We start from the raw sequence: 72089 nt of genomic DNA on the forward strand, positions 1-72089 counted from the left end.
TCCATGCAGTCTGACGATCTCCTTGAGATATAACTGAGCTAGCTGTTCCATGGAGTAGGATATCCTGATAGCTAAGAAGTGGGCTGATTTAGTTAACCTATCAACTATTACCCAGATGATATCAAAACCATTCGTGGTTCTGGGTAGTCCCACTATGAAATCCATAGAAATGTCTTCCCACTTCCATTCTGGGATCTGGATAGGCTGCAGAACTCCTCCTGGTCTCTGGTGTTCTGCCTTGACTCTCTGACAAGTCAGACAGGTGCTAACGTATCTAGCGATGTCTCTTTTCATCCCAGGCCACCAAAAACGTTTCTTTAGGTCCTGATACATCTTGGTGGAGCCTGGATGCATTGCATAAGGAGTCCTGTGAGCCTCATCTAAAATCTTCCTCTTTAGTTCCTCCTGATCTGGAACACAAAGTTTGTCGCCAAAATACAACACACCGCTAGTGGACACTCTAAATTCTCTACTTTCTGTTTCTGCTAATCCTTGCTTGATTTTCTGAATTTCAGGATCCTGTTCCTGAGCTGTCTGGACGTCACCAAGCAAGGTAGACTCTAATGTCATAGTAGAGAGCTGTCCAACTATGAGTTCGATACCGAAATCTGTGATCTCCTTCTGTAGGGGCGGTGACATGGCTGCTAGGGATAGTAAGGTAGCATCGGACTTTCTGCTAAGTGCGTCTGCTACCTTATTAGCTTTTCCTAGGTGGTAGAGGATGTCTATGTCGTAGTCTTTGACCATCTCTAGCCATCTGCGCTGTCGCATATTTAGATCCTTCTGAGTGAAGAAGTACTTCAGACTCTGATGATCTGTATATACTCTACACTGAGCTCCATACAAGTAATGTCTCCAAATTTTGACAGCGAACACGACTGCTGCAAGCTCGAGGTCATGAGTAGGGTAATTCTTCTCATATTCCTTGAGTTGTCTGGAGGCGTAGGCGATTACCTTGCCATCTTGCATCAACACTGCTCCTAGTCCCAACTTAGAGGCATCACTATATATATCAAAGCTATCTGTGTTCTCGGGTAGAGTCAGAATAGGTGCACTGGTCAATCTCCTCTTTAGCTCGCTAAAGCTGTTCTCGCAGTCCTCTGTCCACTGAAATTTTCTGTTCTTTCTGGTAAGAGCTGTCAGTGGGGAGGCTATCCTGGAGAAGTCCTCTACGAATTTTCTGTAATAACCTGCTAATCCCAGAAAGCTTCTGATCTCATTGGCGTTCCTGGGTCTTTTCCAGTTACTCACGGCTTCTATCTTACTGGGGTCTACCATGATACCATCCTTTGAGATGATGTGACCTAGGAAGGCTACCTGATCTAACCAAAATTCACATTTTGTGAACTTGACGTACAACTGGTTCTGCTGAAGGGTCTGTAGTACTATTTTCAGGTGTTCTGCGTGTTCTTCCTAAGTTCCTGAATAGATAAGGATGTCATCGATGAACACGATAACGAACTTATCTAAGTATTCCATGAATACTCTGTTCATGAGATCCATGAATGTAGCTGAAGCATTTGTCACGCCAAAGGACATGACTACGAACTCGTAGTGTCCGTATCTAGTCCTGAACGCTGTCTTGGGTATATCCCCTTCTTTAACTTTCACCTGATGATAACCTGACCTGAGGTCTATCTTAGAGAACACTGCTACTCCCTTTAGCTGATCGAACATGTCATCTATTCTGGGAAGAGGATACCTGTTCTTGATGGTGACTTGGTTCAGTGCTCTATAATCTATGCACAGGCGCATGCTCCCGTCCTTCTTCTTCACGAACAATACAGGCGCTCCCCATGATGAGTGACTAGGACGTATGAAACCCTTATCAAGCAGCTCCTATAGTTGCTCATGAAGTTCCTTCAGTTCTGCTGGAGCCATGCGGTAGGGTGCTTTGGAGATAGGATTTGTACCGGGAATGAGTTCTATCTCAAATTCGATCTCCCTGTCTGGTGCTAGGCTTGGTAACTCTTCAGAGAAGACTGCTGGGTAGTCACATATGACTCGGACCTCTGCTAGCTGTCGGTCCTTGTCCTGACTGGTACTGACTACGTGTGCTAAAAATCCCGTACATCCTGAATCCATTAATCTCTGTGCTTTCATAGCTGAGAGAAACTTTTTGGCCTTCCTCTTGGGTTCTCCGATGAACTCGAACTGTGCTTTTGCTTCAGGTTGGAATATGACTTTCTGTTTACGGCACTCGATGGAGGCACCGTATCTGCTCAAGAAGTCCATTCCAAAGATGACATCGTAGTCAGTTATATTTAGCACTATCAGATCACAAAAGAGTTCTCTATCTGCTATAATGACTGACACTGCTCTGAGCCAGTGCGTGGATGCCATAATTTCTCCTGAAGGTAACGTCGTCAAGAACTGGCTACTAAGGGTATCGCTAACTTCTCAACAAATGCCCTGGATACATAAGAATGGGTTGCCCCAGTATCGAATAAGACAGTTGTACTTGTTGGAACCCCAAGGTTGTTTTGGTGTGATCAACAAGTTAAGTTAGGTCATGCGTTGTTTCTAACCTTGTGTCTAAGTGTCCAGGAGCTTAGGAGCACAAGTACTCGAGCGGAAGACGCAGCTAGCGAGAAGGACGGCACGCTGTGCGTCCGAGGGACGAGGTGCTGCGGAAGAGTACACCGGCGGACGAGAAGGAAGTGCGCGTGGTGGTTCCGAGGTATGAAAGCCGGAGCGGAAGATTGCTCAGGGAGCAAGAGACGCAGCTAGCGCGAAGGTCGGAACGGGGTGCGACCGAGGGACGAAGTCTGCGGATGAGTACGCTGGTGGACGAGAAGGGACACGCGGTAATTCCGAGGGACGAGACGCTCGAGAAGACCGGAAGATGGGTTCGGGTGAACCCTATTCCGGATGTCAGAGATCACCCAAGCAAGTGGAGCCGGAGCAGAAAGACCCGGACCAGAGGCGAGCTGAACCGGAGAAGAGAGCACGGACCAAAAGTCAACTGGGTTGACTTTTGGCTCCGGGGCGCCCGGAAGTGACTTTTTCACAGGATCGAGCTTTGACTCGATCCAACCGTTGGGGGATAAATTTTATCCCCCCCAGGGCGCCCGGAACCCTTCCAGGCGCCCCGACCAAGGCTATAAATATAGCCTTGGTCCAGAAGCTTTTCAACTATCACGATCATTCTATTTCCAAACACTTGTATGCTTTAGTTGTAGTTAAGCTTCTGTTTTCTGTGCCTAAACGCTGTAAGAGGCTTCTCCGCCTGAAGGAGTTTTTGAGCTTAATCTTCCTTGGTTTAACAACCACATCGGTTGTAACCAAGTAAACATCTGGTGCCTCGTCTTTTCTTTTATGCTTTTATTTATCTGCTTAATTCATTTTACAAGTGTTAGCTTAATCGTTCGAGGAAGGGTTGTTTGTTTTTAATTGACAGGTTATTTACCAACCCTTCTAGTCGGCCCAACGGTCCTACAGTACTTTGCTGTAAAATACTAATCTGACCTGAAACAACTGTCAAGGCATTCGCTACATCTTCTCTGGTGAGTGAGTAGATCCTCGCATTTGTCATAGCTGGAGGGGCTTCTAGTCTACCCTGGCTGATGTGTGGACCATCTAGAGCGGCCTGCATCTGATGTAACTGAGCTGGCTGGCCTCCATACTGAATCGGCTGTGGTAGAGGAAGACTAGTCTTGTTCAGACATTGCTTAGCCATATGCCCTTCCTGTCCACATTCAAAGCATTCTTGTGTGCCCTTGCGACAAACTCCTGGGTGAAATTTCCCACAAGTAGCACATTTGGGGTAACTAGGCTGTTTGCTTGCTGGTCCTTCCTTTGGGTAACTCCCTGGTTTGCGCTTGTTGCTGGAGTTCCCTTTCCAGTTAGAGCTGTGGCCCTGTTGTTTCTGAGTACTGGAGCCTCCTTCCCCTTTGGATTCTGAGAGAACTTGCTTCTGCTGCTTAATATTATTCTGGTAGTGCTCGGTGGTCAGAGCACTGCTGACTAGTTCTTTGGTGGTTTGCGGCCTATGAATGCCGCCAGCCACGTTCATCGCTATTTCCGGCCTCAGCATCTTGAGCATCAACCGAACTCGTTCTTTCTCTGTGCCGACTAGTTCAGGGTATAGACGAGCCAATCTGTTGAATTTCTTCACGGCTTCCTCAACTGATAGGTTGCCCTGACGAAACTCACTGAACTCGTCATAGTGACGGTTCGTGACCCACATGTGAAAGAACTCCTCAAAGAATTCTTTCTCGAAGTCTGCCCATGTCATCTGGTTTACTAGGCGCTTCGCTCTAATTCTCTCCCACCACATACGTGCATCCCCTGTCAAGCAGAAGGAGGCGCACTTCACATTTTTATGTTCTGGCCAGTCCAGAAGCTCCATCGTACTCTCCAGTGTTTTGAACCAGGCTTGAGTATCCCATGGTTCACTGGTGCTTGAGAAGTTCTCTGGCTTAACTCTCTGCCACTGGATCAGATAGGCTTCTCTCTTTGCCTCTGCTGCTGCTGGGGCTACTGGTGCTGTAGGCTGGACTGGTGGAACCTCTATAACTACTGGGGTTGCTATGTTTGGTTCCGGGGTGACAGTGGGAGTATTCTGTTGATTAGCCTTTAAGGTGGCTATCTCCTGTTGCTGTTCTGCTAGCTGCTGCTGTAACTGAGCCACTAATGCTGTAAGGTCTGGGGGAGGCACTGAACTGCCTGCCTCGTGCTGGGGCTCAGTAGCTAGTGCCCTTCTAGCTGGGCGTCCTCGTGCCATTTCTAAAGGAACAAAGGACATACATGACCAATACAATCATAATGGAGTAACTATTGTTATCATGTTAACTACTATCATAAACAAGCATGTTTTAGTTATCTACAAACACAAAAGCAATAACATACAAAGTGAGAGGTATTCTTACTTGGAGGTTGCAGGTTCAATGCTGATGTGTGTGTAGGAAGTATGGAAACTGCTCTGATACCACTCTGTAACGACCCGCCTTTTACTGGCTAGGCTGTGAGGCCGATCGTTACATTATGCTGTGCTAAGCTATATCCATGACCATCACTAAGTCTAGATGCGGAAGCTGTACTAATTAAAACTTTGCTAACTATTATCACTTCTTGATTCTATATGGGCTAAGGGGTGTAATCTAAACTATTCATGTCATATATTACATTCCCCGTGGTCAAGGAACTGAACTAAGGGGTTTACAGCTATTATCAAACCTCCCAATCGATCGGTGGATCGATTGGAATGGTCTGATCGATCCAGTGATCGACTCAGCATGCTACTGTATGCGGAACTTAGGTTGGATCGATCCAGTGATCGATTCAGCACGCTACTGTGCTCGGGGCAATATTCTGGATCGATCGGCTGATCGATCCAGACTGGCCAATCGATCCAGTGATCGATCCCAGGGCTTTCTGTTCGCGACAGAAGGCATCCGGATCGATCGGCTGATCGATCCAGGAGCTTACTGTTCGCGGTACGAACTTCTCAATCGATCGGCTGATCGATTGAGAAGCCTCCAATCGATCGACCGATCGATTGGGGTTTCTGATTTCGTACAGAAGTCTGATTTCAGCACTGCTTCGTGCCTCAATCACACATACAAGTTCTAAAATGACTAGGACACAATCTAGCATCACATAACTAATGTTCTAAGCATGGTAGAGTGCATAATTTACTAGTTCATGGCATTTAACATACTAAGGTGCGGAATAATAAAATGTTAAAAAGTTCTAATGTTCAAAACAAAACTCGCTGAAATTCCCTAAGATCTTTGTTCCAAGTTCCATCCACACACATCCTCATCGTTGCATTGACCCCCAGCCTCCGCTAGTCCATCTTTCCTTTACCTTTATCTGCAGTATAAGGAAAAAGTATCTGTAAGCTTTCGCTTAGTAAGAAACCATCTACCTCACAAAAACATGCATACGATGCGAATTATGTTTTTGAAACATGTTATTTGAAATACATTCTGAATATGCTAAGCATGACATGACATACAACACATAGAAGCAAAACTGATCATGGCAATAAAGCTAATTATAAACTATCATGTTGTATCAACAGAAAGCTAAACTGATACCATGGCAATCTCTTTGTCGATAAGTAGATTTTGATGAAAATCCACTAATGGACCAAGACAAGTCCAATTGGACTATTTTCAGGTCCTGTGGATTTTTGAGGCTACAAGGAGTCTAAAGGTATCATCTATTGCATATTTCGGCTTTCCGGAGGTGTTAAAATGTTATCAAAAAAATTAGCTAAACTTTAACCCCTATGAGCTTGATATGAATTATATCAAGCTCACGTTGGGCTGATATTTATATCAGGCCCAACGTGGGCTTAAGGTGGGTTTGATATAAATGAGTTTTACTTTAGCTGATTTTTTTCGATAAAAATTTAATACTTTAGAGAAATCGAAATATGCAATGGATAACACTATTGGACTCCTTACACCTTAAAAATCCACAGAACCTAAAATGGTTAAAATCTGAGATCTATAGGTTGATTAATAGGTTTTGACAAAAATCCATTGATGGACCTTGACATGTCCGATTTGACTCATTTCAAGTTTTGTATATTTTTAAGGTCGCAAGTAATCCAACGGGACCATCTATTATATATTTCAACTTCTTTGAAGATGTTAAAATTTATCAGAAAAATCAGTTAAATCCTAACCCCCATGGGGTCAACTTCTCCGAAGGTATTTTCTTTCTTTTCTCCAAAAGGGTTACATTTTTCGACCATAATTGGTTGTGATCTTTCTTTGGGTTCATCGTCCCCTCCGGATTATAGTTTGGGTCAGGGTGAGTGACCGGATGCCACTCGGAGGCCACCCTTAGCTCGGCACTAGATTGCCTGACTACTTGCCCATTATCGACAGCCATCAACACTCGTCACGATCTAAACTATAACCTGAAGAGGACAATAAACTCATAAAAAAATAACAATTAATTATAACTGGATCGTGACTATCATCGGATTGTACTTATAAGTAATCCATTTTTTTTCTTGTGGAGAGGATTTATCCTCCTGATATTGAATTATATGTATATATGCATTAAAAAAAAAATGGAAAGAGATGAGAAATTGGGAAAAACAAATAACAGAGAGAAATGATGGAGAGGTATAATACTAAGAGTCGTTTGATAAATAGATATACTTTTTGATCCCTTCACAAATCTCAGTGCGCCATTGATAAATTGTAATTTTTACTGAGAGAAGGATAGAGTTTTAATTTAGTTCTCTTGTTTGCAATATTACCTTCGCTAATTTCTTAATTAATGTATTATAAGTACTGTTTGAAGACATTAAGAAAAAGATTTGGATATTTTCTGAAATTACAAATAGGTCCTTAAATGTACTTTTGTAAAAACATCTAGATATTTAATGCAATAGTAAATAGATACTTTAATGATTTTGCAAACAACGTCCAGATATTATTTGAAATTGTAAATACACCGTTCTAAAGTACTTTTATAAAAGGTCCGGACGTTTTTTGCGCAAAACATCTGAATAGTTTCACAAAAACATCTGGATATTTTTTGAAATCACAAATAGACACTTAAATGCATTGTAGCAAAAAGTTTTGGATATTTTCTTAAATTGCAAATAGACCATTTATTGTGCTTTTGCAAAAAGGACTAAAATTTTCTAGAATCACATGTAGGCACTCTAATATAATTTTATAAAAAACTTAAATACAAATGTAGAGATATTTTGATAAATATGGTAGAAAGCACGTGAAATTAGACATGATCACGGCAATGGGAGCTCTGGGAGCCCAAGGACTTTATTTTTAACTCCTTCCAATCTAGTCAACTTAGTAGTTGACTTTAAATTAATTTCATAATTTATTTCTTTTTATATAATTTGAAAATAGAGTGTGGAAGATTTGAGTGAGTATAGTCATCTTAATATTTAAAAATATCTTTATTTTTTTTTAATTTTTTTTTATAGTTTTTGTTAAAAAAATAGAATGTAAAAATATAATTTAGTCTTTAATGTTATTCCATGTTATAGGTTTAATTTTTTTTAAAATTTAATTATATATAATGTAAAATATAAAAGAGATGAAAAATATATATAATAAAAATATGAACTCATAGAATAGTTGTTGAAAGATTTTTTTAATAGGAGAGAGATATATGAGATTTTTTATTTTTGGCATTATGCTAATATTGAGAAGTGATATTGAGAAAGCTAAGAACTCTTGGATGCTCTTAGGGCATCTCCCAGGATTAAATCTCCGAATTAGGTTTTTTTAACCCTCAATGTACCATATCAATATCACATCAAAAATATAAAAATATATTATTTTCTCTACAATAAAAAAATCTCCCTATAATTTTTTTTTAGTCCCATATAACAAATCATATACTTCCCTATATTACAAATCCAATTCAGATCTCCTGATCTATAATTTCTGATCCCCTCTTGGTTTCTATACACATCAGATGCTATTTTTTTTATTGAATTTATTAAAAAAAAGAATATTTAAAATGCCTCAATTTCATATCTAAATTATGAATTTTTAAGTATTTTTTTACATTATAAATATATTTAATAAGTTTTTTTTTCTTTTTCAGAAAAACCTTCATTAAATACATTTATGAGATAAAAAAATACTAAAAAATTATAATTTACTTACGGAATTGATGTATTTTAGATTTTTAAACGGACCAGGAATTATAGAAAAAAAATCTAAACTAAATAAATCACAATACAATATTACTGTATCATTAATTATGAATTCCATTTCAAGAGATAAACAGATTTAAATTTTTATTACTATTCTTAAACTAAACTTCAAACCTCACCTTTACCGTCATTCAAACTTTTTTACTAAACTTTTTTAATTTTATAAACTGACGACCTTCCATCGGAGATGCCCATAATTTTATTGATAGGTTTGCCGATACACCTGCCAGCGTCAACGATCTCTGAATGGAATTGCACGCATTACTTTGTATGATGTAGATGATTGAATCCGCACATCGAAACCGAATTTCAATTTTCATCTCTTTTCTGATGCAGCAAACAGGATTTTCAATGACATTATTGCGAAAAATGTGGACCCCTTCTGCTGCTGCTATTCTTCAAGCAGTTATAGGATAGCTCCGCGTTTGGTGTCTAGGCTAATTTTCGAGAACAGCAGTTAATGGGAGATTCACGGGCCCGCTCTTTCGTTATAATTAAACGAGGTCTGCTTCAGTTAAAGGAATCGTCCGCCACGCGCTAGGGTTTCCGCAGTGCCCAAGGATTTCCTCAGAGCCAAGCAAGATCTTGGGGTACGGATCCGCTCTCTCTCTCTCAAATTTCCTCCCTAATTTTATAAGATGCTTTCATGCTTTGATATCCTCGTGATCTCTTTTTTGTCATTCTTTCGCACAAATTCGAATCACTTCGGTGTTGGATCTAGGTATTTTTATGTTGGTGACAAAGGTGATTATTGAGGCTTTTTGCATGCGCCGTTAGTATTGATTGATTGGCTAATTGATCTCAGTTGGTCTGCCAGGAAAGATGAATATTTCTTCTGTGATAGTTCTGTTCGTCAAGACATTGGGTTAATTTAGTAACTTATTTGCAGCAATTAAATTGATCCCCTCGCCGCTGCTATTTTCGTAGCTTGTTGTCTATATGAGATTGGATTAAATTTTACTATCTATCCGCACCTTCTCCAGCTTTCTGACATTTTGTATGCCAAAAATTTCCATTACCCATTTTTTCCATTAGATTCGCGGCACTTTCATGTTATTTGATATGAGGTTATTTTACAGCGACACTTTTCCTAGAAGATAAAAACTCAATTTAAACCCCGCTAGGTTGGCTTCTTCAATGCCTGCCCAACCTCTTGAGCTTCCTGCTGGGGCATATCCTGGGATATCCATCTCCTCATCTTGAGGTGGTCTGTAATGACTTATTGCTGATTCCCCAGTGGAGAGAATTCTTTCAATATTTTGGAGCTCAGGATAATCATCAAGAGTAGTATTGATGTTGTATCGGCTTCTTGGTGATGAGATTGTTGTTTCCTCAAGGATTTTTGAGATTGCTTCTTCTTCACTTTCTTCACTTTCTTCTTCTCCCACCATGCTTTGGAGGAGAGAATCTTCGAAGGCTGCGAGCGCTGGGTAATCTTGAAGCAAATCATTAGTGGCTATAAGAACTGGGTAGTCATCCAGCGAATCATCAATAATAGTAATAACACCGACTATATGTTCTTCATCAGTCTCATCGTCTTCCTTATTGTACAGAGGTGCTTTAGATGAAGCAGCTGGTTGATAGCCTCCAAATTGTATTGAAGTACTGCCATCATAGTTAGTTGAAGATAATAAAGATGATGGTTGCATAGGGAGAATTACCCTTGAAGGTCGTAAGTTCCACTGACTGCCTTGGAACTTAATGGCTGAATGTTTGGTTGCATCAATTGCTTTGACCCCCTTCGACCGGAGGTATTCCGCAACCTTTTCAACTCGGAATGCAAATCCTATATTTGGAGTATTTGATAGTCTTGCGGTGATACTTCTTGTCACAAGCAGATTAGCTTCTGCTCCTTCCCATGACTCATATCCATGGGTTTGAATGGAGATCTGAATATGCCTAAAGAAATCTTTAATTGTTAACATAATATCAGGCATAACATATATTAGCTGGTGTCCCTCAGCGAGATCAATCTCCATTGCAGCAATAATGCTTCTATCATCAGTATTCCATCGAGTGTCCCTGAATACTATGAGAGCCATAGTCCCCGCATAGCGTCTATGGAGGATTTGGAAGCGTACCTGCAATATCCCAAGATGGATATATTCTAACTCCGCTTGAGCTAGGCGTTCATAAGAATCTTCCATTATAAAAGTCCTGTCTTGCTGGTCTGAGCCAGTAATCAGCATCCTTTCTTCAGATCTATAATGATACACCCTATGATGTATATTATCTCTTCGGGTCATGTAGAGAACCTCCGCAGGTACCGTTCTTGCGCGTTCGTGCATAGATCGCCTAAGTTCAGTTTCAGGGTTCATTAGTAGGGCTAGGGTGTGTTCCCTAGGTTGCCTTCCTACTATAGATCTTCCAAGGTTGGCGATACTTCGACCCATTCTCTCAGCTTCATATCTGGCACGGGTAGTACGTCTATAGTCTCGAATTTGTTCCTCCACAAGGGGAACACCGGGTCTTTGTGAGGTAGTTGCCACTTCAGTTCCGGTGATAGGAGGAAGATGTGCTTGCCTGGTATTCATTTTATATTTTTCAAAAGATCAAATGGATTTTTGAATACCTTGATTTTTCCTTTTTCCTTGATAAAGGCTGCACCTTGAGAACTAAGATGTGTTCTTCTAAGTTGTTCTGTAAGCTCTGCTACGCCGGTTGTATCAGAGACTTTGTCAAGCTTGATTTTCAGTTGACGTACTTCTCTTCTTAGCTGGATAACAGAACCTGCCAGATCTGGAAATTCCCCCGCCAAATGCAATTATCCTCCTTGAAACTGATGGATGCATGGAGGGATGGGGCGGTATATGTAAATGGAAGACTTCTAAAGGAGAACCAAGGACTTCTGAGAAAATTTGTGCATATGCTTCAGGGCGATTCTTGCCGGTGAAAAGCACTATTGATGCAGAAGTTCAGGCCGTGATCAACAGCTTGGAAAAATTTAAAATTTATTATCTTGATAAATCTGAGTTGATTATCAGAACGGATAGCCATGCTATAGTCAAATTCTATGAAAAGGCTTCTGATCACAAACCATCCCGGGTACGTTGGCTTACCCTTTCAGATTATATTTCAGGGATTGGTATAAAAGTCTCCTTTGAACATATAAGTGGGAAGGACAATGTCTTAGCTGATGAACTCTCTCGGCTGATAACTACAATTCTGGTGGACAAATGGGAGCACACCTTACTGCGTCCACTAACAAAGGCTATTAGTGAGGTTTTACAAAAACCTAATCCTGTTGCAGAAGCAAGAATGGCATCCCATATCTCGAACGCATTGAGGACCAGCAAAAAGGGTAATGAGCTTGTTAATGTAATTATAAATAACCAACTCTCTTTGCAGTGTGCATGCGGAAGAGATGCAGCCTTGCTAGTTTCTCACACTAGCAGGAATCCTGGACGACATTTCTATAAGTGCAGCACCGATACATGCCATTCCTGGTATTGGGCTGACTTGATAGAAAATTATGTGCAACAAAGGCTCAATATGGAGGCACCTTTGGCCCAAGAACCAATTAATTGGGTCAACATAGAACAGCACGGCTACTGGGACAACGATCCAGTATGGGAAGAACCAGGGTTAGGAGAACCCGAAGTTATCAATAATGATGATGAAGCCAACTCAGAGGTTGATGATCCTACGGAAGATTCTTCACTCTTCCACCAGCACATGGACTGAAGCGGACGTGGTGGACCCCCCCCCCACAAACAAATGTCGGAACAATAATTCAGGAATCTTATCCTGACTTTTTCTTTTATAAAGGACTTACGTGTCCTCTTTACTTTTAGAACGTGCACCGAAAGTAGATTGTCGTGCACTAAGTGTGACAAAGCTGAGTCATGAGGCATTTGCTAGTTGAGGTTCTTTACTTACTAGCTAAGCAAAGCCTCCACTCCTTGATGTATATAAGGAGTAGCTCTCTAAGTGTAACAGGCATCGAAGAAGATCTCTATCTGCCTATTCACTCCTAAGTTTCAGAAAGCAACTGAATCATTTTCAGCCTTGCGAGTAAGAAACAAGATCCTGTAAGATTTCCGCTAGCAGCTTGTAAGTTTGTGTGTTTGAAATAAATTCTCTTTCTTTATCTCTCTCTCTGGTATCAGAGCAAGGTTATGGAATACATGGGGTAAAACCTTAAGATAGGGGCCTAATTAGGCTCTGCTTACAAAAACCGATGTTTAACCTTGATTGTTTTATAAGTCGAACAGGTATTAGTTCTTTGAAGGTTGCCTTACGCCTGAATCATGCTTCTACCTTATGAAGTAAAGAAAAATGATTCTTCACCAAAACCCTAAAGTGGAGCTGGGAAGGTTAGGGGAGTCGTTGCTAAAGGTCGCTTGAAGCCTAGGTGGCGTGAAGACCGTGTCAGACTCAAAAACCTTCTAATATCCTCCTGAGGTGATGAAGCTGCGTGAAGTATTTACAAAGTAAGAAGAAGCATGAGGCAGAGTAAGGTTAATTCTTGAGAGACCACGTACCTGGTAAGACGTACAAACTTAAAAGGATAAACTAGGTGAAAAGTAAGTATCCTAGGAAGGCATAAACCCTATCTTGTTTAATCATCATCGTTTCAATTAGCTCTGATTAGTATATGAACACTGATCTGAAAGAATTTGAAAATCAATTTCTTTTGTGGAAAAACTCTTGGCAAAATAGAAAAAATCTAGACTACTTAAATCTAGATTCTTCTTTGCAAACAGATTTAGCCCATAATCTGAAAATTACTGCCTATAGGGTGGATCTTGGCAATAAGGCTTTATTTGCTTTAAGCAAGCAAAATAATATTCATACTCTAGACGTGAGAACTAAAATCCAGGAACAGGGCTCACAGCTAGAAGAAATCAGCCGTCTTTCAAAGATTGTTAGGCAACAACGAGAAGATTTACTACAGTTGCTGAAACAACAAAATCAACTGAAAGAAGAGATATTGCAACTGAGGCAAGACTATCTGAAGAGACGTCCCCTCTCCAAAAAGGACGTTGAAGAATTAGTCATCAAGCTAAGTGAACAACCGAAGCATATTGAAAAGTAAACTGAAACTCTTACTGAAGAGTTATCAAAGAAGGTGGACAAAGTAGAAGAACTGATCAACCACCTAAAGCGAGTTATTGTTGGATGAACCTGCCAAAAGATTCTGAAGAGTATAAAGAGGCTATCATCTCTACTTCTACAGGGTGGCCTGATATTGGTGTTGGATTTTCTGAGAAAGAAACTTCACAAAGCCTAGTTTCATTATCTAGGCAGCTTAATTCTGTTCTTTATTCTGTTATCCAGCTAAGAAGAGAAGTACGTCAACTGAAAATCAAGATTGACAAAGTCTCTGATACAACCGGCGTAGCAGAGCTTACAGAACAACTTAGAAGAACACATCTTAGTTCTCAAGGTGCAGCCTTTATCAAGGAGAAAGGAAAAATCAAGGTATTCAAAAATCCATTTGATCTTTTGAAAAATATAAAATGAATACCAGGCAAGCACAACTTCCTCCTATCACTGGAACTGAAGTGGCAACCACCTCACAAAGACCCGGTGTTCCCCTTGTTGAGGAACAAATTCGAGACTATAGACGTACTGCCCGTGCCAGATATGAAGCTGAGAGAATGGGTCGAAGTATCGCCAACCTTGGAAGATCTATAGTAGGAAGGCAACCTAGGGAACACACCCTAGCCCTACTAATGAACCCTGAAACTGAACTTAGGCGATCTATGCACGAACGCGCAAGAACGGTACCTGCGGAGGTTCTCTACATGACCCGAAGAGATAATATACATCATAGGGTGTATCATTATAGATCTGAAGAAAGGATGCTGATTACTGGCTCAGACCAGCAAGACAGGACTTTTATAATGGAAGATTCTTATGAACGCCTAGCTCAAGCGGAGTTAGAATATATCCATCTTGGGATATTGCAGGTACGCTTCCAAATCCTCCATAGACGCTATGCGGGGACTATGACTCTCATAGTATTCAGGGACACTCGATGGAATACTGATGATAGAAGCATTATTGCTGCAATGGAGATTGATCTCGCTGAGGGACACCAGCTAATATATGTTATGCCTGATATTATGTTAACAATTAAAGATTTCTTTAGGCATATTCAGATCTCCATTCAAACCCATGGATATGAGTCATGGGAAGGAGCAGAAGCTAATCTGCTTGTGACAAGAAGTATCACCGCAAGACTATCAAATACTCCAAATATAGGATTTGCATTCCGAGTTGAAAAGGTTGCGGAATACCTCCGGTCGAAGGGGGTCAAAGCAATTGATGCAACCAAACATTCAGCCATTAAGTTCCAAGGCAGTCAGTGGAACTTACGACCTTCAAGGGTAATTCTCCCTATGCAACCATCATCTTTATTATCTTCAACTAACTATGATGGCAGTACTTCAATACAATTTGGAGGCTATCAACCAGCTGCTTCATCTAAAGCACCTCTGTACAATAAGGAAGACGATGAGACTGATGGAGAACATATAGTCGGTGTTATTACTATTATTGATGATTCGCTGGATGACTACCCAGTTCTTATAGCCACTAATGATTTGCTTCAAGATTACCCAGCGCTCGCAGCCTTCGAAGATTCTCTCCTCCAAAGCATGGTGGGAGAAGAAGAAAGTGAAGAAAGTGAAGAAGAAGCAATCTCAAAAATCCTTGAGGAAACAACAATCTCATCACCAAGAAGCCGATACAACATCAATACTACTCTTGATGATTATCCTGAGCTCCAAAATATTGAAAGAATTCTCTCCACTGGGGAATCAGCAATAAGTCATTACAGACCACCTCAAGATGAGGAGATGGATATCCCAGGATATGCCCCAGCAGGAAGCTCAAGAGGTTGGGCAGGCATTGAAGAAGCCAACCTAGCGGGGAAAAAGCCAAAGAAGTGGGAAAACAACTCTGAATGGTTCCAACTACCATCAGCTAACGCAAGAAGAGGTTCGGTATTTGTAATGCCTTATGATTTTGACCCAAAGGTTTTTGACAGATGGGAAAGCTCTACCCTCATCCACCTTGCGGACAAAAATTTTGAGCTCCCAGAAGACAAAATTTTATATATTGAAAACCTTCTTGGAGAATCAGAGAAGAAAGCATTTGTGACATGGCGAATGAAATACCAAGAGGAATTTGAAGATCTAAAGAAGCAAGCCATGGGCAATAACGGTACGCAAAATGTTCTTAATCAAATGAGGCTAATTTTCTACCTTGAAAATCCAAAGGTAGGAACAACTGGTGAACAGGACAGCGCCTACAAAACCCTGAAGAGCCTGGTATGTAATGAGATGACTGACAAGGCGGTGTACCGATACATGAATGACTATTTCCACTTGGCATCTAAAAGTGGAAGAATGTGGGTGAATGAAGAATTATCAACAGAATTCTTTACAAAGCTACCAAGACCCCTGGGAGACAGGGTTGAGAAGGCATTCAAAGAGAGGCACCCTACCAACACAATAGGGGTGGTACCAAGAATAGCCTTCACCAGGCAATTCTTGAAAGATATGTGTCAAGAAGCCCTTTTTCAAAGCCAGCTCAAGAAGATGAACTTCTGTGGCAATACACCTGTTCATGGTATATATGGGAAGAATAAGGAGAAAACAGGTAAGAAGTTTGGTGCTAGAAAAAGCACGACTTACAAGGGAAAGCCTCATGATTCCCATGTAAGAATTGGTAAAGCAAAACACCTTGCTTTGCGTAAAAAGAATTGCAAGTGCTATGCATGTGGTGAAACAGGCCATTATGCGTCTGAATGCACAAACCCTAGAAAAATAATGAAAAGGGTTGCAATCTTGGACTCTTTGGAGTTGCAGGAAGGGATAGAAGTGGTCTCCGTAGGAATGAATGAATCAGATTTATCTGATATTTACTCTGTTTCTGAAGGAGAAGACCTACCTTATCAGCCTGAAGAATTTGATATTTTTATGCTCCAACAGACTGACATTTCACAGGAAACCTTGAAGATAAGAAGAACGCATCCTCTGGCATTTCTACCTCAGAGAAAGACTGAAGGAGCGGCCGGCTATGACCTAGCAACATGTGAAGGTTGTGTTCTAACGCCACATTCTCATGCCATATTGAACACTGGCATTAGTATCAAACTACCAGAAGGAACCTATGGAAGGATAGCTCCTAGATCTGGTTTATCAGCAAAAGGTATATTCATTAATGGGGGAGTTATTGACGCTGATTTTAGAGGAAGCATTCAGGTGATCCTATTCAATTTCTCATTTGAGAACATATTATTCAATATCGGTGATAATATAGCGCAGCTCATTATTGAGAAAATAGCACTCCCAGAAGTAGAGGAAGTACAATTTTTAGATCAAACTCAGAGAGGATCTCGAAGCTTCGGATCAACAGATAAACAAGAAGAAAAGAAGGCATCAGCAGCATTTAAACCAGTGCCTATTCCTATTAATATGCTCCAGGTTATAGAAGATGAACCTTCTGAATATCTAATTGGAGAATCCGAATGGCGATCTCAAATGCGGGTCTCAAGAAAAGAATACTTATGTCAACATGACTGGAGTTATGATGAAACTACTGCAGCTGATTGTAGAGACTGCAAACTTGAAGCAAGAGCAGGTAACAGAATTGACTGTCGAAAGTGCAAATTAATCATCTGTTCTTTATGTACATATCATTGTTTCAAAATTTCATGGCCAAGTACAACTAGAACACAGATGAAGAAGACACTCTCAGCCCTGCAAAGTAATTTGATACAAAAGTTCATTAGAAGAGAAAGTGAACTTGAGGAAGAAGTCAAAAATTTGAGACAGCAAATCTCAGGTATGGAAGAATTAGCAATTATACAGGAAGCCCCCTCAGAATATGAAAGAGAATTAACAGAAGTCCAGCAAGAAAATGCTTTCCTCAAGCTAATGAATGAAAAGCAGCAAAAGGAGATTGAAGCCTTAAAACAAGAGAAGCAACTCCTACTGGAACTCGGGGAGATAAATAAAAGGGAATTGATGGATCTCAAAACCAGGTTACTTGTTCCCTCGTCTCTTCCTGTACTGACATTCAATGAATATTATGTTAATGCTGCACCGCAGAGAAATAATCTTCTAAACATCAAGGTGAAAGTAGAAATCAACAATCAAGATTGTGTCCTAAATGCAATATTGGACACTGGAGCCGCAACTTGTGTCTGTGACGGAACAAAGATTCCCAAGGAATTTAGACAACAAGCCTCTGTAGACGCTCTCATTCAAGGTGTTAATGGTGCAACAAAAGTAAGTGAAATTCTGAAGGAAGGAAAAATTTGGGTAGGTGAGCAGTACTTCAGGCTACCCAGAACTTTTGTCATGCCCTCCTTAGCAGAAGGATTAAACTTCATCCTTGGAATGAATTTTATTCGAGCAATGGAAGGAGGACTGAGAATAGAGAAAGGGGAGGTGACTTTTTACAAATTGGTTACCACAGTTTCAACCCCTCCCACTGCACACCAGGTAACTCTACTTGAAGAACTGGATCTTGAGTTAACTGAATATTATGATATTTGTGCAGCTATGCCACAAAAGGGCATCATTAATCAAGAATTGATTGATTCCCGAGAACTTGAAAGGCTAAGAAAGCTTGGCGTTATTGGGGAAGAACCATTAAAGTTCTGGGAAAAGAATCAAGTAAAATGCAGAATAGAGGTCAAGAATCCAGATTTGATCATAGAAGATCGACCTCTCAAACATGTGACTATCAAGATGAAGGAGACAATGGCCAGACATGTCAAAAGGTTACTAGATCTTAAAGTAATCAGACCATCATCTAGTAAACACAGAACCACAGCCATAATGGTGGAATCAGGTACGGAAGTTGATCCTGTTACTGGCCTAGAGAAACGAGGTAAAGAACGTTTGGTTTTTAATTACAAACGTCTTAATGATAATACTGAAAAAGACCAGTATTCTTTACCTGGTATTAATACAATTATTGCACGGATTGGTCATTCAAAGATATACTCAAAATTTGATCTAAAGAGCGGTTTTCACCAAGTTATGATGGAACCAGAGTCAATTCCGTGGACAGCATTCTGGGCAATTGATGGATTATATGAATGGCTTGTTATGCCATTCGGCCTTAAGAACGCGCCTGCAATCTTTCAAAGGAAGATGGACAATTGCTTCCGAGGTACTGAAGAATTCATTGCTATTTATATTGACGACATACTTGTGTTTTCAGATACCTATGAGGCGCATAAAAGGCATTTAAAGGCCTTTATCACAATCTGTGAGCAGAATGGGCTGATACTTAGCCCAACCAAGTACAAAATTGGAGTCAAACAAGTGGACTTCTTGGGAGCCACTATTGGAGATTCTAAAATCAGGCTACAACCACATATTATTCAAAAAATCCTAGAAACAAAATCTGAGAGCTTGACTGAAATACGAGCACTAAGAAGATGGCTGGGAATCTTGAACTATGCAAGAGCGTACATCCCTAATCTGGGAAAGACGCTAGGACCACTTTACTCCAAGACGTCTGTCAAAGGTGAAAGACGTATGAATACACAGGACTGGAAAATCATAGAACAGATCAAACAGCAAGTTCAGAACCTGCCAGACCTGGAAATTCCCCCGCCAAATGCAATTATCCTCCTGGAAACTGACGGATGCATGGAGGGATGGGGCGGTATATGTAAATGGAAGACTTCTAAAGGAGAACCAAGGACTTCTGAGAAAATTTGTGCATATGCTTCAGGGCGATTCTTGCCGGTGAAAAGCACTATTGATGCAGAAGTTCAGGCCGTGATCAACAGCTTGGAAAAATTTAAAATTTATTATCTTGATAAATCTGAGTTGATTATCAGAACGGATAGCCATGCTATAGTCAAATTCTATGAAAAGGCTTCTGATCACAAACCATCCCGGGTACGTTGGCTTACCCTTTCAGATTATATTTCAGGGATTGGTATAAAAGTCTCCTTTGAACATATAAGTGGGAAAGACAATGTCTTAGCTGATGAACTCTCTCGGCTGATAACTACAATTCTGGTGGACAAATGGGAGCACACCTTACTGCGTCCACTAACAAAGGCTATTAGTGAGGTTTTACAAAAACCTAATCCTGTTGCAGAAGCAAGAATGGCATCCCATATCTCGAACGCATTGAGGACCAGCAAAAAGGGTAATGAGCTTGTTAATGTAATTATAAATAACCAACTCTCTTTGCAGTGTGCATGCGGAAGAGATGCAGCCTTGCTAGTTTCTCACACTAGCAGGAATCCTGGACGACATTTCTATAAGTGCAGCACCGATACATGTCACTCCTGGTATTGGGCTGACTTGATAGAAAATTATGTGCAACAAAGGCTCAACATGGAGGCACCTTTGGCCCAGGAACCAATTAATTGGGTCAACATAGAACAACAAGGCTACTGGGACAACGACCCAATATGGGAAGAACCAGGGTTAGGAGAACCCGAAGTTATCAATAATGATGATGAAGCCAACTCAGAGGTTGATGATCCTACGGAAGATTCTTCACTCTTCCACCAGCACATGGACTGAAGCGGACGTGGTGGACCCCCCCACAAACAAATGTCGGAACAATAATTCAGGAATCTTATCCTGACTTTTTCTTTTATAAAGGACTTACGTGTCCTCTTTACTTTTAGAACGTGCACCGAAAGTAGATTGTCGTGCACTAAGTGTGACAAAGTTGAGTCATGAGGCATTTGCTAGTTGAGGTTCTTTACTTACTAGCTAAGCAAAGCCTCCACTCCTTGATGTATATAAGGAGTAGCTCTCTAAGTGTAACAGGCATCGAAGAAGATCTCTATCTGCCTATTCACTCCTAAGTTTCAGAAAGCAACTGAATCATTTTCAGCCTTGCGAGTAAGAAACAAGATCCTGTAAGATTTCCGCTAGCAGCTTGTAAGTTTGTGTGTTTGAAATAAATTCTCTTTCTTTATATATCTCTCTCTCTGGTATCATCATTGGGAGAGGTGGCGTGATTGTGAAGCAACTGAGATCTGATACACAAGCTAAGATTAGAATTGGGGAGACTGTACGTGGTTGTGATGTGCGTGGCATTGCCATTTTTAGCACAAGGGAGGAAACCAATATATTTGAAGATAGTGATGACAAAATGTGTCCTGCTCAAGATGCTCTATTCAAGGTCCATGAGCGACTTGTTACTGATGAGGTAGTGGCCGAAGAAGATAGTGATGGAGATAGTCCTCAAGTTACTGCTTGACTTCTTGTCCCTTCTGATCAGATTGGTAGTATCATTGGGAAATGAGGACAAATCATTCAAGGAATTCGTAGCGATACTGGTGCTCAAGTCCGCATTCTTAAGAATGATCGCCTCCCAGCTTGTGCCATTAGTGGTGATGAGCTACTCCAGGTATTCAAATCAGCCTATCATTTCAACTGTAAGCATTTAATCATGACATGGTTGCCTAAGATGTACTATCCACTTTAGGTAAGAATGATGATTAGGATGCTCTTGTTTCTTGATCATAGAGCTTTCCTATGTGTTATACAGTTCTGTTTTTCAGGGAGCTTTTTATTTATCATGGTGGTCGGCAGTAGATGTTCATTTGTCAATTGTGTACTGGTTTCCGTATGCCACTGCCATCCTCAAATGCTATATTTATAAACTAACTTTGGATGTTTTTCAGCATTGTCGAATCCTCTTATAAATGTTTTCTCCATGCCTGTGTGATGCAATAGGATTTTTTTAATAATCGGTTACATAGGTTATTTGTTCTCCTCCTTGATTAAAGCACATAAAAAGCTGTGAGCCAGTATGTATGATGAATTTGAGTTAAGTTTAAGCTTATGTACTTGTTTGGAAACAGATCAGTGGAGAAGCATCAGTTGTGAAGAAGGCTCTTCTTCAAGTTTCATCACGTCTCCATGATAATCCATCTCGTTCGCACCACCTTCTATTTGCCAGTTCACCATCAGTGTTCCCTGGTGCTAGTCAGTTTGGAGTCTCAAGCAATGCTGGCCCATTAATTGGTATTGGCCCCTTGGTAGGTTCTTATAGAGGTTATAAAGGAGAAGCACCTGTAGATTGGCTTTACCCACCTTCAAGAGATGAAGGTGCTGCAAGGGAGTTCAGCTTACGTCTTCTCTGTCCTGCTGCAAACATTGGAAGTGTAATAGGAAAGAATGGTGTGATCATTAACCAAATAAGGCAGGAATCTGGAGCTTCTATTAAAGTAGATAGTAACTCTGTTGAAGATGACTGCATAATCACAATTTCTGCTAAAGAGGTCCCACAACTTTTTTTGCACGCATGCCCTAGCTTGTTTGTGTATTCTCATATAGTTATTTTTTTCCTTATGCTTATTAGTTCTCTCCTGATATTTGTATTTTAGTTCTTCGATGATCCAATCTCTCTCGCAATAGATGCTGCAGTTCGCTTGCAGCCGCGTTGTAGTGAAAAAAGTGAAAAAGAATCAGGTGAATTTTCATATACCACCCGCCTTCTGGTATCCACTTTGCAGATTGGTTGCCTGATTGGTAAAGCTGGATCAATCATTTCTGAGATGAGGAGGGCTACAAGAGCCAACATACGTGTGCTTTCAAAAGAAAATGTTCCGAAAGTTGCTTCTGAAGATGATGAGATGGTTCAGGTAAGCTATTATTATTTTTTATTTCCCCACTTGTTTTTCGTAATTTCTTCACATTCTGTTATGTGCCATTATACTGGTTTTATACAGATTAGTGGAGAGATTGACATTGCAAGAGATGCACTTGTCCATGTGACAACTAGTCTAAAAGCCAATTTATTTGAAAGGGATAGTACATCAGCTGCACATGGTTCTTCTGCTCCTCACCATCGTTTTCCAGTTGATGCTTCTGATGGTCCAAAATATCATGGAGGCAGGGATAGTAAATCACATGGTCATGGGTTTTCATATTCTGGTGGATATGGTACTTCCCGTAATTTGCTACCGTCTGATACTAATGCAGGCTATGGCAGTTCGCAAGTATGTTTTTCCCACTTCAAATATCTTGATACCTTAATTTATAATAATTATCTCTATCTATATTCTATTCATGTTTTGTTTGGTCAATCTGCATGTTAGCTTTCTGAAATTCCACTAATGATTTGTAGCTACCTTCAGGGTGGTGGTAGCAATTATAGTTCATATGATGGATACTCTTCACGTTATGGAAACATTGGGTAACAGTTTGTTTGTTTTTTTTTCTTATTTCATTCACAGTTTTTAAATGTTTGTCATTAATGCTTTGCAAGGAACCTTATGGTTGGAGGTTTATAGAGATTATTAGAATATGTCCATTCAGGATCATTGAAAACCTAAAACACCTTTTTTAGTATTACCCCAACTAATTTAGTTTGGACTGTAGCAATCAGTAATTTTGGAGTTATCATTTAGATGAGTAAAAATTTGATGATCTGCGGATAAGGTCATGGATGTTCTGAATGTTGGAAAAAATAAGAATTTCTGGGTGTCTTAGATTGTTATTTATAACAGTCGTGGGTTAATGGTTTTGCTAGAATTCGACTGTAGAATGGGGGTCATCATAGGTTTTTTTTTGCTTTTGAAATATTTGTGGAGCTTACAAACGCTACGGAAGAAAAGGTTGTGTACTATTGTATTGAAGTAAGGTAGATTGCTTATTGCCCTAGAGTTATATTGGTACACAGGGAGAAAATAAAGAGGAAATGTAGAAAGCAATATCAGAACTCTAATGTGGCAGTTAAATTCTGTATCTAGCACGAAGAGAAAAAAAATAAAAATGCAAGGTCATGTACAATTTCCTAGTCAAACTTAAACTCTATCTGTTTTTTTTTACTATGTTTTACGTTTTATAAGAGAATATGGTGGCTTTGCACTTTTTATCCCGTTTGAAATCTCATACCATTAGCATGTGCTGGTTTAGATAAAGGCCAACATAAATCGCCAGAATATTGGCAGTTGTGTGTATGCCACCTGCTGCCTTACTCCAGTACAAGGCAATCTATTGTCTTTTGTCTTCTGTATGCAGTTTCTAGGCTGTGGGGTTTTATTCTAAGAATGGGTAGTTTTAGTCAAATTTGTTTTCTTTGCAATAGAGAGATGATTGCTTGATAAATTAGTTGACAATTATAATGTGGAGATGTGACATGGTCATCACAAATAACTTATTAGTATGTAAAGGGCTCCAATTATGGGAAGCTTCAGACTCTTCTGCGGCAATCAATTGAGAAAAGAGACGATTCAAATCGGAATCCTAACTTTTGGCCATGGTATTTGCAATGATTATTTGACATTTCGGTATTGTAACGAAAAATGAATTTGTAATTATGAGAGCCAACAATGTGTGAATCTAATAGATTAAGTTTCAGAATATTCTATTACAATTAATTGAGAAAGTTCACTGAGAGTTGCCTAGTAGTGTTTAAATGTCAATAAATTATCAGAATCTTGGAACATTTGGTTAGCAGAGAAAGTAATGTACTATGGATGGAAGAGGGGAGACCATGGATAACACTTGGTAAATGGCACCATGCCTTGTTATACTAGAATTGTGAGTTTAGTTGGCATCCGACACTCAACAATATGCCAAAGTAACACATATCATTATGCCATGGCAGTAGGTCTTTGGTAGAAAAACAAGTAAAACTTTAGCTATTGTGAAGGTAAACAATGAACTCGAAAATTTGGCAGTACTTAGATTTGGCTCATCATTTTTGGATTATTCCACCAGTTCATGCTGTACTTATTATCTGATGGTAGACAACGTTGATTTTATCTATATAATAGTTTAAGTCTCCTCAAAGCTTGCACTAAGCATAAGGGTAGGTTACATCTCAACAGTTGTCATTTTGCCAATTAAATAGTGTTTCCATATGATTTTCAGGTCTGAGTCCTTGTTCTGATACTTAGTTTCATATGCCTTCCATTATTGTGCATGTATTTCTTTTACCTACAAAACTCTCACGTTAATAAACTTGAGAATCAATTGCTAGTTATCCAATGCTCTTCTGATTATCATTTTTCACTATACCTTGCACATTAATCACCAATGGTGTTTAAACAATTGCACATGACATTCGATATTTGCTAGTTATGCAATCCACTTCTGATAAGTTCTCGACCTCTTTGTGGCCATGATTTTAACTCCATCTTAAAGATGATTTAGATAGCCTAGTTTCTTTAGCGTGCTCATTACTGACAAATTGCAAGTGTTCAGTATCTGTGCAGCTTTTCATATTATCCAAAGAAAATTGTTTCTGTTGCCTTAATCATGAGCATGCTTTACCAGGTTATCTGGTCCCAACAGATCCCATGGGAAACATCATGATTATTAAAACCTCAGTGAGTAGGACCAACAGGTAGAACATCCTTTTTGATTCTGAAATGCATGAAATGGTATCCAACATACTTTTGGAAGCTTTGTTGCTTCATGACCCTAAAAACCTATATCAGACTTCTAATGCAGCTAATCTTTTTCACCTTTGTTGACTTGCTCTCCTATTAAAACAGTTTAGGTCTGAGAAGCCTGGAGCCAGCCTATATATGAAGCCTCAAGCCTAAACCAGACGACCAGATGAACAAGTCTGAGATGTTTATCTCTCACATAAAATGATGTTACCATTTATCTCCTACCTGCCCCTTGCTTTATACCAGAACATTACTGCATAACCATGGACCTAAGCTTGAAGCTTCCCAATCAAGCTTTGTCTTAAGGATTATTCAGCTGTTTGTATTTTGAACCTCCACTGTCCTCTGTTGGTGATCACTGAGTAGGGTGCCTATATTTTAGATATTGTTTCTTATTGAAACCATTTGTCGAAGGTTCCTACTGATCTGTACCTTATTGATGTCCTATTACAACGTTTAGATTTACTTCCGCTGCTACCATATGGTCTGTGAAAATTTATTCTGTGCCATTAGATTGTTATCTTGCCTCTCTGTTTGTGGGGTCCTCCCTCTATTAGTGTTATCGCCATACGTGAACTATAGGTTTTTCTGTACTTCAATCAATAATTTTTTTTCGACCTCTTTTTTTTTCATTTTGATAAAAAATTACTGATATTGATCGGTTCTTGGAAACATCTATACTTCAACATGTGGGACCCTGCTTCTCCATGTAGGTTCATAGAGATATATATCTGTGCCTATGTAAGAGTCTTTCCTAATGAGTCTGAAAGCTTATGTAGATATCTTAAATCACAGTTAATCAGTTCAATTACCTGTTCCACTGGACCATCCTTTTCTTAATCTTGGAATACAATTATTCTTGTTATTTTCAATATTTTGATTTGATTCATTCATTGAACTTATGGTTCTCTTCTCTCTTATACTTTGGTGTTGTGTTTGCTATTTCAAGATTTTAGTCAATGCCTTTATGACTCATCTTAAATCTAACTATATAACCAATAATGCACTTATTTGTTTTGTTACATCGATCTGGATTGCGTTGGTTTATATTTTGGAGACTATGATATTTCAATCTGATCATACTGTGCCCTTTTTATTTAGCTGTACAATAAATTCAACTTCTGTGTACTGTGTCTCGGTATTTGGAGAATTATGACAGACTGTTGTATCATTTAGATGTTGTTGTTTCATTGAGATAGATGTGATCTTTCTTTTACTTTGTCTGATTCATTTGATAGTTTTGTAAACAATTATTTTTAGTGCGAGAATTAATCAGTCGTCTCCTTTTATCTTTGAAATTGTTACATAAACTAAGTTATTATTTGATTTAGTGGTAGTTAAATCTGGAACCTTTTTGTTCAGACGTTAATTCATATAATAATAATGATAGGATGGCGTAACATTGTTGCACTTGCTAGAAAATAGTGTCGTCCATGGGCTTTGTGGGCATTTCAACAAATTGCTAGTAAAGAAACAAAAAACTTGAATCTCTTTTCCTTTTTACTTTTTTGTTTTTCGAAAATGTGGTTATGATATTCAAGACTTGATTTCTCAAGTTTCAGAGCAAGCTGAGGCTGGAAAGTGCTACTAAATATAAATTCTTGTATTATTTTTATATTATTTGCTTGAAAATAAAACAGAGTTCCAACGAATTCATGCTAATCTAACAATTTTATTGCCATTTTAATCAAGTCATCAGAAACGAATTACGTGCTGATAAGCCATCCTTTTTTAGATTTGCACAAGTCTTACAGTTGCAATTAGGATATCACCATTTCGAAATTCTCAACTAATCCTCGACGGCTAAATCTTCATGCCCACAACTTTCGTCCGTGTCGCTTTGGCGCTTAAATAAAAGCAGGCAGCGACTCCATTAATTCAGATCAACGCCTTACATAAAAACTCTTTTATAATTTTTACTACAATTGCCATGTTCACATTTATAATTGATGGTTGTCCCCTTTTGTTCCTTCAAAAGGAGATTATACCTAACCTTGACGACCAAATATTGATCGCCATTGGCCCTTTTCTCACTTATATATATATATAAGGATTAATACGCATAAAGGAATGTCATATTGTATTGCCCTTTTCTCATTTATGTATATATATATATATATATATCTATGGATTAATATGCATATATATTGGCCCTTTATTCATTTAGGTACACATATAAAAAAGGATTAATATTCATAAAGAAATGTCAATGTAGGCCTCATCCTTGTCTTTCATGTCTATAGTTGTGAGGTTGAATCAAACTCAACATTCTATACAAGGACTTGTCCCAAGATGTTAGCTATTGTGCTTGGGCAAGTGCAATCGGCTCAGATTTAATCCATGCATCAACTCTTCTTATCTATATGCTTTGTGAATTTGTACATCTTCACATGAAGACACACATGATTACTCTTTAACATTAGTTTACATTATATTCTATGTATCCTTTTTTTTTTTATCCCATAGGCTCGAGTGACAAAACTGAAGCTCCCCTACCACTCAATCTTATATTCAGTCCAATACATCGATCCTAATTATGGCGTACCAAATCGCATCGCTTAACAATCACAAAGGACTAAAAAGATCCTCTTTAGTTGCTCATTCTTAATGGTATTAATTAATGAGAACTATATTGATGTCCCTTTGAATTACTAAAACATTTATTTATTGAAATTTTTGTATCCGTCAATCTTATTTATCTCATTGATTTTTTCCCCTTATTGTTTTACGTTTCAAACGGTGAGCAATTGCTCGAATATAATCATAAATTATTATCTTACTTTTTACATAGACAAAACATGACACGTAATTACGTTTTAGATGTTTGTGATGGGAAATGACAATGACGTCCAGCTCATCGCCATTCCTTGGGGCCCCCATTTCTTACACCGTCACGCATCACATCTCACCATATTTCGACACAGCAAGCAACTTTTCCAAAGACCTCCCCTCAGAATTAGGGGATGAGATCTCTGATCCGCGGTAAAGACTGGGTCAATTTTTGATTCAGCCTTGGTATTGATGGGGACAATGATCCCCCACTTATTAACAGATGAGTATCATTATCTCCCTCTTCTTTTTTCCTATTTCAAAAAGAAAAACAGGCTATCCATCGTCCCTTCTACGCTTCACTTCATTATAAATGACACAGAGCAGAGTGTCTCGTTAAGAGATTTGCGCAAGTTAGAATTTAGTAGCATGGCTTCTTTCTTCTCCTTTTCGCATGCTTTCTCTTCCTCTCTGTTTCTTACGTTGTTGTTGTTAGGCTTCTACGAGTGCGAGGCTCAATTAACCACGACGTTCTATGACACCTCTTGCCCCAGCGTGTCGACTATCGTGCGTGACCAGGTGAGACAGGCACAGAGCTCGGATCCACGCATCCTCGCGAGCCTCACTCGCCTCTTCTTCCATGATTGCTTCGCCAACGTATGTTGCTCTGTCTCCTCTTAACTAGCTTCCTTTCATAATCGGCATGATCAAATCTAAATTTAATCACTATGATGATCTTCGTAGGGTTGCGATGGATCGATATTGCTAGATAATAGCAGCACGGAGAAGGGTACTGCCCCGAACAAGAATTCTGCGCGGGGTTTTGACATCATAGATAAGATCAAAGTCGCGGTGGAAAACAACTGCTCCGGCATTGTGTCATGCTCTGACATCTTAGCTATTACCGCTGAAGCTTCAGTCAACTTAGTAAGAGTTAATTATAATTCTGTCATTTAATAAAGTTTTGAATTCGAGAGCTCAAATTCACCTTTCATTTTCATTAATGATTAATTAATTATGTGATGAATCTTCAGTTTATCCTTCTCTTAAATCAATTTCTATCAAAATTTTGAAAACTGTTAAAACTTAAGGCAGGTGGGCCTTCATGGAGTGTCTTACTTGGAAGAAGAGATGGAACTACAACCAACATAACTGCCGCGAATAACCTCCCTTCTCCCTTCGACAGTGTGACTGTCCTCCAACAAAAGTTTGCGGCTGTCAACCTTAACGTCACAGATTTAGTCGCCTTATCTGGTAATTGAACAACTCTCTTGAAGTATGACAACGTTTACATACATACATGAATATCGACTTTAATTTTAAATAGATTGTAAATTGTAGGAGCTCACACCTTTGGGCGCGCACAATGTCGGACATTCAACCAGCGGCTCTACAACTTCGGTGACACAGGCAACCCAGATCCATCGTTGAACACCACATACCTCTCCGCATTGCAGCAGAGTTGCCCGCAGGGCGGAAACGTCAGCGCCCTCAATGACTTTGATGTCTCCACTCCTGACGCCTTTGATAACAAATACTATACCAATTTGCAGAGCCTGAGGGGGCTGCTCCAAACCGACCAAGACCTGCTCTCTGCTGCCTCCACCAATGCATCTACTGCCCCCATCGTCAACGAGTTTGCCATGAATCAAACTGCCTTTTTCGAGAGCTTTCTCGAGGCTATGATCAAGATGGGCAACATCAGTGTGCTCACGGGGAGCAACGGGGAGATCAGGAGCAATTGCCGGCAAGTGAATGAAGCTAGTGGCTGAATGAAGTTGGCGCTAAAAGAAGTTGCTCTGTTGTGCCAATTTGAATTCAAACTCAATAACATGTCTAGTGTCTTAATTACCAATCGATAGAACCGACTAGTCCGGTTTGTTTATTAGTTTTAAATAAATAAATATGGTAAATCACAAAACTTGGTGCTAACCTAGCTATATTATAAAAATCTCTTCTTCTCTAAGGTCACAGAGCTTAAAACCCTTTACCAGTTTCTTTGTTTTTTGAAAAACAAAAAAACACAGAAAATTCTGATGTTGTCACTCGGAGCCAGATACGGTCACCTCCATGCCCAACAGGAGCTCTGGAGGGAGAAGATGAGGAGGAAGGAAAGAGGGAGGAAGGGGAAAGAAGAGAAGAACTAGAAGGAGGAGAAGTAGACAGAGGAGAAAGGCTGTAAAGCAAAAGCATACAGTCGTTCCGACTTCCGAGGCCAAAGCAGAGCAGTAAGTAAACAGTAAAAGCGAAGGCGCCTTTTTTTTTTTTTTTAAGATTATTTTTGTTTTTCACTTTTTGGAAACTAAATAAATAAATATGTGTACGGTTTAATTTTTCTTATATTTTTGTTTTAAAAAAACCATTAGATTATGAATAATTTTTTACGGGCCGGGCTAACCCAGGAATCGGACTCTCCTACCGACCGTAGCTCTCCACGTGAGGCCCACGTTTTCTCCACGCCGCTCGCGCCGCGTGCAGTTAATTTATAATACGACATAGTAATTAAAGATCAACTCCGATTTTATTAAAATTCCAAAAGTAGGTAAATCATATACCAAAATTTTAATCGACATTTTTTATCAAATAAAAAATATATATTTTTCTATGTTTGTATAATGTACTCAAATCTCAATTATAGTAGTCTGGTGGTAGTTGTTGAAGAATGCAATCACAAGAAAGAGTAGGCTTTAATTCATGCAATTGTATCATTATTTTTTCCCCATTAAAACAAAATTCTCGAGACAATCTTATAAATGTTTAAACATGTTCAAATATAATTTATTTATGTAGATTAAAATTATTTTTCTAATATTATATTATATCGTTAATTCAATGATTAGTATTTATAATTATCAGTGAGACATCAGGCTTTGGCGCGACGTCCCTTTTCTTAAGTTAAAACCCCTTCTCTCACTCTCTTTCTCTCTCTGGTTTTGGTGAGTTCGATCGACCGCTAGGCGATCGAGCTGCATTGCGATCCGAAGGAGTCTCTTTAGTTGCACGTTCCTATAAGTATCGTTGCCCCATCACGCCTTGGAGCCTCGTCAGCGGCAGTCTCCTCCGCCCTCGCTTGCTCGCCAAGCGCGATCCGGAGTTTGGTGAAGGCGTCGGTTGAGCTGCATGCTCTTTTTGTCTGCCCCTACGCACGCGCACTCTCTTCTTCTTCCTTGCTTTGTTTATACCAGTGTATTCTCGGAGCTTAGGTTGATGGTTGGAACAAATCTCAAGCGGCTGGGACTTTTCCCGAAAAGGATCGAGTTTTGGCTAGTTGACTGATTTCTTTGACTTTTCAAGGCGAGTTAATTGGCCGGTCTACTGATCTCCTTTCTTAATTAGTGAATTATTCGGCGTACTTGCGTCTCAAAGGTTCGCATTTTGTACTTTGCTGGTGAAATGTATTGATCTTTAATGCAAATCTTGGTCCGCAGTTAGAAGTCTTGAGCGATTGCGTTGGAGTTCCTTTATGGGTTTTATTTCAATTTGATTTGGAATAGCTTGATATTTAGTGGATCGCACCGAGATTGGAGCCGTTGGATATGAAAATGTGTCATTTGTAGAAAATCTATTGTTGTTCTCCGGATTTTGATCTGAGTTTCTTTGTCTTGTTTCTGATTCGTGGTTACTGTTTGGTTTTGTTTTTATATAGATATCTCTTTTGTGAAGAGTTGCATTCAGTTGGATCCGTGCATACTGGTATGTTTTTATATACATCTCTTTTGGAAGACTTGCATTTAGGTTATTCAGTTGGATCTGTGCTTGCTGTTATGTTTTTATACACATCACTTTTGGAAGAGTTGAATTTAGGTTATCCACATGGTAATTTAATTCATTTTCAAATTATATTGGTGAAATAAAAAAGAGCATTAGATTTTTCTTGATGCATTAATGTTTTGCTTAAAGGGACGCAGTTCATGGTCTTATACAAATTGATTCAAGGGAGCAATTAGGAAGAAGAAAGGTGTTTTTTTATTCGCCTGATATTTAGTGATTCAGGAAAAATGTTGAGGATTCCTAAATGGAAGATTGAAAAGACAAAAGTGAAAGTCGTCTTCTGCCTACAGTTTCATGCAACACATGTACTCTCTGCCTTTCCCTAGGGTTTTTTTTTCTTTATTGTTTCTTTCAATGAATTGACTAGCTGGTCAAATGAAACTTTATTTATTTGAATCTTTTGTTTATCCTTATTTTCATTTGATGATACTTTATCTTTATCCTGTTTTGCATTCCATTTTCTTTTGTTGATTCCTTGCTTAAGGAGATTTACTTCCTAAAGTTTATATGGCAATGCCCTTCACAAAATAGCAGACTATGGTGATATACTATAAAAAATTATTAGTTTTCCGTAAGTGATAGCATAGTTCTTGTTGGTTTTTTCAGCTTGTGTTTGTTACTATATTCATGTTGCAGCTTATCAGACATTGCAATGATATATAATTGCACAATATTAAATTAAAATCTTTCTTTGACTGTCTATTGCTCAACTGTCTCTCTATCGCCTCCAAAGGAATTTGTTGCCATATGATAAAGTCAAAAGGACAATCAATATAACAGCACAAACTAGTTATGGTTTTGTACATTGTTTTCAACATATCTAGATTTCTAGGGAAATTGTGGTCAATTTAGTTGCAATATTTCGTTTCCTCTTTATCAGGTAAAATGCCTATAAGTTATTGTTTGCAATCTCACTAAATTATCATATTATGGAATATTGTTCAACTCATGATCTGCAGCTGTTTTACATGTTTAATTTGATGTCAGTTGTAGAGTATCTAATGATTGAAAAAAGTGAATTTTAAGACTAACAAGTTACTTATGCTCCAGTTAACCTGATATTAGTGCTGATACTGGTAGCAAAATACTTGCTCTGGACAAATTATATTACACCTGTAGCAAGTAATAATGAGCATGTTTAGGTAACATAAGAGATATTTTCTTTTTTAGAAACTTAGGGTGGGACAAGTTGTTTATATCTCTTATCCCCATCGATGTGGGCAGAACAACTGCGAAAACAAATAAAGTTAATGTCAGAAATGGGAGCTGCAAGTGGCCAGATCCGATCTATGAAACTACAAGACTGCTCCAGGATGCAAAGACTAAAACATATGATGAGAAGCTGTACAAGCTTCTGGTGGCTACGGTATTTAGTTCTTTTTTTACTTTGTATTTTTTACTTTCTGTTCCTGGTCAAATCACAAACTTAGACAAGCTTGCCACTGAATGCCACTGCTACTTGATTTACATACCTTTTCAAATGCTACATGTCATGTGAGGTATACATCTCATCTTTATTTATTTGCTTTCTGGAATGTATTTCACAGGGGTCTTCCAGGTCAAGTTTCCTTGGAGAAGTTAATATCAACCTTGCAGACTTTGTGGATGCACTAAAACCTTCATCTGTTTTGTTACCTCTTACTAATTGTGATTTTGGAACAACAGTGTTTTTATTATTTTTGAACATGTTTGATTCTCTACCATTTGGTATGTCTTTATTATCAAATTTAAGCCAAAAATGAGTGCTCCCTTGAAAAATTGTGAATCAGCACTTTTCTAGGAAAATGTTAAATTGGCAGTCCAGAAGTTGATATTTAGCATTTGGTCTTTAACATTTGAGACATGAGTTGACAATACATTTCAAGTATATCTTCAAATTTTTTTAATAGTTTTGGTAGCTTATATGAGGCATACTGGATTCTTTGTTAGTTCTTGGTGGAGGGACATTCAAACTTTAGGGATTATAACTTCTCGACATGCTGAATCTGATGGAAGAAGGATAAACATAGATTATCAAAGTTAGACAAATATATAGCATACTTTTCTTTGCAATATTCTGTGACAAAATTTTACACATGAAAATAGTGATCCATATTTATTTTTCTTGTATTCTCTCTCTCCTTCCTCTCTTATCTCCTATTATCCTCCTAGTAAACTAGCTATTTATGCTAGATCTTGAAAGTTTCATCATGAAATTTTTGACACTAGAATTTGGAGAAAATAAAATTTTATCGTATTGCACATAAATAAGATAACCACTATATAAGCACCTTGACTAGACACAAATGAATTTTTATTTGAATAATGAAACCAGATGATTTGAATACTATCTGAGATCAGAACCGGGGTTTATGCATCTTTTAGTTAAGCTCAAATATTTATTTGCAGAATACTAAATCAGCAATACCATCATGACTGACACTGAAGGTATCAAAAAATATGTGCACAGAGATACATGGGATACTGAAAGGGGATGACAGAGGCTATATATTCTTTCATTTACCACAACAATGTCTCTGCAAAATGTATCAATGTAAATTTCAATTAATTAAATCCTTATATTGGGATCATTTCTATTGAATTATGAAAAACTCATAGAAACTAAGGGCTTTAGGTTAAGAATTAAGTAGAGGCAAAGAGGAAATGTAATATCAACTTAAAACCAATGGAGAAGTTAGTAAATATTTTAGGTATTTTATATATATTGTTCCAGAAGAAGGAAAAATGTGCTATTGAAGTTGACAACTTTTGTGGATCTATTGAAGTTTAAAATTTGGTAAGAAGTTACAAGAATTATAGGTTGGAATCATGATCAGTGAATAAAGAATCTGTACAACAGATGGCATGAGGATGCGCAGTGGGTTTGTTGTATTACTAGAAGAAATTTAATAAAGAAGATTCTTTGTACACAAGGATTAGGTCTGTCAGCTTGGAGAATAAAATGAAGAAAAATCATGAAGGATGTAGACCAAAAAAGGACTGGTGGATGGTGTTTGGTGAGATTAATTGAGTATTTAGGGTCAAGGGGTAAGGAAGACTCGAGAAGAACTTATAATATTGAAGTTGCCAGGCTGCCGGTTAATATGATTGGTAAAGGGCTTTGGTCTGTTTGGGACCAAACCTCACCTTTATTACTGAAATGGGGTTCTCCTCAAATAAAAGAGATTATACTACACTACAAAAATAAAATAAAATCTCTGCCTCTTTGTAGAGCCAGTCTTAGGCTGTTGGGTCATTGTGGCTTGCTTTTTTTATTAGATTCATTTACTGCTATTTTATCCTTCGTCATTGTAATGGTACTTTTTCTGTGTCTTTTTTTGGGTGTATTCCAGGTCACAGTACAACTTCTTACTTCCAAAACTGGTTTCAGGTGCCACTTAACAAGAAACATTTTTTTTCTCTTTTGTTAGCATTTGTAACTTTTCTCACTTGTTGCGTTGCTATTCAGAGAATTTGAGCAGCAAAGGGAACTGAGTGTAAGGGGGATTCAGATGATATCTAGCAATAAAAATTATCCGGTTGATACTGAAGCTACATCACCAGAGATAGTTAATGAAGTAGCAGACAAGGTTGAGTTTTGTATTTTAAGTAGTATTATTGTTGGCTCCCTTTGACTATGTTATGCTTCCATTTCTCAAATTAATATTGTGATTTGGAGGAACTCTGGAAGATTCATGCAGTGTTTACCTTTTCTGAGACATCAACAAGGAATTTCAGTTACAGTATCTCTATGTGCAGATTACCTATTGAGTAGACAGTGTAACTAGCAAGTTAAGTCATACATAAATATGTGATTTGGCCCGCCATATTTATGTCCAAATAAGATGGGGTTTTGGAAGATCTGACACTCTATCATCTACAGCTCTAAATTAACCTCAACTCAGTGCAGTGCAAACGATATGAACACATTAATAAGAAACAATAATTCCATTCACTTTGGAAAAATGTGGCTCTCTAATTTGAACATTGAACCTATCGATCAAGACTCGAGAGAAATGAACATAGTTCATGGTAAAATTAGGTTTGATTTAATTTATTCTTCGTTTTAGTTAAAACCTTGTTCTTACTCTGCAAGGTATAATCAAGAGAAAAGAACATAGATTTAGTTAAAATTAGGTTTGATTTAATTTATTCTTGGTTTCAGTTCATGGTATAATCTTTTTATTGTTTTTTACTTCTTCATGGTGTGGTGACAGTGCACATCACTTTTTGTAATTTAATGGTATTTGATTGATTCTTATGAAAGTCTCAATAACAGTCATCTAGATGTTTGCGGGCTTTTATGGGCCAGTAAGTAGTACATGTTACACTTTTTATCCAGGCATTCATCACTAAGTACAAGAGTGCTAATAGGAATATCTTACTCCTAGATTCTGCTGTTAAATAGTCCTACAACATGGATTGTAGTTTTTTCATTTGAAAGGAAAAGATATACAGTTCATTCTATTGTCTTAAGAACTTGATCTTAAATAAACTATTTTGTTATTACTGATTTGCCTTTAGCAACTCATATACTAAAATCTTAGTTAAGTCAACTGGTATTGTTCCTGCACATAGCACCAAATTTTTGCAAATAACTTCTTTTTTTTTTTTCATGTTTACCTATAACTTCTTTTAACTTGAGGAATTTTGTAGATGACTGCATGCATTTTTATTAGTTCTTCTAGATCTTGCTTTTACAAAGGCTTTTGTAACTGATATGCATAGGATACTACTATAGCAAAGTTGGCTTTGTGAATACATTCTTGTACATGAGGTTCGATCCATCTCATTTACGCACTAATTTCAGGTTGTACATAAATCCCTTTTCAACCAGGAGACCTACCGTCTGAACTTGCTTCCAAATTCTTGAAATCAAGTTAGTTCCACCAACACATTATAAAATGCAAGTGTGGAAATTGTTGTAGCATCATAACTTCTCAATTGAAAAGCTTGGGTACCTTGGCAGCACAACCCCAATTTTGGTACAGACGAGTGTGATAGAGTGATCCATTGAAAGACTGCTGTGCTAGCTAGTTCTATGATCCAGTCTTGAAACATCTAAATGATCATGCCAACTTGATTTTTCTGGCCCTAAAGATTTTCAAAACAATTGCATGCCTCATTTTGGCAACTGCTCATGGAACGCCTTGTTATATCTTTAAACTCATTTATACAACTAACAACCAAGCCTTTTCTCACTAGGTGGGGTCGGCTTTTAAACTCATTTATCTTCTTTGATAATTTCTAGCAATGAGCAAATAAATTGTTTTGCTCTTGATGACATCTCTGTATCACATCAATTGGAAGCCAGAAACTATATGCAAGTTATTGCAAGTCTGGAACAGTTCAAGCAAGAAGCGACAGAGAACATACTTCAGTTGCTTAAAGAGAATATGAATAATATAAAGGAAGAGAGAGATATTTCTCAGAGATCTCAAAACAACACAGAACTAAATTATCTGAATATGAAGCAGAAGTTTGAATCTGATATAAATGCAGTAACTGAAAAGCTAGTAATGTCCAATGCTTTGGTTGAAAAGCTTCAAAAAGAACTACAAAATGCTTCCGAGAAGCTTAAGATCAGTTCAGATACTGAAGAGAAAACCGAATCTATCAATAGAGAACTGTCATCAAAATTGGCAACCTTAGAAATGGAATTGCAGCAGACTGTTGAAGAGAACAAGGATCTAGTTAACCAGCTAATTCTACTAGCAACTGTTAAGGAGGATCTTGCAAAAACTCAGATCAGTCTTACGTATTGTATGGAAGAGAAGAGGAGTTTGTTGTTGTCTATACAGTCAAAGAATGAGGCTTCCATCCAAATGGAAAATGAGATTTACAGTTTGAAACAAAGTCTGCAACTCATCCAGAGCGACATGCAGACAGAGAAAAGAATGAGAAAGGGACTTGATGATGCAGTTGCAAGCCTTTCAGCACAGTTTGAGGAAAAAGAATGTCAGCTGTTATCTTTATATGAAGGAAAAATGGAAGTGGCACAGCTGCAGGATATGATTTTGGAGTTAGAAAGAACAAACATTGGGTATAAGGATCAACTTATGAAGAGTGAAGAAAGCCGAAGTAGTTTAGAGAGTGAGAACTCATCCTTGAAAGTTGAAGTTGTGGATGTGAGAAATCAATTGGCAGAACTTCTCGAGACTTCACTGGCCTCTGAAATTGAAGTTACAGTTATGCAAAGTCATTTCTGTGACAGGATGCAGGATTCCTTTGCACAACTTAAGACAGTAGAAAGAAAGCTCGAGGAGATGACCTTAAAAAATGCAGATCTTATTGCTTCACTTGACACACTTGCTGAGAAAGAATCACTGTTAATAGACAAAAAAGGAAAGTTATCTATAGTTCTTCAGTCATTACAATCTGATTTTGATATTATTTTTCGGGAGAAAGAGAGCCTTATTGATTACGTAAACAAAAAAAATGCAGAACTTGAAGAGGTGCAGCTTAGAGCTGCAACAGTGGAAGCTGACAGTAATTGTCACATGAAGAAATATGAAGGTGAGATTTGTCAACTGAAAAACATTATGATCTTTTGTGAAGAAGAAGTGTGCAACTTAAGGTCATCTAGGGATGCATTAGAAATTACAAATGTGGTACTGAAATCTAAACTAGAGGAACAACATATAAAAATATCATTGCTTGAGGAATGTGAGTCTCAGTTGAGAGCCTTGCAAGAGCACAACGAGGAGTTTAGTTGTAGACTCTCAGAACAGGTATTGAAGACAGAAGAATATAAGAGAACCTGTCCAACCTTCTAAGGGAACAAAGAGATAAAGCAGAGGCAGTGTGTCTTCAGGCTCGAGAAAAGGAGAATGAGAGATCATCATAGGAGTCACTGAGAATTGCTTTTATTAAAGAACAGTATGAGTCCAAGATCCAGGAGCTGAAAAATCAGTCGTTTGTCTCCAAGAAGTATGCAGAAGAAATGCTATTGAAATTGCAAAATGCTCTTGATGAAGTTGAGAGCAGAAAGAAAACTGAGGTTTCTCTAGTGAAAAAGTTTGAAGAGTTGTCAGAGAAAATATCTAATTTGGAGTGTGAGCTAGTTACAGTTCTGACTGAGAGAAAAGAATTAGCCAATGCTGATGATAGGATAACCAATGAACTGGAGTGCACTGTCCTGAACCTCGAGTGTTGCAGGGAAAAAAACGTGAAGCTTGAAAACTCCCTGAAGAAATGCAATGCTGAGAAGCTAAAGCTCGAAGATTCCTTAAAGGAGTGTAATGAAGAAAAAAATAATGTGAGAGTTGAGCTTGACCTGGTTAAGAGGTTGTTTGAAAATTTGGCCTTAGATGTATCTGTTAACCATGAAGGCAATAGTGACTCTGATTTCCCTTCCATAACGTCAATTGAGCAAATTTTGCAAGATGACAGCTTTGAATTGTCAGCAGTCTTCCAAGAATTGCCAAATTACAAAGATACTAATTTGGGAATAGATGCTTCAACTGTGGATTTCACAAATTCTCCAAAGGATACAGATGTTGGAGATCTGCTGCCAACTATTGCTGATGAGAAATCATGCTCTTATTCCCCTCCAAATTCAACAGCTTTTAAGGTAACTGTAGTTTCACATTGGATTGTAGTTTTTTTTTTTTAAATATGGTACACACTTAGAATTTCATGAAAGTTAACGTTAGTTTTTTATATGCCATGCACCACTTCTATTTCAGGATACTGAAAGTGCACTTGGACAACAAACCAAATTCACAGACAATATAACAGATATAACTGACATTGAGGAGCACTTCAAAGAGCAGCAGAAGTTGATGTCTGGCATAAGCATGCTATAGAAGGAGGTAAATTCACCAACTTTAATATAATTTACAACTTGGAAGGTACTCAATCATAACCAAGGCTTTACTATTGGAGGTCATTCCTCTGACAGTAATCTGCAGCCATTATGCATCAACAAAGTAGAATTGGGTGGTTTGGCTCCCTTCATGTTTAATAATCAGTACGGTTAACATCAATCTGATACTTCTATTTTCTTTTAAATCTTTGCAGTTGGAGAAGCTAAGAAATGAGAATATATCATCACTAATTCCTTTAGAAGGCCAATTTCTTTCATCCCATCAGATTTTAGAGAGATTTATCACAACTTGACCTGGTATGTATGACTTACAATGATCATGTGGTACACTGAATAATTATATAATTCTTCTTGGGCCATATGTCAATCTGGAACTTCCCTTGGTTAGGCAAATGAGCAACTGGGAAGCATTTTTCCTTTATTCAAGGAACTTCCTGAAAGTGGCAACGCATACTTGCTTTGGAACTTGAGCCTGCAGAAGCATTGCAGTCAAAAAAATATCAGATTTTCACGTACAAAGGTATTCATTCTTTCAATCATTGTTTGTAATTGGCATTTTTTTTTCTTCTGTATTTCCTAGGTTTATTCCTAGCAAAATTTCCTGTATCTTTTTTCAAAGCTTCAGTCATGGGATTCATTGAGCAAAGTAATACAACATGTCAACATGCACAAGCAACCTACCTGATTTCGCTACTAGTTTATGCATATTGCAAGGAGACAGGAGAACTAATCTTTGCTAATTTGTGATTGAATAGGGCCCCCTTCAATATATTTTAGTAGTCAATAAAGGCTAAATATATGGCCCCCAAAACGCAACATTTAGCATTAAAAGCTAACAGAGTTCCTAAGCAGGTGCCTTCCAAGGTTCTTTTACGTATATAAAAATACACATGTATGTTGCTTCAACATCTGCTCTAATGGAAGTAAATCCATTTTATTGTTGATGCGGAGTACACTGAATCTGTGAGAAAAGATTACTTTTGAGAAGATCACCAGTGTGGTACAGCTGTTGCAGCTGGTAGACCTTTGCAGGTACTGCAGCTTGAAGATTGGCTGGAGGTGCAACTGGAAGAGTGCTGGATCATGCAGATACGGTCATGGTTTTGTGAGGGTTAGTTGCTCAAAGAGTAGGAGTTGTGCGTTGAGGACTTGAAGGAGATCCCAAGTATAATATGTGAGGCGGGAAGCCCTTGTGACAAAAGAGGCATGACCTGCAGGAAGACAATTGTGGAGGATGTGCAGGTGCTTTGGTGCCAAGTAAAGAGACCCACCCGTTATCTCTCAATTCCATATTGGATAGGTTTCCTTCAATATATAAACTGCAGCATCATGGATCTATATGCAACAAATTAAAACACAACATAATGTAAAACACAATCTAACAACTTAATGATGTGAAATAAAAGTCTTGCACAAGGCATTACAGTAAATTTGTTTCTGATATAGCCAATTATGTAACAATGTTTGCCGCATTCATTTAGTTTAGCTTACACACAAATATAAGTATTGTTTGGCTGTCAGAAATGTATCTTTGCAAATTGAATTCAGGCTCTGGATTGATTATAAGCACTCATCATGACTTCGTTTGACTGGCATGCAGCTCATTCCTGAAACAACATGACAACGAGGCATTAGTGTTCCAGAGCTTCAGGCACATCAATGAACTGATAAAAGAGATGCTGGAGTTGAAGACTCGATATACTGCCGTTGAAACTCTTGAATTTGTATTTTTCCTTATGCGTATTAGTTCTGTCCTGATATTTGTATTTTAGTTCTTCGATGATCCAATCTCTCTTGCAATAGATGCTGCTGTTCGCTTGCAGCCGCTTTGTAGTGAAAAAAGTGAAAAAGAATCAGGTGAACTTTCATATACCACCCGTCTTCTGGTATCCACTTTGCAGATTGGTTGCCTGATTGGCAAAGCTGGATCAATCATCTCTGAGATGAGGGGGACTACACGAGCCAACATATGTGCGCTTTCAAAAGATAATGTTCCGAATGTTTCTTCTGAAGATGATGAGATGGTTCAGGTAAGCAATTATTATTTCTTATTTCCCCGCATGTTTTTTGTAATTTCTGTACATACTATTATGTGCCATTATACTGGTTTTATACAGATTAGTGGAGAGATTGGCGTTGCAAGAGATGCACTTGTCCATGTGACAACTCATCTAAAAGCCAATTTATTTGAAAGGGATAGTACATCAGCTGCACATGGTTCTTCTGCTCCTCACCATCGTTTTCCAGTTGATGCTTCTGATGGTCCAAAATATCATGGAGGCCGGGATAATAAATCACATGGTCATGGGTTTTCATATTCTGGTGGATATGGTGCTTCCCGTAATTTGCTGCCATCTGATACTTATGCAGGCTATGGCAGTTCTCAAGTATGTTTTGTCCCCCTTGAAATATCTTGATATCTTAATTTAGAATAATTATCTCTATCTATATTCTCTTCATGTTTTGTTTGGTCAATCTGCATGTTAGCTTGCTGAAATTCTACTAATGATTTGTAGCTACCTTTAGGGTGGTGGTAGCAATTACAGTTCATATGATGGATACTCTTCCCGTTATGGAAACATTGGGTAACAGTTTATTTGTTTTTTTATTTCTTATTTCATTTGCAGTTTTAAAATGTTTGCCATTAATGCTTTACAAGGAACCTTATGGTTGGAGGTTTATAGAGATTATTAGAATAAGTCCATTCAGGATCATTGAAAAATGAAACACCTTTTTTAGTATTACCCCAACTAATTTAGTTTTGGACTGCAGCAATCAGTAAATTTGAAGTTATAATTTAGATGAGTACTGTTTAAAGTAAAATCTAGAATCTCGTGTATCTTTAACCCCCACGAGTTAGGCCTTTATATAGGAAAGTAGATATACGGTAATGGATGGGTTGGGGAGGAACTGGAGCACCGCTGTGACGATTTCAGACCTGTCTGTTCTCGATGAAGAGGAGAGCAAAATTGCTTCTTTGTCAATAATGCAAAAGGACGAAGATAGTGACGATTTATCAATAATTTTACAGGCAAAGCCTAAGCCTGAAAAGTATAATCAACTGCAATCTCCACAATATGACCAGCAGGAAAATCTCAGTGTTGATGATGCCCTGTACAAACGGCTGGAAACTGCTCTCAATGAATTGGAAAACTCAAGAAGGGGAGCGCCGCTGTGCCCTAGCCGCGCGAGAAGAGGAAAACGCGAAGAAGGGCGTCGGGCGTTGTGTGTTTGGCGTCCACGAAACAGCAGGCGGGCGTCGGGCGTCCACGAGGCGGAGCTCAGCGTCCACGAACCAGCAGGCGAAGCTCGATGCTGGAGAACTCGCGCGGTGCGGCGCTGGAGAACTCGCTCGCGCGGTGCGGCGCTGGAGAAGAACTCGCGCGGCGCTGGAGAAGAACACGCGCGTCGCTGGAGAAGAACTCGCGTCGCTGGAGAAGAACTTGCGCGTCGCTGGAGAAGAACTTGCGCGTCGTGCGGTGCGGCGCTGGAGAACTCGCGCAGTGAGGAAGAGAGGCTCGGCAGAAAGACGGCGCGGATAGAGAAAATAAATTAGGGTTTTACCTTGGCTCTGATACCATGTTTAAAGTAAAATCTAGAATCTCGTGTATCTTTAACCCCCACGAGTTAGGCCTTTATATAGGAAAGTAGATATACACCAAAAGACACAAATACCCTTTTACTTATTCTAACAAGTACAAACTTGATGATCTGTGGATGAGGCCATGGATGTACTGAATGTTGGAAAAAATAAGAATTTCTGGTTGTCTTAGATTGTTATTTATAGCAGTTGCGGGTTAATGGTTTTTGCTAGAATTTGACTGTAGAATAAGGGTCATCATAGGTTTTTTTTTTGCTTTTGAAATATTTGTGGAGGTTACAAATGCTAAGGAAGAAAAGGTTGTGTACTATTGTATTGAAGTAAGGTAGATTGCTTATTGTCCTAGAGTTATATTGGTAGCCCAGGGAAAAAATAGAGAGGAAATGTAGAAAGCAATATCAGAACTCTAATGTGGCAGTTAAATTCTGTATCTAGTGCGAAGAGAAAAATAAATAAATGCAAAGGTCATGTACAATTTCCTTGTCAAACTTAAACCCTATTTGATTTTTTTACTATGTTTTACGTTCTATAAGAGAATATGGTGGCTTTGCACTTTTTATCCCGTTTGAAATCTCATACCATATGTAGTAGCATGTGCCGGTCTAGATAAAGACCAACATAAATCACCAGAACATTGGCAGTTGTGTGTATGCCACCTGCTGTCTTACTCCAGTACAAGGCAATGTATTGTCTTTTGTCTTCTGTATCCAGTTTCTAGGCCTTGATTTTTTATTCTAAAAATGGCTAGTTTTAGTCAAATTTGTTTTCTTTGCAATAGAGAGATGGGAAATAAGGATTGTTTGATAAATTAGTTGACAATTATAATGTGGAGATGTGACATGGTCATCACAAATAACTTATTAGTATGTAAAGGGCTCCAATTATGGGAAGCTTCAGACTCTTCTACAGCAATCAATTGAGAAAAGAGACAATTCAAATCGGGATCCTAACTTTTGGTCAAGGTTTTTGCAATGATTTTTTGACATCAGTATTGTAAAGAAAAATGAATTTCCAATTATGGGAGCCAACAATGTGTGAATCTAATAGATTAAGTTTCAGAATATTATATTACAATTAATTGAGAAAGTTCACTAAGAGTTGCCTAGTAGTGTTTAAATGTCAATAAATGATCAGAATCTTGAAACATTTGGTTAGCAGGGAAAGTAATGTACTATGTGTTGGTTGCTACACCTGGATTCCGTTCTGTTCCTGTATAAAAATTTTGTACAAGCACAGAACTTTTCCTAGCTATCCATGTGCTCTACTGAAGTTAAACTTGGATTGCAAACGATGCTTAATATTATTAATCCAAGTTGCTCTTCAGAAGTTAAACTTGGATTGGAAACGAAACTTAACATTTTTACTTCAAGTTCAACCGATGTGTTCTTCAGAAGTTAAACCATATTACAGAAGATGATTAAACATTTATTTCAAAGATTGACTTCCAGGTTAAACATGACGAGGCACTAGGCCTTCTTAGGTATGGGATCATCCACCACTTCCTAGACAAAGCCTTTTAAAGAAATTCAATGTTTAAACTTCTTACAGTAACCCTCGGTTTAACTAAAGAGACCTCAATAGAAGCACAAGATCGAAACATGAAATCGAAACACAAAATCGAAAACACAAAATCGATAGCCTCTTGTGTTGGTATTTCAAGATTCATTCAAAGAATATGAACTAATTATGAAGCGGGAACTAATAATTAGTTATACCTTTCTTCGAAGATTTAATAACCTCTTGATCTTCTATGGTATTCCTCTCCTCCTCTTGAACGTCGTATGGGCGACGATCTACCAAGATGAAATCCACCCAAACCTTCTTCTTCCTTCCAAGCTTTCAGCCACCAAAAGGATATCACAACTAGGGAACCTCCTTTCTCTTCTTCTTCGCCTCCAAGTATCCGGTCACCAATTGAACTCCAAGCTTGATGCCGCCGGCCACAAAGAAGAAGAAGAAAAGATGATAAAGGGCCGGCCACCAAGGAAGGGAAGAGGAGAATAGAAAATGTGTTAAACCATAAGGCACCACCTCCTCTTCTTTTATAATCTTTGGTGAATGCCAAAAAGGAAAGTTTTAAAACAAAATTAAAACTTCCTTTTAATTCTCTATTATGGTCGGCCAAACCCCTTTCATCAAACAAGGAAAGATTTTAATCAAAAATTAAAATCTCTCTTTTAAAATCCCTTTTGTGGATAGCTATAAAAGGAATGTTTTATAAAATTAAAATCTCTCTTTTAAATCCTTTTGTGGATGTCTATAAAAGAAAAGATTTCAATAATTAAAATCTCTCTTTTAAATCCCTTTTATGGATTTCTATAAAAGGAAAGATTTAACAAGATAAAAATTCTTTTTATTTCCTTTTGTGACCGATCTAAAAAAGGAAAATTTTATAATTAAAATCATTCTTTTAAATCCTTTTTATGGATCTTTATAAAGGAAAGATTTTAACAAAAAATAAAATTTCCTTTTCTAGTTTATGTGTGGCCGGCCCCTTGCTTGGGCACCAAGCAAGGCTTGGTCGGCCCTAGCTTGGGCTCCAAGCTTGGCTTGGCCGACCCCCTTGCTTGGACACCAAGCAAGGCTTGGCCAGCCCTAGCTTAGGCTTTAGAAGTTGGGCTTTGGGTGGATATAAGGCTTTATATAAGAGGCTACAATAGGGACCTAGAGGAGGAATTGATTTTGGTCTCCCGATGAGCTCGAGCTTCCCGTGTTCGCCCCGAATACTCAACTCAAGTTCATCAATAATAACTCATACCACTAAAGAGTTATTATTGAACTACCGCACCATTCCCAAATTATATTATGGGCTCCTTCTTATCATGAATGCGTTAATCTCCCTGTATTTAAGATATCAAATGTCCATTAATTAAATGAGTTACTGACACTCACTTAATTAACATCTAGCTCCAAGAGTAGCATCACTCAACTTTATTGTCATGCCGAACTAAGTCCACCTGCAGGGTTTACATGACAATCCTTATGAGCTCCTCAAGGGGACATCATTAACCTAGATAACTAGGATATATTTTCCTTTTATAATTAACAACACACCATATAAATAATATTATTTCTCAACTTATCGGACTTATTGATTTAATGAACTAAATCTCACCCATTGATAAATTAAAGAAATAAATACTAAATATATGTGTTTGTCATTATATCGAGATTAAGAGTACGCACTTCTATAATAACAGAGGTCCTGTTCTTTTATGCAATTAGTATAAAAAGAACAACCTTAAATGATCCTGCTCAATACACTCAGAGTGTACTAGTGTAATTTTATAGTCAAGATAAACTAATACTAAATCACACTACGACCGTTTCAATGGTTTGTCCCTATCCATTTTGGTCGTGAGCTACTATTTATAATTTATATGGAACTGATAACATGATCTTCTGTGTGACACCATGTTATCTACAATATAAATTAAATAAACAACTATATTTAACATAAATGAAGATATTTGACCAATTGCGATTCTTATCTCAAAATAAATTTTTATACAAAAGCTAGGGTTTTAGTATACATTCTAACACTATGAATGGAAGAGGGAAGACCATGGATAACACTTGGTAAATCGTACCATGCCTTGTTATACTAGAGTTGTAAGTTTAGTTGGCAGCCGACACTCAACAGTATGCCAAAGTAACACATATCATTATGCTATGGAAGTAGGTCTTTGGTAGAAAAACAAGTAAAACTTTAGCTATTGAAGGTAATCAATGAACTCGAAAATTTGGCACTTGGTAGTACTTAGATTTGGCTCATTATTTTTGGATTCTTCCACCAGTGCATACTGTACTTATTATCTGATGGTAGACAATGTTGATTTTATCTATGTAATAGTTTAAGTCTCCGCAAAGCTTGCACTAAGCATAAGGGTAGGTTACATCTCAACTGTTGACATTTTGCCAATTAAATAGTGTTTCCATATGATTTTCAGGTCTGAGTCCTTGTTCTGATACTTCTTTTATTATTGTTATTATCATATGAAACTAAGTACCTTCCATTATTGTGCATGTATTTCTTTTACCTGCAAAACCCTCACGTTAATAAACTTGAGAATCAATTGCTAGTTATCCAATGCTCTTCCGATTATCATTTTTCACTATACCTTCCACATTAATCACCAATGGTGTTTAAACAATTGCACGTGACATTCGATATTTGCTAGTTATGCAATCCTCTTCTGATAAGTTCTCGACCTCTTTGTGGCCATGATTTTAACTCCATCTTAAAGATGATTTAGATAGCCTATTTTCTTAAGCGTGCTCATTACTGACAAATTGCAAGTGTCAGTACCTGTGCAGCTTTTCATATTATCCAGAGAGAATTGTTTTTGTTGCCTTAATCATTAGCATGCTTTACCAGGTTATCTGGTCCCAACAGGTCCCATGGGACCAACAGGTAGAACATCATGATTATTAAAACCTCAATGAGTAGGACCAACAGGTAGAACATCTTTTTGATTCTGAATGCATGAAATGGTATCCAACATAATTTTGGAAGCTTTGTTTCTTCATGACCCTAAAAACCTATATTAGACTTCTAATGCAGCTAATCTTTTTCACATTTGTTGCCTTGCTCTCCTATTAAAACAGTTTAGGTCTGAGAAGCCTGGAGCTAGCCTATATATGAAGCCTCAAGCCTAAACCAGACGACCAGATGAACAAGTCAGAGATGTTTATCTCCTACCTCCCCCTAGCTTTATACTAGAACATTACTGCATAACCATGCATGGACCTAAGCTTCAAGCTTCCCAATCAAGCTTTGTTTTAAGGATTATTCAGCTGTTTGTATTTTGAACCTCGACTATCCTCTGTTGGTGATTACCGAGTAGTGTGCCTATATTTTAGATATTATTTCTGATTGAAACCATCTGTGGAAGGTTCCTACTGATCTGTACCTTATTGATGTCCTATTACAACGTTTAGATTTACTTCCGCTGCTACCATATGGTCTGTGAGCATTTATTCTGTGCAATTAGATTGTTATCTTGCCTCTCTGTTTACGGGGTCCTCCATCTATTTGTGATATCGCCGGGACATGAACTATAGGTTTTTCTGTACTTCAATCACTTTTTTTTTTTTTTTTTTTTTCATTTTGGTAAAAAATTACTGATATTGATCGGCTCTTGGAAACATCTTTACTTCAACATGTGGGACCCCCTTCTCCATGTAGGTTCATAGAGATATAGATATGTTAAATCGCAGTTAATCAGGTCAATTACCTGTTCGACTGGACCATCCTTTTCTTAATTTTGGAATTCAATTATTCTTGTTATTTTCTATATTTTGATTTGATTCATTCATTGAGCTTAGGTTCTCTTCTCTCTTATATTTTGGTGTTGTGTTTGCTGTTTCAAGATTTTAGCCAATGTCTTTATGACTAATCTTAAATCTAATCTATTTAACCAATAATGCATTTATTTGTTTTGTTAACATCGATCTGGATTGCGTTAGTTAATATATTTTGGAGACTAGGATATTTCAATCTGATCATACTGTGGCATTTTTATTTAGCTGTTACAATAATTTCAACTTCTGTTTACTGTGTGTCTCGGTGTTGACAGACTGTTGCATCATTGAAATAGATGTAATCTTTCTTTTACTTTGTCTAATTCATTTGATAGTTTTGTAAACAATTTTTTGTAGTGCGGGAATTAATCAGTCTTCTTCTTTTCTCTTTGAAATTGTTACATAAACTAAGTTATTATTTGATTTAGTGGTAGTTAAATCTGGAACTTTTTTGTCCAGAGGTTTGAATTCACATAATAATAATGATAGGATGGCTTAACATTGTTGCACCTGCTAGAAAATATTGTCATCCATAATCTTAACATTTTTTTCTTTTCTTTTTGAAAATGTGATTATAATATTCAAGACTTGATACTTTTCTCAAGTTTCAGAGCAAGCTGAGGCTGGAAAGTAATACTAAAATATAAATTCTTGTATTATTTATTTATTTATTTATTTATTTTTTTGCTTGAACATAAAACACAGTTCCAACGAATTCAAGTTAATCTAACAATTTTATTGCCATTTCAATCAAGTCATCAGAGTTACGAAGATTGTAATGACGAATTACATGCTGATAAGCCATCCTTGTTTAGCTTAGCAAAAGAGTCTTACACTTGCAATTAGGATATCTCCATTTCGAAGTTCTCAACTAATCCTTGACCGCTAAATCTTCGCTTTGGTGCTGCTTAAATAAAACCAGGCGACTACTCTATTAATTCAGATCAACGCTTTGCTTAAAATTTCTTTTATATTTTTTTTACTATAATTGACATGTTCACATTTATAATTGATGGTTGTTGTCGCCTTTTGTTTCTTCAAAAGGAGATTAAACCTAATCCTTGACGACCAAATTTTCGTCGCCATTGGCCCTTTTCTCATTTATGTACATATATAAAAGGATTAACACGCATAAAGAAATATCATATTGTATTGGCCCTTTACTCATTTATGTCCATATATATATAAATGGATTAATATGCATAAGGAAATGTCATTGTATTGGCTCTTTACTCATTTATGCATAAAGAAATGTCATTGTAGGCCTCATCCTTGTCTTTCATGTCTATAGTTGTGAGGTTGAATCAAACTCAACATTCTATACATGGACTTGCCCCAAGATGTTAGCTATTGTGCATGGGCAAGTGCAACCGTCTCAGAGATTTGATCCATGCACCAACTCTTCTTCTTATCTATATGATTTGTGAATTTGCACATCTTCACATGAAGACACATGATTACTCTTTAACGTTAGTTTACCTTATATTCTACGTATCCTTTTTTTTTTTAATCCCATAGGCTCGAGTGACAAAGCTGAAGCTCCCCTACCACTCAATCTTATATTCCAAATCGCATCACTAATTAACAATCTCAAAAGACTAAAAAGATCCCCTTTAGTTGCTCATGCGTAATGGTCTTAATTATGAGAACTTCATTGATGTCCTTTGAATTACTAAAACATCTATTTATTGAAATTTTTTTATCGGCCAATGTTATTTATCTCATGGATTTTTTTCCCCTTATTATTTTACGTTTCATACGGTGAGCAATTACTCGAATATAATCATAGATTATTATGTTACTTATTACATAGACAACGCGAGAAATAGCACCAATTACGTTCTAAATGTTTGTGATGGGAAATGACAATGATGCACATCTCATGGCTTTGGACCATTTCTCACGCTGTCACGCATCAGATCGCACCATATTTCGCCACAGAAAAAAAAGAAGTTATCACATGCAAAATTCAGTCCTGGTCTAGCAAAAGCACGTTATAACTCACCTAATCCCTCACAACTTTTCCAAAGACGTGTGTCCCTCCCCTCAAAAGGAGAGAACCTAATCATTTTATTATTCCTGGACGACTACTATATTTCCATTGTCATTGGGCCTCCCTCTGTTCTCACCTTGCATATCTCTCTTTCAGACATCTTGTTTCCTATTTCAAAAAGAAAAGACAATTGGGAACCTTCCTATACTTGCAAACCAAGCTATCCACCGTCCTTTTTGTGCTTTACTTTATTATAAATAACATAGAGCGTCTTAAGAGATGTACTGAAGCTAGAACTAAGTGAATCATGACTTCTTTCTTCTCCTCTTCTCATGTTTTCTCTTCCTCCTCTCTGCATAATCCAATGTTATTGTTGCTGTTAGGATTCACTATCGTCTTCCATGTCCATGAGTGCGAGGCTCAATTAACCACGACGTTCTATGATACCACTTGTCCGAACGTGTCGACTATCGTGCGTGACCAAGTGAGACAGGCACAGAGTTCGGATCTACGCATCCTTGCGAGCCTCACTCGCCTCTTCTTCCATGATTGCTTCGCTAACGTATGCTGCTCTGCCTCCTCTTAACTAGCTTCCATGCATACTCAGTATGAATATCAAATATGAATTTAATCACCATGATGATTGTAGGGTTGTGATGGATCGATATTGCTGGATAATAGCAGCACAATCGTAACGGAGAAGGATGCTGCCCCGAACAACAACTCTGTGCGGGGTTTTGACGTCATAGACAACATCAAAGTCGCCGTCGAAAATAACTGCTCCGGCATTGTATCTTGCTCTGATATCTTAGCTATTGCAGCTGAAGCTTCGGTGAACTTAGTAAGAACTAGTTATAATATTATCATTTAATAAAATTTTTGAAATTCTCAAGAGCTTAAAGTGTCAAATTCACCCTTCATTTTCATTGATTAGTTAATTATGTAATCAAAATTTTGACAAAGTGTTACAACTTAAAGGCAGGTGGGCCTACATGGAGTGTCTTACTTGGAAGAAGAGATGGAACTACAACCAATTTAACTGCCGCAAATAACCTTCCTTCTCCCTTCGATAATGTCACTATCCTCCAACAAAAATTTGCGGCTGTCAACCTTACCGTCACCGATTTAATCGCCTTATCAGGTAATTGAATGACTCTCTTGAAGTTATGACAATGTATACATACATACATGAATATCGACTTTAATTTTAAATAAATCATAAATTGCAGGAGCTCACACCTTTGGGCGTGCTCAATGTCGGACCTTCAACCAGCGACTCTTCAACTTCAGTAACACAGGCAATCCAGATCCATCATTGAACACCACATATCTCTCCGCATTGCAGCAGAGTTGCCCTCAAGGCGGAAATATCAGCGTCCTCAATGACCTCGATGTCTCCACCCCTGACACCTTCGATAACCAATATTACACTAATTTGCAGAGCCTGAGGGGGCTGCTCCAAACCGACCAAGACCTGCTCTCTGCCGCCTCCACCAATGCATCTACTGCCCCCATCGTCAATGACTTTGCTGCTAATCAAACCACCTTTTTCGAGAGCTTTCTTGAGGCGATGATTAAGATGGGAAACATCGGTGTGCTCACGGGGAGCAACGGGGAGATCAGGAGCAATTGCAGGCAAGTGAATGGAGCTAGTGACATGTTAATGATTGAAGTTGGTGCTAAAAGAAGTTCTTCTGTTGAGAATATTTGAATTCGAACTCAATGACATGTCTAGTGTCTTAATTACCTCAACTAGGTGAAGTAAATTTCGTTTGAGTGAAAAACTAATCGATTGAACAGAGCTGTTCGATTTGGCTGGTTGTTTGTTTTGTTTTAAATAAATAAATAAAATAATTCCCACATGACAATATTTGTAAAACACAATATGCATTGTTTATTTCGATTTTTTCGGAGGTATTAAAATATTATTAAAAGAATTGATTGATATCTCACACATGTTGGGTCTGATATAAAATGCTGCATTCAGATAAGTCGAAATAAATAATGGATAATATATTTGGACTCCTTGCAACCTCAGGAATCCACAAGAACTGAAATGGGTACAATCGGAGCTCTCTAGGTCGATTATTGAATTTCGACTGAAATTCGTTGGGACTGATATGAACTCATATCAGTCCCGACATGGGATTTCGGTCGAAATCCATTCATCGACTTAGAAAGCCCCGATTATATTTATTTCAGGTCTTGTGGATTCAAGAGATTGCAAAAAGTCTAAATATGTTCTCTATTATTTATTTCGATTTCTCTAGAGGTGGGATTTTATATCAGACCAAATGTGGGATTTCATCCAATTTCGATCGAAATTCATTAATCGACCTAGAGAGCTCCTATTACACTCATTTCAACTATTGTAGATTCCTTAGGTTGCAAGGAGTCCAAATAAGTCCTTCATTGTTTAATTCGATTTATCCGAAGGTGGGATTTTATATCAGGCCCAATGTCGGATTTCAGCTAATTTTTCAAATAATATTTTAACATGTCTAAAAAAGTCGAAATAAATAATAGATAATATATTTTAACTCCTTACAACCTAAGAAATTCATAAAACCTAAAATGAGAGCAATAGGAGTTCTCTAGGTCAATTGACGGGTTTCGATTAAAACTCACTAATTGACCTAGAGAGCTCTGATTGTATCCATTTCAAGTCCTGTAGATTTATGAGATTGCGAGAATTTTAATATGCTATCCATTATTTATTTCAACTTTTCTGGAGGTATTAAAATGTTATTAAAATAATTGGCTGATATCTCACTCACGTTGAGTCTGATATAAAATCTCACCTTCAAAGAAGTCGGAATAAATAATGAAGGACATATTTAGATTCTTTGCAATCGCAGGAATCCACAAGAACTGAAATGGGTATTGATCCGGTGGTAAGGCCGGGGGACCCTCATGAGGGTAAAGTCGACGCCACGTGGAAGTCAAAGGGCTAGGTGGCCGATCGGACAAGGATGGACCGACCGGACAACCTTGAAAAGGTGGGATACGGGAACCGACCGAAGAATGGTGGGCCGACCCCCCCCCCCCCGGTGTCCAACTGATGGCAAAAGGTGCCCCGGCAAGAGTCGGGGTTCCGACGCTCGCTGAACAGGGTCATAGGGCCGAGCGGATGGCAGGCTCGGTCGAAGACATAAGGTAGCATACTGCGAACAGTCCTCACAGAGCACATTACCGAGGATCTCCTAAGCATACCAGTACATATGGATGGCCGGACGTGATGTGAGTGCCGACCGGCCGGACGTGAGGTGAGTGCCGGCTGGCCGGACGTGAGGTGAGTGCCGGCCGGCCGGACGCCCCGGCATGGAGTAAGGAGAGAAGGACAAGGAACATCTTTTGACAGCTGTCATGCCCTATGACTAGGCTATACTCCAAATCTGGAGACAAGGGGTTCTGCTGTCCCATCGAAGACATGCTTGGACTGTAGCAGTATGGTGTTAGGTAAGCCTTCTGACAAGCCCTTATCGAGGTATGGGCTGGGGACACGTATTTGCCTCGGCATGTGTGCATGAGCTCCTTCCCAGCTCTATATAAGGGGCCTTGCGCTTCACCGGAGGTACGCGTTCTTTGATACTTGGAGCCACTTCTTCGTTGTCCGCTTACCTGACTTGAGCGTCGGAGGGTCGTCGCCGGGAACCCCTTCCCGGCCCGACTTCTGTGCAGGTTCACCGGTGGTTCGTGCGACCAGTCAAAGATCTACGTCAGCGACTCGGAGAGTGCCGCGTGCCCAGTGTCCGTTGATTCAGCTTTCGGACATGATCAATTTGGCGCCGTCTGTGGGAACGCTCCTGCATCCGATCGGAAACAATGGACGAGGCTGGACGACCGCACTCGGTGATGCTCTCCACAGAGGAGCTCGACGCTTTGATTGAGACGGGAGCCGCTAAGCTGGTGGAACAAAGACAAAAGTCGCAAGCCGAGCGGATTGAACACCAAGCAACATCAGCATCAGGTGGTCGAACGGAAGCACCGGATGCCACAGTTCCATTCCATCGGGCTCTATTCCGCACTCCTGAAGCCGCAGCAGTTAATCGTGATTGAGGATCTTCTTCGGATGAAGTACCAAGACGAGATAACAAAAAAGGCAAAGCCCTCCGAGCGGATTCCTCGCCCGAACGGATCAACCGTCAATTCTCAGAGGCTATTCTACAATATCCTCTGCCGAAGCACTATGTGCCCCCGACGATCGGCGAATACAATGGAACTACCGACCCGGATGATCATTTGGGTAAGTTCGACAATACCGCTACCCTTCATCAATACACAGACGGGGTGAAGTGTCGAGTTTTTCTTACCACCCTCTCGAGATCGGCTCAACGGTGGTTTCGGAGGTTGCCGGACGGATCTATCTCAAGTTTCAAGGACTTCCGAACGGCTTTCCTTCACCACTTTGCTAGCAGTCGGCGCTATCAGAAGACTAGTGTCAGTATGTTCGCCATCAAATAAGAAGCCCGCAAATCGCTCCGAGCCTATATCCAGCGGTTCAACAAAGTGGCCATGGATATCCCTACGGCCACCTCGGAGACTATGATGAATGCCTTCACACAAGGCCTCGTGGACGGGGATTTCTTCCGCTCGCTGATTCGGAAGCCGCCCCGAGACTACGACCATATGCTACACCGAGCCAACGAGTACATCAACGTGGAGGAAGCCCAAGCGGCTCGAAGAAAGGAAACTCCAACCGAGCGGGCTCCCCCTGCCGAACGGAAGCCTCATACTGCTCATCAGCCGCCCAGAGGACCGTGAGCTGAAGCAGCTCGTCCACCACAACAAGCAAGATCCCATGCCATCCAAGAAGTATTCGCCGAGCGACCCAGACCAAAAAGGAAGGTATGGACCCCAATGTTCTGCTCATTCCATCGGACGGACACGCACAACACAAGAGATTGCCGGAGTCTTTCCTTGATCGCTCATCCCGTTCCCCGAAGTGGCGGCCGTCGATCGCCATCATCCGACAGGCGACAGAGGCCTCGAGAAGCCGATCGGATAGTAGCCGACGGGCGACAACAACAGACTCCCGAGCGACATCACACTCCGAGGCGTGAGAATCCTCGGATGTCTAGGGAACGACCCCGACCGTCCGCTCGGGAAGAAGAAAATAGAAGTAACACTTCCCGAGGCGAAATCAACATTATAGCTGGCGGGCCGACCGGAGGCGATTCCAACCGAGCAAGAAAGGCGAGCGTCCGGCAGCTCCAGATCCATGCTGTCGGCTGCAGCCAGGAACGGGCGAGCGGACCCGAAGTCAGCTTTGGGCCCAAGGACTTGGAAGGAGTCGAAGTGCCGCATGACGATGCTCTCCTCATCAAAGCGGTAATAGCCAACTACACTATTCACCGCGTTTTTATTGACACAGGAAGCTCGGTAAATATCATATTCAAAAAGGCCTTCGATCAACTACAAATTGAGCGAGCCGAGCTGCTGCCCATGACAACCCCCCTCTACGGGTTTACGGGCAATGAAGTTCAGCCGGTCGGACAAATCCGACTGGCTATCTCGCTGGGAGAGGAGCCGCTCAGGAGGACACGGACAGCAAACTTCGTGGTGGTGGATTCTCCGTCGGCATACAACGTCATATTGGGGCGACCAGCTCTCAGCGAATTCCGAGCGGCCGTCTCCACTTTCCACCAGAAGATCAAGTTCCCTGTCGAAGACAAAATGGGAGAAGTACGAGGAGATCAACTAGCAGCTCGGCGATGCTACGTCGAGATGGTCCGAGCAGAAGCCAATGCCGCTCGGAAAACGCCCCGGATCAAGGTGAACACTATCACTGAAAAGTCACCCTCTTTGATTTATGAAGTAAAAGAGGAAGTGCAGATTCACCCGACCCGATCGGAGGCAACGACATTCATTGCGTTCGATCTGGAGGCGAGCCAGAAAGAGGAAGTGATCCAATGCCTCCAGAGAAACCATGATGTCTTCGTCTGGTCGACGCATGAGTTGCTCGGAATTTCACCGAGTATAGTGCAGCACGAGCTCCATGTCCGACCGGACGCTCGGCCGGTGAAGCAAAGAAAGAGAGACTTCAACGCCGAACAAAATGCCATCATCCGAACGGAGGTTGAGAAACTCCTGGAGGCCGGCCACATACGCGAGGTCCAGTTCCCGAGCTGGTTGGCGAACGTGGTGCTAGTCTCCAAGCCGGGCAACAAGTGGAGAGTGTGCATCGATTTCCGGGACCTTAACAAGGCGTGCCCAAAGGATTTTTATCCCCTGCCCCGGATCGATCAACTGGTGGACTCCACGGCCGGCTGCGAGTTGATATGCATGCTCGACGCTTATCATGGCTATCATCAAGTGCCGCTCGCACGAGAAGATCAAGAAAAAGTCAGCTTCGTTACAGCCGACGGCACCTATTGCTATAATGTGATGTCGTTCGGATTGAAGAACGCGGGAGCCACTTATCAGCGCTTGATGAACAAAGTGTTCAAAGAGCTGATCGGGCGAAATCTGGAAGTATACGTGGACGACATTCTCATCAAGTCCGTCTGAGCGGCCGATCTCTTTAAAGATATGGAGGAGACTTTCCGAACGCTAAGGAGATATGGAGTTAAACTAAATCCCCAGAAGTGTCTGTTCGGAGCAAAAGGAGGGCTTTTCTTGGGATACATAGTGACTGAGCGGGGCATCGAGGCAAATCCCAGCAAAGTGAAAGCATTACAAGATATGCCGCCCCCAAGAAATCTGAGGGAAGTGCAGCGTTTGACCGGTCGGATAACTGCTCTATCTAGGTTCATCTCCAAGACCGCCGACCGGAGCCTGTCTTTTTTCAAAATCTTGCGCAAAGCCACTAAGTTTCATTGGGACGAAGAATGCGATCGGGCGTTCGAAGATCTGAAGGCATACTTGAACTCTCTGCCTGTGCTAGCCAAGCCAACTACGGGTGAGCCACTTTGTATTTATTTATCTTCAACTGAGAAAGCAGTCGGCTCGGCACTAGTGAGGGCGAGCGGAGAAGAGCCTGTATATTTTTTGAGCCATATTTTAAAAGATGCTGAATCTCGCTACACCAAGCTCGAGAAGCTGGCTTTCGCTTTGGTCCTCGCCGCTCGGCGCCTCTGCCCCTATTTCTTGGCTCTTACCTGATAACGAATCTGTCACACTCGTAAATCAAATTAATTCATTTATACTCAACCAAACCCCTTAACCTACACTAAGTAGTATAGTAGAGGATCGGGTCGTCTCTCACGTGAAAACAGTGATAGGACGTTTGCTCTCAGACGAAATCGAACAATGGGGTTTTGTTTTGGAATTTTTACACCTAATGCAAATAAGGAAATCCTAACTAAACAACAAATATAAACTCATAATGCAGTGTCACTCTACACTATGAGGATCCAAGAAACATTAATAAAGAAAACAATACTCAAAGACAATTAACTAAACAAACTTAACGACAATTAAACAAAACCTAATTATGCATAAAAGCTAAACTTGTACCATATTGTCACGCTATGATACAAGATCAACAATCATACATAATGAACTAAACAAAATACCAAAACTAATTAACATGCATCATAAGAAGACCGAACATGAAATTAAGCTAACAACTACACATTAAACAAGCATAAGAACTTAACTATAAAATGAAACAAGAACAACAAATAAATCCTAATTAACCAATCCACTTCTCCACAATCAAATACGCAAAGTATTCTGTCTGTCACTACAAAATCACCGAGGAAGAAGACCGCAGTCACTCGGAAAACTCCTGGATCGGTGGACGGCTGACGTTACTGGTCGGAACTGCAATCAACGGCGGTGGAAGCGCGAAATCCTTGAAGAAACCTCTCCTTGGACAGCTGCTGCTGGATGCGAAGAAAATCTGCCCAAAATCCGTAAACCTAGATCTGCCCTCTTCACCGTGTCGGGCAGGGAAGGTTGTGTGTTGCCGGACCTTGGAAGAACTCCGCTGGAAATTCTCCGGCGAAGTGGGAAATGAGGTTGCTGGAATCTCCGATGTCTCTACTGCCTTCTTCACCGTGTCGGGCAGGGTAGGTCAGAGCTCCAGCTAGTGGTGAGGGGAATGGAGTGAATCGGAGAAGAACCAAGTACTCGCTGCCCCGTCGAAGCGCCGCCGCCTTCTTCACCGTGTCCGGCAGGGAACTTGACTGGATGCGAGGGGAATGAATAACTGCGCTGGAGAAACCTCGCCGGCGAAGTCCTGTGGTCGTCGCCTCTGCAGATCCGCCGGAAATGTCGCCGTCTTCTTTGTCGCCTTCGATCGGGAGGAGAAGGAAAGGGGTGTCCGGCTCGGAAGAAGAAGAATGGAAAGGGGAGAAATGGATATGGGGAGCCGGCCGGCGGCAAGGAAGGAAAGAGAAGAAGCCGCCGGCCGGAGAGAAGAAGAAGAAGAGGCGCTGGTGTGTGGGAGAGGAAAACGCGAGAAGCCCTAGCCGCGTGACACTGTGCATCCGCGTGAGGGTTAAAGGAGAAGGTTTTCTCCTCCTTTAATCTCGGCCGTCCGATGAGATGGATGAAGAGAAAAGGTAAGTTTCAGGTTTCGGGTTTGGGTCCATTAGGGCTTAGATCCGGATCCAATAAGAAAAAGGAAATTGGGTTATGAAATTGGGCTTCAGTTTGGGCTTTGTGATTGGGTTTGATTTGAAGCTTTTGGATTGGGTTTGATTGGATTCTTCTTTTGAATCAAATTGGAGATGAATTGAACTTGGATGAGGATGATCTTTATGGACGATCCAGATCAATTTAAATGAGGATGAAGGGATGGATCACTTGATCTGACTGAAGGGGCAGGATCTCACTGGTTCTTGATCAACAGTCCACATTAATTCAGCTTGATCTTCCTCATTTAGCCTCCAAATCAAGTCAAATTTGATCCGGTTCGACCCTAATCCATGACTCTTTGAATTTCCTACAAAATCACATAAAATATGAAATTAAATTCTATAAATTGCAGGAAATTTATAATTAAGTCCAAAATGAATCCCTATTCACAAATCATGATATAAATACAATATTAAGTATGCGAGAAGGTATAAAATGCTAAGTATAAGAGCCAAAATAATACACAAAAATACCCATTATCAATACCATCATCGTCCGGACGAATAGTCCATTAGGAAGAGTGCTATTGAACCCAGAAGCGTTCGGACGGCTCATCAAATGGACAACGGAGTTGAGCGAATTCGACATCCAGTACCAACCTCGTTCGGCTATAAAGACTCAATCCTTGGCAGATTTTATCACCGAAGTACAAAAGCCCGAGCCCGAAGCTATGTGGAAGATATTTGTGGACGGATCGTCCACTAGGATCGGGAGCGGGATAGGAGTACTGTTGCTCTCTCCCCATGAAGAAAAGATGCACCTATCCGTCCGGCTGGATTATAGAGCTACAAACAATGAAGCGGAGTATGAAGCCCTCATAGCCGGCTTGCAAGCAGCTCGGCATGTGGGGGCCGGTCGGGTGACGCTTCACTCGAATTCTCAGCTGGCCGCTCAGCAGCTCTCTGGCACCTTTGAAATTAACAACGCTCGGCTTAAACTCTATGCGGAAGCCTTTGAGAAGCTTAAAGCCAATTTCAGAGAAGTCATTGTCCAGAAGATACCCCGGGAGGAAAACCAAGCGGCTGATGAGTTAGCCAAACTCGCAAGTTCAATAACGTCGGTCGCCATCCAGCAGCCAATTGAACAAGTATCTTTGGTGGCGCACGTCGACCGGATGGAGGGCCTCACGTTTCCGAGCGACTGGAGGACACCCATCATGGAGTTTCTTCGTTCGGGCGCTACACCGTCCGATCGGGATGAAGTCCAGCTGCTGAGGAGGAGAGCCGGCCGGTTCACACTCATCGGAGATCAACTGTACAAGAAGGCTTTCTCCCGCCCGCTTTTGAAATGCGTGAGCTTGGAAGACGCAGCGTACATCCTCCAAGAAGTGCATCAAGGGTCGTGCGGAGGACATCCGGGTGGACGATCGCTGGCTAAGAAGATCCTGCTGGCTGGATACTTTTGGCCAACCCTGCAAGCAGACGCCGCTCGGACAGTCGCGACGTGCCTTTCTTGCCAAAAGTATCATAACTTCTCTCACCGACCGGCGGAGGAAATGAAAGCAGCTACCGTGTCCTGTCTGTTCGACCAATGGGGAATGGATATTGTGGGTCCGTTTCCTATGGCGATCGGGGAGCGGAAATTTCTACTAGTGGCGGTCGATTATTTTTCCAAGTGGGTGGAGGCCGAGCCGCTAACCAAGATCACCGAGCAGATGGTCAAGAAGTTTATTTGGCAACATATTATCTGCCGGTTCGGCATCCCCCGTCGACTTGTTTCCGATAATGGGCGGCAGTTTGCGGGAAAGTTGCTCGAAGATTGGTACAAAAGCTATGGCATCGAGCAACACTTCACGTCCGTGGCGTACCCCCAAAGCAATGGTCAAGCCGAAGTAGCCAATCGGGAAATTCTTCGCATTCTGCGCGCTCGGCTCGACCATTTGGGAGGAAGCTGGATGGATGAGGTGTCGGGCGTCCTATGGGCCATCCGAATGACCCTGAAGGAAGGAACGGGCGTCACGCCGTTCCATCTGGTGTATGGCGGCGAAGCGGTCATTCCTGTTGAAGTCGGCGTCGAGTCCATCCGAATCCAGAATTATGATGATGATAACGCTGAGCGGAGGAACATGGAGCTTGATTTGGTCGACGAGGAGCGAGCCAAGGCGTCCGTCCGGCTGATGGCGTACCGGCAATGGATGAAGCAAAACTACAACCGGCGCGTAATCCCCAGATCATTCCAGGTCGGCGACCTTGTCTGGAAGAAAGTAAAACCGGTCGGCGACGTTGGCAAGCTGGAAGCTCCATGGGCGGGTCCCTTCAAAATCATCGAAAAGCTTCGTTCAGGTGCTTATTATTTGGAGGATGAAGACGGGCGGCAGCTGGACCGACCATGGAGCGCAAATCATCTCCAGCCGTATCGAGCCGGATAAGAGGTGCGATAATGTAATTTTACATATACTGGGGTCGCCTATGTACTTGTAATGCAGGGAGCAAAAATGATTAAAGGATGGCCAATAGCTTCGCCGAACGGCCGTATTAAAGGATGACAAATGACTTCGCCGAACGACAGTGTTAAAGTTAGCCTTAACGGCTGTCGAGCTCCGACGTTAAAAATCGAGAGACGAGCCGGCGTCTATAAACCCTCCGAGCGGAAGACTATCGAGCTCCAACGTTAAAAATCGAGAGACGAGCCGGCGTCTATAAACCCTCCGAGCGGAAGACCGTCGAGCTCCGACGTTAAAAATCGAGAGACGAGCCGGCGTCTATAAACCCTCCGAGCGGAAGACCGTCGAGCTCCGGCGTGAAAGATCGAGACGAGCCGACATCTATAAACCCTCCGAAGCGGAAGACCGTCGAGCTCAGGCGTTAAAATTGAGAGGCGAGTGGCGTCTATAAACCCTCCGAGCGGAAGACCGTCGAGCTCCGACGTTAAAAATCGAGAGACGAGCCGGCATCTATAAACCCTCCGAGCGGAAGACCGTCGAGCTCCGACGTTAAAAATCGAGAGACGAGCCGACGTCTATAAACCCTCCGAGCGGAAGACCGTCGAGCTCCGACGTTAAAAATCGAGAGACGAGCCATCTATAAACCCGAAGAGTGCTCTCAAGTTGAAATACGAGCCGCCGTCTATAAACCCTCCGGCGGAAGACCGTCGAGCTCAGGAAATCGAGAGACGAACCGGCGTCTATAAACCCGCCGGAAGACCGTTGAGCTCCGACGTTAAAGAGACGAGCAGGCATCTATAAACCCTCCGAGCGGAAGACCGTCGAGAGACGAGCAGGCGTCTATAAACCCTCCGGCGGAAGACCGTCGAGCTCCGGCGTTAAAAATCGAGGAGTCGGCGTCTATAAACCCTCGGCGCGGAAGTCGGAAGCTTGACGTTAAAAATCGAGAGGCGCAGGCGTCTATAAACCCTCCGAGCGGAAGACCGTCGAGCTCAGACGTTAAAATCGAGAGGCAGGCGTCTATAAACCCGCCGGCCGAAGACCGCCGAGCTCCGACGTTAAAAATCGAGGCGAGCCGCGTCTATAAACCCTCCGAGCGGAAGACCGCCGAGTTCGACGTTAAAAATCAAGAGACGAGCGGCGTCTATAAACCCTCCGGCGGAAGACCGTCGAGCTCCGACGTTAAAATCGAGAGCGAGCCGTCTATAAACCCTCCGGCGGAAGACCGCCGAGCTCCGGCGTTAAAAATCGAGAGAGCCGTCTATAAACCCTCAAGCGGAAGACCGTTGAGCTCCGGCGTTAAAAATCGAGAGCAAGCGTCTATAAACCCTCCGAAGGAAGACCGTCGACTACGCGTTAAAAAGTCGAGCCGGCGTCTATAAACCCTCCGAGCGGAAGACCGTCGAGCTCCGACGTTAAAAATCGAGAGACGAGCCGGCGTCTATAAACCCTCCGAGCGGAAGACCGTCGAGCTCCGACGTTAAAAATCGAGAGACGAGCAGGCATCTATAAACCCTCCGAGCGGAAGACCGTCGAGCTCCGACGTTAAAAATCGAGAGACGAACCGACGTCTATAAACCCGCCGGCCGGAAGACCGTCGAGCTCCGATGTTAAAAATCGAGAGACGAGCCGGCGTCTATAAACCCTCCGAGCGGAAGACCGTCGAGCTCCGACGTTAAAAATCGAGAGACGAGCCGGCTTCTATAAACCCTCCGAGCGGAAGACCATCGATCTCCGACGTTAAAAATCGATAGGGCGTCCAACTCCTTCACTCGCTTTTCTAGCCCTCGATTTTCCACCTTCATCGTGTCCATGTCGTCGATGACCTTGCGCTTCCGAGTGGTCGCGGTCTTTATTTCCTTGTCCCGTTGCTTGACCAAGGCCTCGAGCCGAGCTATTTCACTCGACAAATCGGAGGACTTACTCCGTTCGGCTTCCAGTAGCTTCTTGGCCTTCTCCAGAGCGGCCGTGGATTGGACTCTGCTTTCCCCCGAAGCTTTGAGCTTTTTCATCTCATCCTCCAGCTCGGCTAAGCGGTTGCTGATAGCAATCTGCTCCACCCAGTTCTGTGAATGGATGTGATCAAGTTAGAAGTTAAATCAAAGTAACCAGCAAGGCAAAGGATATACCCCAGTCGCCTGCTGCAAATTGCTGTCGCCTAGTTGACCGGGAGTCATAAGTGCGATACGGAGCCGAGCGTCCTCCCAAGCTTTGGCGAGGGGACCCGTGAGAGTAATCTGCTGCTCGGGAACCGTTGGCCGATCAGCAGCCGCCAAGTATTCTTCTGAAGGAAGTCGCAGAACAGTTTTTATCAACCGCGGGCCGCTCGAGTTACCTTGGGGCGCAGTTGCTTTACCGGACAGCTCGCCGATTGAGGAAGGATGGTCGCCCAATCGTCTCAGGCGACGCATAGTCCGGGGAGGACTGGCAGGCGGCACCTCGGTGGTAGCCATGGGAGAGCCGAGCGGCGTGGGAGTACTCTCTGTAGAAACTGCCCCGGAGATCACGGGAGCTTCATCATCCCGCTCGGAACGCTGTTCATCAGAGGGGGTCAGCTGAGAGACTTGTTCTTGCCGTCTGTGCTTCCGAGTTGCTAGGGGAGCTTCATCTGCCGAACAGCTCTCTACCCCGACTTGAGCAAATGCTATATCGCCCGCAGTCTCGTTGAGAGAGGCGGAGGCGGCTAAGGCCTCAGGGACAATCTGAGTCCCCTCACCCTCTCCGGTGGCCGGGCCAGCCAAGACCAAGCCCCGTTCGGCAGTCTCCCTATTCTTTGCCGCCTCAATCTCAGCGGCTCTCAATTTCAGCCGCTCGGTGGCCTTGGCGCGCCACATGACTTCGGCTGCAAAAGCAAAAAATAAATCAGTTAGAATAAAAGAAAGAGGACGATAAGAGCACTTACTCATGCTGCAAGGCAAGTCGGCTGGGACGGGGGACAAGCCGAATATATACAGCACTCCCGAAAGGAGCAGCTTGTCGATGTGGTAGCGCTGGCCGACCAGTCGGTCGGCTACATGAAGATAGGCCGGATCGCCCCTAAACTTGCCGAGCTCCGGTTGTGCCGGCATCGCCGTCTGCCATTTGATACGGAAAGCCGGTGGCTCGGGGAAACACATATAGAAAAAATGCTCCTTCCAGTGTTTGTTGGAGGTCGGCATATTATCAAAAAGAACAAAGCCTATCCTAGATTGGAAAACGAAGGTACCCCACTCTGCTTTCTTAGGATAGTAGAAGTAGTGGAAAACTCTGGGGTCCAAGGGGATGCCGTTCAGTTTAAAGAGAATTACCACCCCGCTCAGCAGCCTAATGGAATTCGGAACTAGCTGGCCGAGCGGGATGCGAAAGTAGTTGCACACTTGTAAGAAGAATCGATGTGGAGGAAATCGCAGCCCGACCAAAAATTGGTCTCGGAAAAAGAGAACGGTGTCGGGCGGCGGGTCATGAGGCCGGTCGGTGGGTGTGGCTAATACTATGTGGTGGTCGGCAGGCAGGCTATACGTCCGAGTGAGGCGCAGGGCGTCCTCCTCGTCAAACCGGCTCTCCATGGTCGTGTACCAAAGACCAGGAGCGCCGGCGATCGGCTGGGAAGTGCTAGTCATGATCGAAAGTAAAAAAGAAATGTGGGACAAAAATAAAGGGAAATCAAGCAGGGAAGAAAGGTGGCAGAACGACAAGGGCAGCTAACAGAAAGCGTAAAGGAATGAGGTAGTGAAGAAAAGAAGGGCTTACGAGTAAAAGGATGATCGAAAGGGGTTGCGAGGTTGTCGGAAGGCTGAGAAACGGAGTCGCCGGAGCAGAAAGAAGCAGCAGGGCGTCGAAGGGCGATGGAGCAGAAATGCGGCGGAGAGGAGATATCGGGAGCTTTATAGCGTTGGCCTTGGATAACCTCAGCCATCCGATTCAGGTCGTAGAGAACGAGGCTGTCATCCAGCTGCTCATTTCAAACGGCGGCTGTCCCATCGGAAGTGAGGCCGGCGCCGTATGCTGACGACAGCGGGAGCGCCACGTGTCAGCGGGACACAGGGCGCATTTAATTAATGCCCTTTACCGCGCACAGCGCACGTGCTTGGCGTTAATGGAGAAGATTCGGCGTGAATTTCGAGGGGATACTGAAGGCATCAGCATGATAGCTCCGAACGGGCATGAAGAAGAAGGTGAGCCGAGCGGATGAACCTTCTGGGGTGGTGGTCACTCAGTCAGACTGGCAATCCAGTCAGTCGGACTTCGCCTCCTTCGACTAGACTTGAGGGGGAGGCAAGTGATCCGGTGGTAAGGCCGGGGGACCCTCATGAGGGTAAAGTTGACGCCACGTGGAAGTCAAAGGGCTAGGTGGCCGATCGGACAAGGATGGACCGACCGGACAACCTTGAAAAGGTGGGATACGGGAACCGACCGAAGAATGGTGGGCCGACCCCCCCCCCCCTCCCCCCCCGGTGTCCAACTGATGGCAAAAGGTGCCCCGGCAGGAGTCGGGGTTCCGGCGCTCGCTGAACAGGGTCATAGGGCCGAGCGGATGGCAGGCTCGGTCGAAGACATAAGGTAGCATACTGCGAACAGTCCTCACAGAGCACATTACCGAGGATCTCCTAAGCATACCAGTACATATGGATGGCCGGACGTGATGTGAGTGCCGACCGGCCGGACGTGATGTGAGTGCCGGCCGGCCGGACGCCCCGGCATGGAGTAAGGAGAGAAGGACAATGAACATCTTCTGACAGCTGTCATGCCCTATGACTAGGCCATACTCCAAATCTGGCGACAAGGGGTTCTGCTGTCCCATCGAAGACATGCTTGGACTGTGGCAGTATGGTGTCAGGTAAGCCTTCTGACAAGCCCTTACCGAGGTATGGGCTGGGGACACGTATTTGCCTCAGCATGTGTGCATGAGCTCCTTCCCAGCTCTATATAAGGGGCCTTGTGCTTCACCGGAGGTACGCGTTCTTTGATACTTGGAGTCACTTCTTCGTTGTTCGCTTACCTGACTTGAGCGTCGGAGGGTCGTCGCCGTGAACCCCTTCCCGGCCCGACTTCTGTACAGGTTCACCGGAGGTTCGTGCGACCAGTCGAAGATCTACGTCAGCGACTCGGAGAGTGCCGCGTGCCCAGTGTCTGTTGATTCAGCTTTCGGACAGGATCAGGTATAATTAGAGTTCTCTAGGTCAATTAATGGATTTCGACCAAAATCTTTGCTAACATATACTGCTCTGCCTCCTCTTAACTAGCTTCCATGCATACTCGGTATGAACATTAAATCTGAATTTAATCACTATGATGATCGTAGGGTTGTGATGGATCGATATTGTTGGATAATAGCAGCACAATCGTAATGGAGAAGGATGCATCCCCGAACAACAACTCTGTGCGGGGTTTTGACTTCATAGACAACATCAAAGTTACCGTCGAAAATAACTGCTCCGACATTGTATCTTTCTCTGACATCTTAGTTATTGCAGCTGAAGTTTCGGTGAACTTAGTAAGAACTAATTATAATTCTATCACTTAATAAAAGTTTTGAAATTCTCAAGAGCTTAAAGTGTCAAATTCACCTTTCATTTTCATTGATTAATTAATTATGTAATCAAAATTTTGAAAAACTGTTAAAACTTAAAGGCTGGTGGGCCTGCATGGAGTGTCTTACTTGGAAGAAGAGATGGAACTACAACCAACTTAACTACCGCAAATAACCTCCCTTCTCCCTTCGATAATGTCACTATCCTCCAACCAAAATTTATGGCTGTAAACCTTAACGTCACCGATTTAATCACCTTATCAGGTAATTGAATGACTCTCTGGAAGTTATGACAACGTATACATACATACATGAATATTGACTTTAATTTTAAATAAATTATAAATTGCAGGAGCTCACACCTTTTGGCGTGCTAATGTCGGACCTTCAACCAGTGACTCTACAACTTCAATAACCTAGGCAACCCAGATCCATCATTGAATACCACATATCTCTCTGCATTGTAGCAGAGTTGCCCTCAAGTGGAATATCAGCGTCCTCATTGACCTCAATGTCTCCACCCCTGACACCTTCGATAACCAATATTACACTAATTTGTAGAGCCTGAGGGGACTGCTCCAAACTGACCAAGACCTGATCTCTGCCGCCTCCACCAATGCATCTACTGCCCCCCATCGTCAACGACTTTGCCACTAATCAAATCGCCTTTTTCGAGAGCTTTCTTGAGGCGATGATCAGGATGGGAAACATCGGTGTGCTCACGGGGAGCAACGGGGAGATCAGGAACAATTGTCGGCAAGTGAATGGAGCTAGTGACATGTTACTGATTGAAGTTGGTGCTAAAAGAAGTTCCTCTGTTGAGAATATTTGAATTCAAACACAATGACACTTCGAGTGTCTTAATTACCTCAACTAGGTGAAGCAAATTTCGTTTGAGTGAAAAACCAATTGATTGAACTGACCGGTCCGGTTTGGTTGGTTGTTTGTTTTTTTTTAAAATAAATAAATAAAATAATTCCCACATGCCAATATTTGTAAAACACAATATGCATTGTTTATTTTGATTTTTCGGAGGTATTAAAATGTTATTAAAAGAATTGATTGATATCTCACACATGTTGGGCCTGATATAATATGTCATCTTCAGATAGGTCGAAATAAATAATGGATAACATATTTGGATACCTTGCAATCTCAGGAATCCACAAGAACTGAAATGGGTGCAATCGAAGTTCTCTAGGTTGATTAATGGATTTCGGCTGAAATCGACCGAAATCCGTTGGGCATGATATGAACTCAAATCAATTCCAACGTGAGATTTTGGTCAAAATCCATTAATCGACCTAGAGAGCTCCAATTATATCTATTTTAGGTCATGTTGATTCAAGAGATTGCAAAAAGTCTAAATATGTACTCTATTATTTATTTCGGCTTTTCTAGAGGTGAGATTTTATATCAGACCCAATATGGGATTTCGGCTGATTTCGATCAAAAACCATTAATCGAGTTAGAGAGCTCTGATTACACTCATTTCAGTTATTATAGATTTCTGAGTTTGCAAGGAGTCCAAATATGTCCTTCATTGTTTAATTCGGTTTCTCTGAAGGTGAGATTTTATATCAGGCCCAATGTCGAATTTCAGCTAATTTTTCAAATAATATTTTAACATGTGCAGAAAAGTTGAAATAAACAATAGATAATATATTTAAACTTCTTACAACCTAAAAAATTCACAAAACCTAAAATGAGAGCAATAGGAGTTCTCTAGGTCAATTGGCGGGTTTTGATCAAAACTCAATGATTGACCTAGAGACCTGATTGCATCCATTTCAGGTCTTGTTGATTTCTGAGATTGCGAGGAATTTAAATATGCTATCCATTATTTATTTTGGATTTTCTGAAGTTACTAAAATGTTATTAAAAGAATCAGTTGATATCTCACACACTTTGGGCCTGATATAAAATCTCACCTTAAGAGAAGTCGAAATAAATAATGGAGGATATATTTGGACTCCATGCAACTGCAGGAATCCACAAGAACTGAAATGGGTACAATTAGAGCTCTCTAGGTCGATTAATGGATTTCAACCGAAATCCATTATGCATGATATGAACTTATATCAGTTCCAACGTGGGATTTCGGTTGATTTCGGTCGAAATCTATTAAACGACCTAGAGAGCTTCGATTGTACTCATTTCAGTTCCTGTAAATTCCTGATATTGTAATGAGTCTATATATATCCTCCATTATTTATTTTGATTTTTCTAGAGGTGGGATTTTATATCAGGCCCAATGTGGGATTTCACCCGATTTCGGTCGAAATTCATTAATCGACCTAGAGAACTCCGATTATACTCATTTTAGGTTCTGTGGATCTCTGAGATTGCCAGGATTTAAATATGTCCTTCATTGTTTATTTCAGTTTCTTCGGAGGTAGAATTTTATATCAGACCCAATGTTAGATTTCTGCTAATTTTTAAATAACATTTTAACACATCCAAAAAATTGAAATAAACAATTGATTGCATATTTGAACTCCTTACAACCTAAGAAATTCACAAGACCTAAAATGAGTATAATTGGAGTTCTCTAGATCAATCAATGAGTTTTGGTCAAAACCCACTTATTGGCCTAAAGAGCTTCGATTGCATCCATTTCAGATCTTGTGGATTTCTGAGGTTGTAAGAAATTAAAATATGTTATCCATTATTTATTTCAGCTTCTCCAAAGATATTAGAATGTTATTAAAAGCATTGGTTGATATCTCACACACGTTGGCCGGCTATAAAATCTCACCTTTGGAGAAGTCAAAATAAATAATGAAGGACATATTTGGACTCCTTGTAACCATACAAATTCACAGGAACTGAAATGAGTGCAATCGGAGCTCTTTAGGTGGATTAATGGATTTCGACCAAAATCCATTAATCGACCTAGAGAACTCCGATTACACATATTTCAGGTCTTGTAGATTTCTAAAGTTGCAAGAAGTCTAAATATATTCTCTATTATTTATTTTGGCTTATCCTGAGTTGGAATTTTATATCAGGCCCAATGCCAAATTTCAGCCAATTTTTTGAAATAACATTTTAACACATCCAGAAAAGTTGAAATAAACAACGAGTAGCATATTTGTACTCCTTACAATATAAGAAATTCACAAAACTTTAAATAAGTGTAATTGGAGTTCTCTAGGTCAATCAGTGAATTTCGGTCAAAATGCACTAATTGACCTAGAGATCTCCAATTGTACCCATTTCAGGTCCTGTGGATTTATGAGGTTGCAATGAGTTCAAATATAATATACATTATTTATTTCGGCTTCTCCGAAGGCATTAAATTATTATTAATAGAATTGGTTGATATATGACATACGTTGGACTTGATATAAAATCCTACCTTTAGATAATTCGAAATAAATAATGGAGGACATGTTTAAACTCCTTGCAACTTCAGGAATCTACAGAACCTGAAATGGATGCAATCGAAGCTCTTTATTCCGATTAATGGATTTTAATCGAAATTGACCGAAATCTCACGTTGGGCCTGATGCTTGGGCCTGATATGAAATAATATCAGGCCTAACGTGGGATTTCGGTCAAAATCCATTAATCGACCTAGAGAGCTCCGATTACATCTATTTCAATTTCTAAGTATTTGTGAGGTTACAAGGAGTCCAAATATATCCTTCATTATTTATTTCAATTTCTCCGAAGGTAGGATTTTATATTTGGTCCAACGTGTATGAGATATCAACCAATTCTTTTAATAACATTTTAATTCCTTTGGAGAAGCTGAAATAAACAATGAATATCATATTTGAATTTTTTACACCCTCAAAAATCCACAGTGTTAGGACCGTTGTGCCCGCTAGAGGGGGTGAATAGTGTTTTGTCGCGCACTTGTGCTTGCTTCATCTTGATATGCAGCAGAAAATAAAAACAAACACACATAATGCTAACACCTAGGGTTTTCTTGGTATCTACCTCAAGATGAGGTGACTAATCCAAGGATCCACACGACACGCTCACTCCACTAATGAAAACCTCCTTCTCGGTCGCAGCCGGAGGCGGGGAAGCCTCGTACAGTACTCACACACAAACACAAACACGAACACAAGAAGAAGAAACAAAAATACAATGTAATACACCCATCTTCTTACTTACTTGTGCTTGTCATCACCTCTTGAACCTTGGAGAAACTCCCCAAGTGCCTTCAAGAACTGGCGTGAGTAGATAGGAGAAGCTCACTGTGAATCGCTGAAGAACGACGTAAAAAATTGCAAGAGATCTGGCGAAGAAAACGCTTCGGCCAGGCTATAGACAGTGCTCCCAATCGATTGAGATCAACCTCAATCGATTGCCATGTCACATCCTCACAATCCTAGCCGTCCATCACCTGCATCCTGTGCAACGGTCACTTCCCAATCGATCGACCGATCGATTGGGACTTCTTGAATCGATCGCCCGATCGATTCAGGATCATTCTGTGCTCTCGCGTCCGCGCGAGAGCTTCTGCTGCCCAATCGATCGACCGATTGATTGGCAGCTCCCAATCGATCGCCCGATCGATTGGGAAAGCCTCTGTGCTCGCGATTTCACCTCCCAATCGATCGATCGATCAATTGGGCCTTCCCACAATCGCAACACACTCCAATCGATCGACCGATCGATTGGACCATGGTTCAATCGATTGCCCGATTGATTGAACTGCCTGAACTTGACTCAAACTCAAGTCCAAACTCCCAAACCCAACTCCCGATCAACCGTGACCTGTTGAGTCTCCATGCCTAGCATTTGGCCTCACCCGACCAACCTCGAACTAGCCTTCTAGCCTCCTCCATCAGCCTTGCGTCCCTCAGATATCTCTCCATCCTTCACGCCTTGCCTTCTGGAGCTTCCATCGCCCTCATCCTAGTTGTCAGGTTCTCCTAGCCAAATCACCCTAGAACTTGCTTTTCCAAGATCACACTTGGACTTTCCAATTACCTGATCTCACTTATTAGGACTTTCACCACCAAGTCTGGTCAACACTGACCTACTTAGATTTTCACTCATACCAACCTTCCTGTTGGACTTACCTTTGCCTAATCTCCAATTAGGACTTTCCCAATCAAGTCTCCTGTCAACCTTGACCTACTTGACTTATCTCTTGCCTAACCTCTAGTTAGGACTTTCCCATTGCCTAAACTCCAGTTAAGACTTACCCAGTCAAGTCTCCTATCAACCTTGACCTACTTGACTTCTCTCTTGCCTAACCTCCAGTTAGGACTTTCCTAGATGCCTAAACTCCAGTTAGGACTTTTCCATTGCCTAAACTCCAGTTAGGACTTACCCGATCAAGTCTCCGGTCAACATTGACCCACTTGACTTGTCTTCTCATCAACCT

General features: G+C 40.8%; 3 protein-coding genes and 2 pseudogenes across 20 annotated transcripts; all 5 read left to right on the plus strand.

Moving 5' to 3' along the window:
- The first annotated feature begins 20336 nt into the window (after positions 1-20336).
- LOC121991343 lies at positions 20337-25493 on the plus strand (annotated as a pseudogene).
- A 946-nt stretch (positions 25494-26439) lies between these two features.
- Positions 26440-29751, plus strand: LOC121988775 (peroxidase A2-like). The gene is made up of 4 exons (XM_042542427.1): positions 26440-28442; positions 28530-28712; positions 28877-29039; positions 29127-29751. Exons 1-4 carry the CDS (start codon positions 28038-28040, stop codon positions 29555-29557), a joined length of 1182 nt encoding a protein of 393 aa, XP_042398361.1. The 5' UTR covers positions 26440-28037; the 3' UTR covers positions 29558-29751.
- A 912-nt stretch (positions 29752-30663) lies between these two features.
- Positions 30664-41624, plus strand: LOC121988771 (sporulation-specific protein 15-like). Of its 18 annotated transcripts, none has more exons than XM_042542394.1 (13): positions 30678-31329; positions 31432-31478; positions 31779-31861; positions 32607-32698; positions 32781-32922; positions 34889-34926; positions 35005-35125; positions 36346-39108; positions 39224-39349; positions 39558-39660; positions 39752-39883; positions 40964-41393; positions 41486-41624. In XM_042542394.1, the coding sequence occupies exon 8, from the start codon at positions 36857-36859 to the stop codon at positions 38309-38311; it is 1455 nt and encodes a 484-aa protein (XP_042398328.1). In that variant the 5' UTR covers positions 30678-31329; positions 31432-31478; positions 31779-31861; positions 32607-32698; positions 32781-32922; positions 34889-34926; positions 35005-35125; positions 36346-36856; the 3' UTR covers positions 38312-39108; positions 39224-39349; positions 39558-39660; positions 39752-39883; positions 40964-41393; positions 41486-41624. The 18 variants fall into 18 exon arrangements, with proteins under 18 accessions (XP_042398336.1, XP_042398333.1, XP_042398334.1 ...); XM_042542395.1 differs by having other exon boundaries at positions 30678-31151; XM_042542390.1 differs by having other exon boundaries at positions 30678-31478.
- Positions 41625-50526: 8902 nt separating this feature from the next.
- Positions 50527-52090, plus strand: LOC121988778 (peroxidase 15-like). The gene is made up of 4 exons (XM_042542430.1): positions 50527-50823; positions 50911-51102; positions 51240-51402; positions 51491-52090. The coding sequence occupies exons 1-4, from the start codon at positions 50569-50571 to the stop codon at positions 51970-51972; spliced, it is 1092 nt and encodes a 363-aa protein (XP_042398364.1). The 5' UTR covers positions 50527-50568; the 3' UTR covers positions 51973-52090.
- Positions 52091-64969: 12879 nt separating this feature from the next.
- LOC121991344 lies at positions 64970-67571 on the plus strand (annotated as a pseudogene).
- The last annotated feature ends 4518 nt before the right edge of the window (positions 67572-72089 follow it).

This window comes from Zingiber officinale, chromosome 6B (assembly GCF_018446385.1).
Source record: "Zingiber officinale cultivar Zhangliang chromosome 6B, Zo_v1.1, whole genome shotgun sequence".
In the NCBI taxonomy this organism is placed as follows: domain Eukaryota; kingdom Viridiplantae; phylum Streptophyta; class Magnoliopsida; order Zingiberales; family Zingiberaceae; genus Zingiber; species Zingiber officinale.

Excerpts from the sequence above, each read along its gene's own strand:
- LOC121988775 (XM_042542427.1), top strand. The coding sequence starts at position 28,038 with ATGGGGACAATGATCCCCCACTTATTAACAGATGAGTATCATTATCTC. Across the intron at positions 28,443-28,529 it reads TCCATGATTGCTTCGCCAAC|GGTTGCGATGGATCGATATT; the intron begins GTATGTTGCTCT and ends TGATCTTCGTAG. Across the intron at positions 28,713-28,876 it reads CTGAAGCTTCAGTCAACTTA|GCAGGTGGGCCTTCATGGAG; the intron begins GTAAGAGTTAAT and ends TTAAAACTTAAG.
- LOC121988778 (XM_042542430.1), top strand. The coding sequence starts at position 50,569 with ATGACTTCTTTCTTCTCCTCTTCTCATGTTTTCTCTTCCTCCTCTCTG. Across the intron at positions 50,824-50,910 it reads TCCATGATTGCTTCGCTAAC|GGTTGTGATGGATCGATATT; the intron begins GTATGCTGCTCT and ends TGATGATTGTAG. Across the intron at positions 51,103-51,239 it reads CTGAAGCTTCGGTGAACTTA|GCAGGTGGGCCTACATGGAG; the intron begins GTAAGAACTAGT and ends TACAACTTAAAG.
- LOC121988771 (XM_042542387.1), top strand. The coding sequence starts at position 36,857 with ATGCAAGTTATTGCAAGTCTGGAACAGTTCAAGCAAGAAGCGACAGAG.